Raw genomic sequence first — 72,089 nt, 5'->3', positions numbered from 1 at the left:
ACATGGGGACCAGTTGCCAAGCCACTGATTACATGTGCATCATTGCACACTGGGTCTCTTTTGTGGGGGTTAGAGATAAGCTATCTGAAGTAGGTGCTGTTGACACAGCTGAGATTTTTAATGCAATTCGGAAACATGCAACTGTAGCCTTGTTGGCCATGGAGAAATCTCATACTGCTGTAAACATTTTGGAACAGTTTCACAGCAAGGTCTTTGAATGGCTGTGCCCAAGAGGGAGTAAGATTGATTTTGTTTCCACAGATAATGGCAGTAATGTACTTAAGGCCATGGTGCTTGGTTCCTATTTCAGAGTCCCGTGTTTGGCGCTCTGCATTAACATTATAGTTCAAGACTTTTTGAAAAAAAAAGCCATAGTCAGCAACTTACTGACCACCTGCCAAAGAATATGCACTCATTTCACCCATTCTTTTAAAGCTCGGAAGCAGCTGAGGATCATTCAACGTGACTATAGAATGCCAGTGAAAGCACTCATCGAGGAGGTGGCAACACGTTGGAACACAACTTATTACATTCTTGACCGTCTGTTTGAGCAGTACAGACCAATCAATGAATATGCCACGCAAAGAGGGGATACTACTGAGAAAGGCATGACACTTCAGATGGACCAATGGTGCCAAGTTAAAGCCTGACTGAGATGCTTCTTCCTTTCGAGGTCTTGACACGTGATGTCAGCAAGGAGGACTGTACTATGGGCCAAGCTATCCCATTGTTGCACATTCTAGGGCAACAGCTGAAGGAGGTATCTGAAGCATACAAAGGTGTAGAGGAAAAAAAGAAGCATATGAGTTGGTGGAGAGCTTATCCCGTTGCTTAGCTGACAATGAAAGGGTGCAAAATAAGATTTTGTCACAAGAATTCTGGATCCACGGTCCAAATCGGCACTGAAAAGTAAGACATTAATTCCTTTTTCAAAAGGGGATGTTGCCCGGTACAAAACTTGGATAGCTGAGGGAGCCAGTAAGTTATAAAAATGACCGACTTTTAAATAAAAACCCGCTACATAAAACCTCAACAAGTACTGCTGCAGGGCATCCGACGTCAAGTTCAACATCGGAGCCTGAGGGCCTGCAGGCAGTGCGTTTGGCTCAGAACACTCACCAACACTATCGACAACATCAAGAACCGGATCATTAGCCCCTGTAAAATCATTAAAGGGTTGGTATTTACAGCAAGGACTTGCTAGGTCCAGTGCTGATGCAAAGACAAAAGAGGTCGAACAAAGTGTTGCATCTCTAAACATTGAGAGGATGGTCCAGGCCTATCTGGATGATCCAACAGGGGTGTACATTGATCAAAGCCCAATGTGGATTTGGAAAAGGGGCCAATGGCCACTGCTCAGCAGGCTGGCGATAAACTATCTTGCTTGCCCTGTTGCAAGTGTCTCTTCTGAACATGTTTTCAGTGCTGCTGGTTCCATTGTGACAGTGAGAAGGGCCAGTCTCTCACCCAAAAACGTGGAGATGTTAACCATGATCAAAATCAGCACTTCATTTCACCGAATTAAACAATACATGAATCAACGCAGGAAGATGGGGACAGCGGCTCAGGTGACAGAAGTAGCGTGTCAGATGATGATTACCTACTTCTAGTTGAACCCCCAGAGTTTGAAGACAAGCTATACTTCCCTGACAACTAGACATCTACTTCTTACTGTCTTCCTCCCTTATTTACTTTTATTTGTGTGTCTGTCTTTCTGGTTGGAAACTTCAAATCACGAAAAATCCATCACCACCGTCTTCTAGTCTTTTATTGCCATATATGAGTTTCAGCTTTCTGCATTTCAGTCCAGTCCTCCGAGTCCTGCTCCTCCATCCTCCTGAATCGCCCTAAATCTATTGCCCTCAAGCCAGATGATTAGCATCATAGAACAAAAAAGAAAATCTTGCCTCGTTGAGTCCCTCCAAAAGAAGTGGAACATGATGATCACTACATAGCTATCCTTTCCGAGATAAGAGAAAGTGCCCTTTAACTGAAGATGAGAAGGAACAGGTAATGAATGATGACATGCATTGGATGCCGACTGAGTGATTTCTGATTTGTGTTATTGTTGTTTGTAGTGCATGAAGGTAATTCATTGTGTACTATTATCTATTCTACACACTAAAAGTAACTCAAGGCAATGTTTGTTTCCCTTCTTGTTTTTTTATAACAAATTTGTACTTCTACTGCAGGCCGATCCTTTGCATTTTGAATATGGAAAGGGGACTCAATCTATACAATGCACACTGAGTTGGGCAATACCATGATGATGACCACAGTGACATAATATCTTCACAGTCACTCAGTAGAATCCAAGATGATTGATGGAATAACTCAGGGCGATTCATGAGTGGTATAAAAGGTAAACAAGTCAACAGCAACCACTGCAGACCTACATGTCTGTGTAGTGGTGGAGTCCAGTGTGGTGGTAGGATTGAGAGCGTTGCATTGATTTAGTCACTTAATTTATAAAATTCTATGTTGCTGTATATTATGTGGTGTGTCTGCCTCTGTCCCAAAAAAAAAGTACGCTTAATGGAGGATGGGTCATGGCGGGTACCGTGGCCTGTGGGCCTGCTCTGTCCTGTTGTTGTTGGATGTTAATGCTGGAAACAGACTAGAGTAGACATGATGTATCCATGCTACCTCTAAAAGTGTTCTTGTTGCACTTCACCGTAATTTATGCATTTTTTTTCTACTTGATCTTTCAATATCCCTTTTTTTTCCATCTACAAATACAGGCCGGCCCTTACCCTGTGCTATAATGGGAAAAACAACTAACACTTACCTTACCAATGAATCTACATCTGCCAGGCAGGCAGTGGCATCACCCAAAATTGATGGCCTGAGCTTCCATGGAAGGGAGGACCAAGAGGAATGCCGAGATGCAACTCCCCATTTTGACCAGGATAACATACAGTAACAGTATCAACTTTCATCATCCTTTAAATAATTTGATTAATTTTTTGTCTTCAATCATTGCTACTGTGTGTTGTTGTTATTAGTATGTTTGCTCTCTGTTTATAATTCAATTCATCCCTACAGCTATTTTTGAATTTTCTTTGCTATCTTTAATAGTAAGCCCGGGCTGGTACAAGAAAACAGAAACTGTATGTAGTTCGGGTCTCGGAGTGCAGAAAGGCAAGGCAAATTGCATTATGTACTGCTGCCCTGTACTGTCTAATTGTCTAGTAGTAGTTAGTAATTACTTTAATAACCATCAAGTTATCATCATCATGTATGCATTCCCTTTTTCTCCTTCAACAGAATTATGGATATGGTCGTCTGCCAAGATTGTTTTTTTTGTTGTTGTTGTCCATGCGTACTGTTTTTCTTTGTCAAACCTTTCCCCAAACGCCCCTTCCCAAACATTCATCAAACCTTAACCCTCTTCCCCCGGGCTGTGTGACTTACTGAGGTGTGACTAAATTAAATGGACACCAATAATTTATCACACGCTTGCTGGGGCGGATGTGGCAAAAGCAACACTAATTCAATTTCAAGGCAGGGCAAGATCTACTTCTGCTTGCCCACCCATGAGCAGTATATTTCCGAGGTAATTTGTTTACCAAAGGAACGTAATTCATCAGCATTAATTGCCGGCATAGATTGGATTTGTTGTCATCCTCCTACACAGCGCCAACGGTTACGCTTATGTCGAGTTTACTGTAGGCCTAGTCGAGTGACTCGACACAACTAAAGTTTGTAGCTCTATGTACTAGGCTATCCCCGTCACCATTATGTTTTATTGTACTTTTGCATATTGTTGTTTGGCAGTACGTTCTGTACTGTACTTTGTTCAACTACTCCAACAGTCTCTCTCAGGTGACTGACTGTCTCATTTTCTTTTTTTGCAAATGCTACAGCCAGTGTCTACTACTACTACCACCACAACCATGGCATGTTAGGAAAGAAAAACATCATCACCATGCAGCCATCGCTGTGCCTAAATTAAACATCAAGCACAGATAAGAGAAGAAGTTTGGGGGAGGCATAATTATAATGGACATTTTTTCATTAACTCAATTTCACACAACCCTTTGAGACCAGTTGCAGAATGCATAGACTAGGAGGGGAGACTGACAGTACTAGTAGGACAAGTCACTCAGTGAGGAGTACCACATCTATCTGTTTGTGTCTTACAAAAGCAGCCAATTATTTAAATTAAACACTGGCCGTGGCCCTGCACCAGCAACGAAACAGTGTGACGTAAAACAGTAACCCCACCCACAAAACATTAACAACATCGTATGTAAAGTATAAATATATAATTTAATCCCCTAGCAAAAATAAACTATGTAAAAAAATCCCACAACAAAACCTGACCCACCCCTCTCCCTAACCCCAACCAATGTCCGGATCGAAAAAGTGCAACCTATTTGAAATGTCCAATTGTCCACCCCAGAGCCCGATTCCCACCCACCAAAAGAAGAATTAAAAAATGGGCAATAACACGGTCTTATTGGTGGGCTCGCCTCTCCAGGAGGACACAAACTTGCTCCTGTAGCTGGGCCACGCAGCGCTTCAACGAGCGGCAATTGAATCCACAGGGGGGGGGGTGTAGCAGTGATATTAAAAGAGGGGGCGGTGGCAGGCGGCTGCCAGACAGTGGTGCCGTAACACTGTAGGGGGTGGCTGGTGCCTGAGGCATTGGAGGAGGCTGCAGCTGCTGCCGCCTCCTCCTCTTCTGCCAGAACCACCAGCCGCCGGTAATCCCTTTGTATGGCCTCCAGCTTTCGGCGCTTTCCTGTCTGATTTCCCTTTGGAAGGAGTAGCTAGATCAAGAAGAAAAAACAAGACTATTGTAAAATATACTCCTAGCAAAGCAGTAAGACAAATTAATTCTACACATAGTGGCACGGTAGCACTAGCAAGCACAGTACATAACATTTGTGGTATGTAGCTATTCTCCCACTTCCTCAGCCTCCAACATCTGTGGGAGTTTCAGGCATTCAATGACCCATGCACCTGATTCCAATCAGCTACCTATACATGCATGCATCCCATGTATCCTTCTCTGCCACTCATAAATATTAAATCTGCCCCCCCCCCCTTCTTCCTTCCACCTTTCTTTCCCTTTTCTTTCAACCCATCCATCAAGGTCATCTGATTTGACTTTTAGTCTTCTCCATAAAACTTTCACAGCTGAGTTGAAGTCAGATAGAAGATGCCATTGGTTACTCAACACTCCCGCCGCTAATGCTTTTACTAATGCTAAGTAAAGGGTGTCTTCAACTGTTTACAACAACTTCTTACTTAATAGGTCTCAACAGTAAGGTATACAGTACACCCTTGCAGTGAGTGTAATGTCAATAAGTAAGGAATAGGAATATAACTTACCACCGCCAGCCACTGCTGCTGGCTCACCCCAAGCAGCTTTTCCTGCAACTGCCGCATCTTCTCCTCCATCAGCAGCCGCGTTGCCCTCGCCGCTGGCCCCGGCACTGGTGGTCGGTAGTAAGCCTAGAAAAAACATTACACAATTTTTAGATGCCATATACACCTCCCCCTATTTTTCACTAGCAAGATTGAAAAAAAAGTTAATACATACATATACAACATACAACACTAGTACAAATCAAGTAGTATAGTAGACACTACTATATGGTCCCTAGGGTCATTCTAGTCTTTGCTTAGTTAGCCTGAGCCACAGTGGCGGCCACTCAATTAGGGCATTGGAGCGCCGCCCCACTGCTTTCTCGCAGTGTGAAAAGCTGAAAATAAAATGGTATTTTAAATGCAATTTTATTTTCTGCTTCTTGCGCTGCAAGAAAGCATTCATCTTGGGTATGCCTGGTTGGGGGCGGGCGGGCGGGAGAGATTACCTGGTTGGGGGTCGATGGGTGAGCCGGTTTGGGAGGAGTGGCTTGTACCACTTTAAGTGCCCAGACTGCTTGGTCAGCCCTAGGGCCGGTCAGGGAGGAGTGGCTTGTACCACTTTAAGTGCCCAGACTGCTTGGTCAGCCCTAGGGCCGGTCAGGGAGGAGTGGCTTGTACCACTTTAAGTGCCCAGACTGCTTGGTCGGCCCTAGGGCCGACCAAGCAGTCTCTGCATACTCTGCGTACTCTGCATTTCCTCTATGTAGGTTGCATGCAGCCTACATAGGGAAAACGGCGTCCCTACTGGTGCCCGGCTGGGCGCTGCCCGGGACTCAGCGCCAAATCACAACTCTGCTATGGCAGCGTTGTGATTGGCTTACAGGAGGGGAGGGAGCTGTAGCATGCCTGTTCCTGCTGAAGTGTTCTGAAGAAATGCCAAAACCCTGGTCCAGGAGCAGAGGCGGCACGGACCCGGTCAGGTGAGGTAAGTTTTCTTTTTTCTTTTAATTTTACCCTTACCCCTGTGCAACCCCTGTGACCTCCCCCTAGTGACCTCTCTCCCCCCTGAGAGTATTGTGACTTGTTAGCCGTGACTGGTGTGGGGATATAGGTCAACAGTGGATCCAGATGCATAGGTCAATAGGGAAGTGTGTGAGGCGTTCCAATCCCCCTCTCCCACTCCCCCCTCCCAATAAGTGCTGAAGGTTGGGGTGTGGGAGGCGATGTTGGGTCAGACAGTGTCTGAATCAGAAACACTGTATGCCGAGTGGGCTTTAAATTCAGGCTTGCCAGGTGTCCGGCCTGGAGGGCTGCCACGAAAGTATAATACTTTTAGTAAAACTCACTGAAAAATAAAGAGACTTGCTTGCAGCATTGATAAAACGTTGCCACTTCGGAATAGACTCCTGGGGCCTTATTTATGAAGGCCTTGCGCCGCCGATGCGCCACTTTTAAAATGGGAAAAAGTGACGCACCGGCGGCGCAAGGCCTTCATAAATAAGGCCCCTGGTGTTAATTATGGATCACTCTCTAATTTCTGAAGTCTGATTTGATCGTCCATCAACCACAACATTATGCTACGGAAATATTTTTAATAAATCAAACCCCTCCCGCCTCCCCCCCTCCTGACGACCCCGTTTCCAGTCATGCCGGCCGCAACTTTTTCATTTCAGAGCGTAGGTATTTTGTTCATTTTTATGTTAAAAATGAACAAATACCTACACTTTTAAAATTCGATTGATTATACATCTAGGTCCTTTAAGAGAGAATGTGGTCATGGTCTGCAAATGAGGTCCACTGGAGGTTGCATCTTTGACCTTGGGCTAGCGCATGGATTTTGTTTTGGAGTTTTGCCTGTGTTTTCCTTGTAAATAGCTGTGACTAATGATACGCTGTATGCATTGCAGGGTTAGGAATGTCACTCCCTTCTTCACACTCAAACTTTCAAAGCTGTAAACGTAATACATTTTTTTATCAACATTAATTTTTTCACTATAAACAGTGGTGTACAACGCTGTTCCCGGATGGCTATCTATAGGTCAAATGTTGAGACTACCTAGATAAGATGCATTTACATAAAATGAGTCTCAATTTACCTGATTTAAATATTTAGATGTTGTATTGAAATTATTCCATAGATCCGTCCTTCTTGAACCTACACTGAACACCCATGCACAATAGCACGCTAGAACTATTGGCCTTGTCTATAGCTATTTCAATTTTCAGTGCCTGTGAGGTTAGCTTCTTGTGTAACTGCTTCACCAGAAATCTGGGTATACATTATATAACCCTTTGAGTACAGATCGCAGAAAGAAGGACGTTATTTTTAATTATTTTTAATTATTTTGCTTAATGCTGGGCCATTTACAAAGGTCCCGTTTGTGGTCTTTCGACAGCTTTAATTGTGGGTGACAGGCTGTATTGTAAGCAGTGCTTAAACGTACTGAAAATGGGCTTTGAGTGGCTTTCTTATCCATTTAAATTCCCTGCTACTGGTTCATTGGCTTTCCTCAACATTTTTAGGGCTCGCTGAACCAACGCGCATGCGTTGTTCAGCGAGAGTATAGTAAGGAACTTTCAAAAATACTCCCAGTCTGCAGGCGGATCGGGCACAGTGCATGTGCTCCGGGCAAGCACACAATTTGTCAGCCTCATTAAGCGCCCGAGATCACTTTCGCCGGCAATCACTTTAGCAGCTCCCCTTTGATGTTGTCCTTCAAAGAACATCAAACACCAAAAAACATGTGTCACTTTCGCCCGCAAAAACTTTAGCTGCGCCCCTGTAATGTTCCCGTTCAAAGAACATCAAACATCAAAGAACGTTGTTGTGTTAATGCTTTGCTGTGCGGTTTGATTTACAATGTGCTTTCTCTTTCCACAAACTCGATGTTTGTGTTCCTTTATTTTGAGATGCTTTTAGTAATAATGTCATACAAATATCCCCCCCACACACACACAACCCCCCACACATAACCCTCCCACAGATACAACCACACAACCCCACACACACAACCCCACACACACAACCTCACACACAAACAACCACAACCCCCCACACACAACCCCACACCACACAACCCCCCACATACACACAACCACAACCCCCTACACACACACACAACCACAACCCCCCACATACACCCAACCACAACCCCCCCACACACACACAACCACAACCCCACACATGCACACAACCTCACCACACACACACAACCACACGCCACGCCACACACAACTCCGCCACACACACAACCCCCCCACACACAACCCCACACCACACAACCCCCCACACACACAACCACAACCCCACACACATGCACAACCACAACCCCCCACACACACACAACCCCACATACACACCCCACACACACACAACCCCCACATACAACCACACACAACCCCACGCACACAACCCCACACACATACACATAAACCCACACACAAACAAACCCACACACACACAACCCCCCACACACAACCTCACACACACACAACCCCATACACACACAACCACATACAATCCCCCACACACAAGCCCAGAATCAACCCCACACACAACCCCACACACACAACCCCACACACACCCCCCACACACAACCACAACCCACACACACAACCCCACACCACACAACCCCCCACACACTACCACAACCCCCCACACAGAGAACCCTCCACACACCACACAACCACCCCACACACATCCACAACCCCACACCCCTCACACACACACAACCCCCACACATACACACACACAACCACACATGCAAAACCCACACACACAACCCCCCCACACACACGTAACCCCACACACAGACAACCACACACACAACCACACACAACCACACACACATACCCACACACACACACAACCCCACACACACAACCCCACACACACAAACACACACACACACAACCACACACCAGGATAGCAAAACAAAGCATAGCATAACAAAACATAGTATAGCATAACAAAAGACAACAAAACATAGCATAACAAAACATAGCATAGCATAACGAAACATAGCATAACAAAACAAAGCATAGCATAGCATAGCATAACAAAACACAATAAAAAATAGCGTAGCATCACAAAACATAGCATAGCATAACAAAACAAAGCAAAGCATAACAAAACATAGCATAGCATAATAAAACACAACAAAACATAGCATAACATAAAAACACATAGCATAGCAGAACAAAACACAACAAAACATAGCATAGCATAACATAACATAGCATAGCATAACATAACATAGCATAGCATAACAAAATATAGCATAACATAGCATAGCATAACAAAACAAAGCATAGCATAACAAAACATAGCATAACATAGCATAACAAAACAAAACCTAGCATAACAAAGCATAGTTTAACAAAACACAACAAAACATAGCATAACAAAACATAGCATAGAATAACAAAGCATAGCATAGCAAAACACAACAAAACAGAGCATAGTATAAAAAACACAACAAAACATAGCCTAGCAAAACAAAGCATAGCATACCAAAACAAAGCATATCATAACAAAACATAGCATAGCATAACAAAACATAGCATAGCATAACAAAACACAACAAAACATAGCATAACAAAACAAAACATAGCATAGCATAACAAAACAAAGCACAGCATGGCAAATCATAACACAACAAAATATAGCATAACAAAACATAGCAAAGCATAACAAAGCATAGCATAGTTCAATTCAATTCAATTCAATAATCTTTATTTCGTTGCTGTTGCAACATAAAAGATATACAATAAAAAGTACATTGTACAATGCCAAAAATCAATAGTCAATACTATACGTCATCATTTTGGGACACATTGTTATGGTTTAGAATTGTCACAGAATATTAAATAAATATATATAAAAGGTTAAAATACATTATTACAAATTTAAAAAGTCATTACATTTTAAATTTATAACAGCCAAGGCATAGAAGTTTAAATTTTACAAAAACAAATGAAAAAAAACAAATAAAAAAAACATGGTTGGTGGTTTGAACAGATCCACAGGGTATGCAATTTAAAAAGGAAGAGACATTTTCAATCTAATGTAGTTTACAGCCAAAAGAAATCAACTAATTCCAAACACAATCACTTGGCTAGTATCCGTATTTAAGATTCTGCCAGCTTCCTTATGGGAAATAAAACCAATATTATGACATAGTGGCACTATCCATTTTTTCCTTGCTTTACCATAACTAGGGCAAAAAAACAATATATGTAAAACATCTTCCCTTATATTGTTTATATATAAGGTGCAGTGATCACTGTTTATCTTCCCCCAGCTTTTCTCAGTGGCCATAGTTCTCAATATTCCATATCTATATTTCAAGTACAGGGTTTTGGCCAATGGTGGCTGGACCTCGTCAAGAAACATTTCGAAATGGGCCACATTTTTAACCATTAGAAATTTTTCAGTTAAAGGGCCGTGCGCTCTTATGTATGCAGAATCATGGCTCATGTAAGACCAAAAGGACAATTTAACAATTTTCTTAGAGGCCATGCTTAGAAACTCTGGCTCACTCCAAAAATGGGTTAGTCCTAGTTTGGTTAACCAGGCTCTTACGTGCTTGAACCAATACATTTTGCTGCCACTATCTAGGTCCAATACTTCTTTCAACCCATTTTTGTATTCAATCAATTCAGGGGTTGTCCATAATCTAACCCATAATAATAATGGTCTCAACATTGCATGGTGGTCAGTATGCTTAATGTTTAAGTCTAGAAATAGTGGTATCAATGGAGTGTTATTGGTTCTTTTAGTAATCCCCTAATGAACTTGTTCTCCTGTATTTCAAAGGTCTTCCTACATACTGGTCCCCATAATTCTGCCCCATACAAAACAGCTGACTGGACCTTATACCTAAAAATCTCTATTGCTGGGGTAACTGCCTTGTTCACACATTTATTGTGTCTTTTTAGTATTGGAAGACAGTTTTGTTTGAACACTATTTTTGATTTTTCTAGCTGTGGTCTCCATCCCAGTGACGAATCTAGTAATACCCCTAAGTATGTGAAACTCTGTTCATAATCAAGTTTGTGACCATTTAACATTAAGTTTCTTTTAAAGCTTTTGTGCGGGTTTAGTGCCATATATTTGGTTTTTTTATATTAATTTCTAACCCTTTTAAAGTACAATATTGCTGGAACCTATCTAGTAGGATCTGAAGGCCCCGAGGAGTTTGTGAAATGAGGATCGTATCGTCCGCGAAGAGGAGGGGCGGTACTGGTTCCCCCCCCAATCAGGGCGAATCATTATCACAATTCTCCATATAAGCTGCAATATCATTAACAAAAAGGGAGAAAAGTGTGGGAGCCAGTACGCATCCCTGGCGTACTCCCCTTTTTATGGGGATTGGATCTGTAAGTTCCCCATTTGGGCCCCACCTAACCTTAGCATAGTTCTTCTGGTGCAGGCCCATCACCAAATTTAATAATTCTCCAGGAAGTCCCTGCTTTTTCAGAGATTTCCAAAGTAGGTGACGAGGAATAAGGTCAAATGCTGCTCGTAGGTCTACAAAGGTCACATACAAGAGGCCCTTGCGAATGATGACATATTTCCAATACAAGCAGCATAACCTTAATACCTGATCTATGGTCCCAGTTTTTTCCCTAAACCCCGCCTGATATTTTGATAAAACTGATTTTTCATCCAACCAAGTGTTAATACGGTTTAATATATGCCTGGCATATATCTTTTGAGTTATGTCTAAAAGACTGATGGGGCGATAATTGGCTGGATCTCCTCTATCCCCCTTTTTAAAAATTGTGATAATTTCTGCACCATCCCATGTGTCCGGGATTTGGTTACCAGCCGCAATAACATTAAAAAAATGATTTAAGTAGGGTGCCCAAACATCAATATTGTGCTTAAAAAGATCGCCCGGAATTTTATCAAGTCCAGGCGCCTTCCCTTGTTTAACTGAAGCAATTGCTAACTCAGTTTCCTGCAGGTCAAAGACTACCAGTGGGTGTGCTTTCTCTGGCTGGATAGAAATGTGTTCTTCCTGAGGAAATTCCTCAGAGGTTTGGGCTGCGTACAACATAGTAAAATGTTTTACCCATGTGGCCTCATCTAGGAAAACCTCTCTAGAGCCTTTCTCACGTTTATTCCCCTTGGCTACTAATTCATCAGGGACTGGATGAGCCACAACCATCTCAAACTGAACCCGGATAAAACCGAGTTGGTTCTCACTGGTGGTTCTTCCAGTCCCTGGAATTCTCTCTTCTGGCCTTCTTCTTTTGGAACTTCCCCCACTCCTTCCTCCACAGTCAAAACCCTGGGTGTCAAAATGAACAACCAACTCACTCTACACTCACAAATCAGTTCTGTTGTCTCTTCCTGTTTTCTCACTCTTCGCACCATTCGCACTGTCTCCCGTTTCTTTTCCCCCCAGGCACTTAAGTTGATCATGTCCGCATTGGTGATTTCGCGGCTGGACTATGCCAATGCCATATACAACGGCATCCCTGCATACAGCCTGCGGAAGCTCCAGATGATCCAGAACCAAGCGGCCCGGTCGGTGTACTGTCTTTCCCGCTTTCACCACTCCACACCCCTTCTAAAGGAGCTTCACTGGCTCCCTGTTAAGGAACGTTCCCTTTTCAAAACCGGCTGTATGGTTTTTCAGGCTCGCCAGGGCACCGCCCCCGCCTTTATTTCCTCTCTGATCCACGATTATGTCCCGATCAGAGACCTTTGCTCCTCCTCTAAATCCCTCCTGCAAATTCCACGTTTTAAGCGTAAAAAATGGGGTGGAGCCAATTTTTCAACTTTGGCTCCCACTTTCTGGAACTCCCTCCCTGATCACCTACGCTCGGCTACACAATATTCATCCTTCCGCAAAGATTTAAAAACGTTCTTGTTTCGACAGGCTTTTCCCTTGTAACCTGCCTATTTTTCTTTATGCCTGGTTCACTCCGCCCTCAGTTGCTGGACCTACCACTATAGCGCCAAGAAACCGTATGGTGAACGCTGCGCTCTACAAATGTTTTAAATTCAAATTCAATTCCCAGAATCGCCTCTGGTCCTTAATTTTAGCTGCAGATAGCATGCTGGACCATAGTTCCTCATCCCAAGAAGATTTTGCTTTTACCATTATCTTATTATATGATTTCCTTTTATCTTTAATTTCTATAGGACCTTTTCTTTTGAGTGCATCGATCAAAATGGTTTTGGCATCACGGCATTCCTTATTGTACCATGATTTACCTACTGGTTTTGCATCTACTGTGCCAGTCCCTTTTTTTGGTCTTTTTGTAAGAAGGTCTAACAATTTATTAAAAAGGGATTTATGTAATTTAATGAATTCTCCAGATTCACATCTAAATGGACAATATAATTCAAATGTGTTTACAAAATTACAGTAAATGTTAGCCAATAAGTCCTCTCTTTCCAATATGTATGCCCATTTGACAGCCCTTCGATTGTTACTGAGAATGATATTATCTATTGTTGGTAGCTGTGCTTGACTGTGGCCACCCTCAATGTCTCCTGGCCCCTTTAATAAGCTTTGCAGAAAGCTAGTTTCAAGTGGGTAGTGGTCACTGTCAAATCTTTCCTTGACCTTTAAATCATTTGTATAAGGCCATAGGTCAAAAGAAACAATTACATAATCTAGTTTACTTTCGCAATCTCGCCTCTTGAAGGTAGGTGCTTTCAGGCTGTCAGATGGCATGCGCCCATTACATGCCCTCAAACCATGACTTGTGAGTAACCTTGTAATCTGAAGGGCTAGTGTGGTTCCAGCAACTGTAAAAACAAATTAGAATACGTAACATCATATACAGGATTTCAAATTTTATCATAGAGTTTTACAAACATACAAAAACATCCATCTTATTTAAAAAAAATGTTTGCTCTTAAAACATTATACTGTCATTTATACAATGATTTTGGTTAAAAGTAAATTGGACATGGGAACGAAAAAGTGTCGACGCAGCGTTTCGGTGCCTCTTTATTTTGCACCTTCTTCAAGGACTCGTTCACGATTCAGTTATTCTATTCCAGGTACAATACTCCTGGTAATATTTCTTGTTTTTCAAATTGAACACGTTTCTTCGTGTGCTCACTGTATTTCCTTGTCTCTTTTCTCTTGTGCAAGTGCCTTTGGTTTAGCGTCACTTGTTTTAGAAGAGATTGGGGACACGCTTCAGTCCGGTCCGCTTTACTCTTGGTCTTTTGAGAGTAATGGAGGACGCCTCTGGGAGCTACCTTCTGGTGATTCCACGGCGTCCTCCACCTTCCTGGATTTGTTTCCAAACAAATCCAGGAAGGTGGAGGACGCCGTGCAGTTCAGCTATACTTTAAAGAGTGGACCACTAATGTGCTAAAAAAGACCCACAAAAATGAAGCTATAAGGAGAAGGAAATAAACTTAAGCTATTTTCATTTTAACCATACAGAGTAAATGGTTTATGGAATCACCAGAAGGTAGCTCCCAGAGGCGTCCTCCATTACTCTCAAAAGACCAAGAGTAAAGCGGACCGGACTGAACCATTTACTCTGTATGGTTAAAATGAAAATAGCTTAAGTTTATTTCCTAATTTGCATATAGCCAGGTTCTGAGCTGGGATGGGGCAGTGAGATAAATAACGGTGATGGATCAAGCCCTGATCTTTGGACTGGGTAAGAGTGGTCTGCTTAATTCAGACACTCTGTTCATCACCACCCCCTTTTCTGAATGAATTTTATATGGCAGAGGCCCCAAACTTTTTCCTCTTACTACCTTCCCTGGCCTAGGTGTTGGTGAAATCATGACCTTTGATGCATTAGGTGTGCTAGAGGAATCAAGAGGAATGGTATCTACTTCAGTTTGAGTTAGGCCGATGGAAGGTGCTAAGCATTCCCTGAGCAATAGGGGCACACTGGCCACAGGTGAAATGGCATCCGTAGTATCGGCGCAGAACTCATTGTCCAAAGTGACAACAGGAATAGGCTCAGAAAGAGTCCTGTTCTTAATGCGTTCAATAGAACGACGGCGGTCGGCCCGCCGTTCTGCCAAGGATAAGTCTTTTGAACCTACAGAAAGAGCTTTAGTAAAATAGTTGTCCAGGGTTCCATTCATCGGGCCCCCTGCTTTATCAAAAACAGCGGTGCCCGGACTAAGCACGATGGTAGACATTGAAATACAGTGGTAATGTTACACCAAACTAAGGGAAATTTGGACAACTTACTCGGGTGGGGTCCCGCGACCAGGGGGTCTGGCCCTGTCCAGTCTCCTCTGGCCTCTGAGGGCCTAAGAGGGCCCGCCCTTTGCCCGGGCTTCGCCCGGCGACCGCCCGCGCGCGTCCCGCGACGCGGAGGGCACAGTTCTTTTGAGGCCCCTCCTGTCGCTGCAAGCGCGTCAGGGTAGGCGCTGCAGTAAGGGACGCCGGGATCTGTAGTCCCGAGGGGGCTGGTGTAGGCGGCGTGCACGAACGTTGGCGCTCCTGCGCTTCTCTGCTCCCGCTAAGGCAAGATCTCTCTCTGGTCAATGGCAGTATTACTTTGAGAGCATTCCCCCCACTCCACCGAGGGCACAGTTCTTTTGAGGCCCCTCCTGTCGCTGCAAGCGCGTCAGGGTAGGCGCCGCAGCAAGGGACGCCGGGATCTGTAGTCCCGAGGCGGCTGGTGTAGGCGGCGTGCACGAACGTTGGCGCTCCTGCGCTTCTCTGCTCCCGCTAAGGCAAGATCTCTCTCTGGTCAATGGCAGTATTACTTTGACAAAACATAGCAAAGCATAACAAAGCATAGCATAGCATAGCATATCGCAACAAAACAGAGTGTAGCATAGCATATCAAAATACAACAAAACATAGCACAACAAAACATAGCATAGCATAACATAGCATAGCAAAACAAAGCATAGCATAACAAAACCTAGCATAGCATATCAAAACACAACAAAACATAGCATAACAAAACAAAACCTAGCATAACAAAACAAAGCATAGCATGGCATATCATAAAAAAACACAACAAAACATAGCATAGCATAACAAAACACAACGAAACATAGCATAACAAAAACATAGAATAGCAAAACAAAACATAGCGTAGCATAACAAAGCACAGCATAACAAAACAAAACATAGCATATCATAACAAAAACAACAAAACATAGCATAACAAAACATAGCATAGCATAACAAAACAAAGCATAGCATGACATATAACAAAACACAACAAAACATAGCATAACAAAACATAGCATAGCATAACAAAGAATAGCATATCGCAACAAAACAGACAGTAGCATAGCACAACAAAACGAAGCATAGCTAAACATATCATAGCAAAACAAAGCATAGCATAAAACAACATAGCATAGCATAACAAAACACAACAAAACATAGCATAACAAAACAAAACCTAGGATAACAAAACAAAGCATAGCATGGCATATCATAACAAAACAACACAAAACATAGCATAGCATAACAAAACAAAGCATAGCATAACAAAACATAGCATACCATAACAAAACACAACGAAACATAGCATAACAAAACAAAGCATAGCAAAACAAAGCATAGCATACCAAAGTTCAGCATAACAAAACAAAACATAGCATAACATAATACATAGAATAGCATAACAAACCACAAAAAAACATAGCATAACAAAACAAAGCATAGCATAACAAAACATAGCATAGCATACCAAAATAAAGCAAAGCTCAGCATAACACTACAAAACATAGCATAGCATACCAAAACACAACACAACATAGCATAGCATAACAAAAAATAGCATAGCAAAGCATAGTATAACAAAACAAAACATATCATGGCAAAACATAGCATAGCATAGTATAACAAAGCACACACAAAACATAGTATAAGAAAACAAAACATAGCATAGCAAAGCACAGCATAACACAACAAAACAAAACATTTAGCATAGCAAAACATAACATAGCTTACCAAACACAACAAAACATAGCATAGCATAGCATAACAAAACATAGCATAAGAAAGCATAGCATAGCATAACAAAACAGAGCATAACAAAACACAGCATAGCAAAACAAAGCATAGCACAATGAAACGCAACAAAACATAGCATAGCATAACAAAACACAGCATAGCATAGCATAACAAAACATAGCATAACAAAGCATAGCATAACAAAGCATAGCATCGCAAAACATAACATAGCATAATAAAACACAACAAAACATAGCATAGGATAGCATAACAAAACATAGCATAGCAGAACAAAGCATAGCATAGCAAAACACAAAAAACATAGCATAGCATAACAAAGCATTGCACAGCATAACAAAACACAACACAGCATAGCATAGCATAACAAAACAAGGCATAGGATAGAAAAACTAAACATAGCATAGCATAACAAAACAAAGCATAGGACAGCAAAACAAAACATAGCATAGCATAACAAAACATAGCATAACATAACAAAACATAGCATAGCATAACACAACAACACATAGCATAACAAAACATAGAAAAACACAACACATAGCATAGCAAAACAAAACAGCTCATGTAGCATAGCAAAACATTGCACAGCATACCAAACACACCAAAAATATAGCATAGCATAACAAAACATAGCATAGCAAAACAAAGCATAACACACACAACCACACACACACAACCACACACACAACCACACACAACCACACACACAACCAAAACCATCTATCTATCTATCTATCTATCTATCTATCTATCTATCTATCTATCTATCTATCTATCTATCTATCTATCTATCTATCTATCTATCTATCTATCTATCTATCTATCTATCTATCTATCTTTCTATCTATCTATCGCCCTCAATCTTTCTATCTATCTATCGCTCTATCTATCTATCTATCTATCTATCGCCCTCACTCTATTTATCGCCCTCACTCTATCTATCGCCCTCACTCTATCGCCCTCACTCTATCTATCTATCTATCTATCTATCTATCTATCTATCTATCTATCTATCTATCTATCTATCTATCTATCTATCTATCTATCTATCTATCTATCTATCTATCTATCTATCTATCTATCTATCTATCTATCTATCTATCTATCTATCTATCTATCTATCTATCTATCTATCTATCTATCTATCTATCTCCCTCACTCTATCTATCGCCCTCACTCTATCGCCCTCACTCTATCTATCGCCCTCTATCTATCTATCTATCTATCTATCTATCTATCTATCGCCCTCACTCTATCTATCTATTCCCATCACTCTATCTATCTATCACCCTCACTCTATCTATCTATCTATCTATCTATCTATCTATCTATCTATCTATCTATCTATCTATCTATCTATCTATCTATCTATCTATCACCCTCACTCTATCGCCCTCACTCTATCTATCTATCTATCGCCCTCACTCTATCTATCTATCTATCGACCACACTCTATCTACCTATCTCCCTCACTCTATCTATCTATCTATCGCCCTCACTCTATCTATCTATCTATCCATCCATCCATCCATCCATCCATCCATCCCCCTCACTCTATCGCCCTCACTCTATCTATCTATCACCCTCACTCTATCTATCCATCGCCCTCACTCTATCGCCCTCACTCTATCTATCGCCCTCACTCTATCGCCCTCACTCTATCGCCCTCACTCTATCTATCTGTCGCCCTCACTCTATCTATCTATCTGTCGCCCTCACTCTATCGCCCTCACTCTATCTATCTATCGCCCTCACTCTATCGCCCTCACTCTATCTATCGCCCTCACTCTATCGCCCTCACTCTATCGCCCTCACTCAATCTATCTATCTGTCGCCCTCACTCTATCTATCTATCTATCGCCCTCACTCTATCTATCTGTCGCCCTCACTCTATCTATCTATCTGTCGCCCTCACTCTATCTATCTATCGCACTCACTCTATCTATCGCATCACAACAGCATCACTCAGCACCACCACAGCATCACTCAGGGGCATCACAACATCACTATGCGCTACCACAGCATCACTGAACGCCACAGCATCACTTGTCACCACCACAACATCACTCAGCGCCACCACAGCATCAATCTGTGCAACCATTCAACAACAACTGGTTCAAATATGTTCTCTCAATGTTTCAAGCTTTATTACAAATGTCACAAAAAGATGTTAATATTTCACTTCTGTTCTTGGATTTTCGTCACAATAAAATACACTGATCATAATCTTCACAAAAGTTATTTACAAAAGTTTAAGCTATTGCCATTATAAATTACAATAACTTTTATTTAAGTATTAATTATTAAAAAAAAAATAAAGCCATTGTTATTTGTAATATCAATACATCTAAGTCACGTAAATACAACACATATTGCATTACAAATTCTATAGGTATCACATTTGCGAAAGTTATAACTTTTGGCATTGTAAATGACAAAGCTGTTATTTTTGCTATTTTCAAAACCAACACATCAATAAAAAAATTGTCATTTACAATACCAGTAGCTCAAACTTTCCTAATGCGAGACCTATTGCATTGCAAATGCTTGTTGTATTTCTCCCACTATTGCAGCATTTCTGGTTACCAGGCCCTTTGATCCGCTGAGTTGTTTCCTGATGTTGTGAAACAATTTTTCCTTAAGCTTCTGTCTCGCGAATCTCACTTTTTGCACTCGATGAGTGTGTAGCCCTACCTGTGTTTCCTACTCTTCCCTTGTGTCATCCCTATGACTTGCTTTCTACTACCATCTGGCTCTTTCTCCTGTGGCTCACTTCCTCTCCCGTTCTTTGTTCGCCCGCCTTCTGCTTTGTGGGTGCACATTGAGGCCCTCCTGCCATTTTCTTGTTACCCCGGTGCCGGCTCCTTGTCGGACACAACAAACATGGCCACCAATAGCTGTCAACTGCCACTACCGGTATTAGCTTCATGAAACCAAGTGTCTTCTATAAATCCAATCCTATCCAGCGGCTATGTTGGAATTCTATTTTTGTATTGTTTAATATAGTTACACTGTTACAAGATGACGGTTATGTTGTACATAGCTGCAACTTGGCAGCTATCTTGGAACCATAAAATTATGGCAATAGAAAAAACTAAATTCCAAGGAGGACCCCACGTCACATTATGGCCATCATGTTGGTTGTACGAAGGCTACGTATGGGATGGTCATCTACAGCTATGAATTCTGACTATTCCTGGATCTTGGTAAAGCTGTCCGTATATTGTAAAACACTGGTATTTACTGTGATGTGGAATATAAAAATATATGTCCTCCACGCCAATGTAAGCAGAGAAGTCCCCCAGTCAGTTTACAACTCCAAGTGTTAGGGAAGCAAGATGGCCGCAGCTGGGTTGTGGTGAGCAGTCGCACTCGTCCTCTCTCCCACCTGGAGCTGAATATGCACTAAAGAATCGGATATTCTGAATATCCCCTGATGGCCTCGGCGAGCTGGGTACATACAGGACTAAAAGGCTACGATATTATTAGGAAGCAACTTGCGCAGCTTAAGTGGAAATTATCCTGGGACCCGCTCTGGATTAAGGGAAAATTTGCTGGCCTCAAAAAGAAGCAACAGCAAGCGGCTAAAATGCCCCCGCGACCTGTGAGGCAGGAGAAGGGGCAAGAAAAGGCAAAAGAGCAGGCGAACCCGGCACCAGTGAAAGCTGCCGTGGTAGCGACAACAGGTGAGGAGGCAGTTAATACGGGTGGGCTGCCACGATCCCTTGGAGCAATTCGGAAAACGATGGCTCCCCCACTGAGAAAGAAAACAGACCTGCGGGGGAAGAGAAGTACAAACTCCGGAGTCGAACAAGATAGCCCAGTGGATCCTCGGAGCACGATCCCAGATAAAGCAGGAAGAGCTGGCGAGAAAATAAAAGGTAAAGAAACTGCTCTATGACAGCCTACCTTAACAGAGGCATTCACCCCGAAGACATCAGGACAGAACGATGGAAACGCTGAACCCAGCGGAAAACCAGATGCCGGCAAGAACGTCCTCGAGGACGCTGAGGACGCGGTGAACGCTGAGCCCAAGGTTGCTAGGCAATGTTCCAGCCCTGACTCAGGCAGCAATCCCGCCTCACTCGCGGAGGCGCCGGCAGAAGCAGAACGGTCTTGTGGCAGGAGAAGCTCTGCTCCAGGCACGGTAAGCGCAAGAGGAGAGGTGGGAGTAGGATTGCTCGAGCTAGGGAAAGCGGACATGATGGGGGCCATAATGATGCTGGAAGCTGAAATGAAAACCACACCAAAACCCGGTAATACCTGGGGCAGTAGGGTTAGTCTGGCTAACAAGGACACTGCGGTAAATGGCAAGACTCACGAAGTACTGGGAAGGGACGAAGGAGCTTCAACTGAAGGGGAGTGTTTCTTCTCCCCTAATGAGAATACAGAATCAGACCAAATCAGTGAGGGGAGCTCTGATGAGATCTCTGACTCAGGATCTAGCACCTCAGGTAAAGACACTATTCGGAAAAAAAAGAAAAAACTGATGAAAATAAATAGGCAGCTTGCTGAGCTACCGAGGGGTACTGAAAAACGCCTAGTCTGGGACTACTCCGCAACTTCTCAGACATACCAGGAGGAGGATAACACCATGGAAGCATCTCCCGGGATTTCAGCGCAACACGCTCCTTTTGATCTTTTATTTAACACACTTAAGCAAATGCAAGCAGAGGCTAGGTCGGAAAGCCGGAGAGCAAGGCAGGCCTCAAAGAAAATCCAGAATACAATGAGGAAAATGACAAAATTATATGATGAAATAGCAGACAGAGTAATGGAAGTTGAGGAACGAACGGGCAAGTTGGAGGACGATGTTGGAAATTGGCAGACGTTCAAGACAGCACAGGAAAAAATAACTGAGGACCTCCAGTGGAAACTGGAAGACTTTGAAAATCGCCAGAGACGTAATAACGTTAGACTGCTGGGTGTGGCGGAAGGGCTAGTATGGCAGGATACAAGGCGATTTGTGATTAACTTGTTAAAGGGGGCATTTCCTGAGTCTGAGTGGCAGTGGGAGAAGGAGGTACAACGGGCACACAGGTTCCCATTTACGCTGAAGGAGCAAGGGGCAGTGGCGGGTGGCCAGGGATCTTTGCCCAGGGCTATCCTAGTAAATATAGGGAACTTCTTGCTAAGACAAGAAATCATTGATAAAGCTAGACCCGACAGTAGGCGGTCATTTGAGGGTACCACCTTTTTTTCTAGGCCTGATTTCTGCCACGCTACGGTGCAGAGAAGGTGGAGGCTCAGGCAGATGATCGCAGGGGGGTGAAAGTAGCACAAATGTTTGGTATTTTTGGTTTGAATCAGCACATTGTCACCTGGTGTAGGGCACAGGTTATACGGTACATACAATTAGTAGTAGGACGTCTTGGCGGTTACAGTGTATGCTCATTTAATTGGTTTATTCATGCAAGGTTTTTGATGTATTCTAATGGCCTGTAGGATTACCTCGATTAATGTATGTATTGGCTCAACGAAGTCAATAAGAGACTGAGAGTGGCGGCGCTGCTTAAAACTTTGCAATTAGACCTGATATGCCTACAGGAAACCCACATAGAGGGAACAAAGACATATCTTTTGGAACAATTGGGGTTTACAGTTTTAGCAAATAGCAACAGGGGACAAAAACTAGAGGAGTAGCAGTATTGGGGAGAAGTAAGGATGTGGTGGTAAGAAGGAAGAAGGAGGATCAGTGGGGCAGGTGGGCGATTCTGGAAATAGGTTTTAAAGGTGAGAATATAACGCTGGTTATGATATATGGTTCCACGGAGGATGACCCTGATGTCTTCCACTTTCTGGATGCAGAATTAGCACAGTGGCCTGAGCCTATTGTATGCTGTGGTGACCTTAATATACATGATCCAGATAGCTCATTTGTACAACCAGAGGGAAAATATATGGGGAGGAAAAAGAAAGTGTATAGAGCACTCTCAGACATGGTGTTTCATAACTATCTGGGGGATCCGTGGGTCAAGCTACATCCATACTTGGATGGCAACACTTTTTTCTCTGCTCCTCATAAAATCATGGTCGGCTGGATTATTTTTTAATCTCCAACTCCTTCATTCCTGGCGCTCGGATAGAGAAACAGCCCCGCATTGTTTCGGATCACAGTCCTTTGGTGTTGACATTAAAGCTGGGCCAAGTCCAAAGAAGAAGTATGCAATGGACCTTTGAGAGAGCACTATTAAAGGACCCGGCATATAGGGAATACATGGAAGCGTGGATTAAATCTTTTTGGGATATCAACAGAGGGACAGCACCCCCGGGGGTGGTATGGGACGCTTTTACGGCCGGGGTGCTTGGCGAGACATTGAGCTTTGTTCTAGTAAGACAAAAGAAGGAGAAAGTGAAGATAGAGGAAGTACGGCAAAAGCTGCTAAAAGAGGAAGAAGAATTAGCTTTAGCCATACTCCAGAACTACTCGCTTGAACCGCATCTGCTTAGAATAGTAGTGCTAAAAGCAGAAGCCATAGAAGGTATCGCAAAGAAAGCAGCAGATAAGTACTTGGTTAAAAAGGAAAGCACCTATGAGTTAAGTGAAAGAGTAGGGCATATTTTAGCCATACGAACTAGGCAGAGACTAGCTACAGCTGATATTAAAGAGATCATGGATGCGCAGGGTAATCTGATTATGGATGCTGACTTGGTAAGAGAAGTTTTTAGGAACTTTTATACAGACCTGTATGCCTCTGATAATCTAGGGGGATTGGTGGATATAGAAAGTTATCTTAGGGACATTCTTTCCCCAACCATGCCCCAAGAAGAAAGGGAGGTCTTAGACGCCCCACTACATCTGGAGGAATTCATTGCGGCCTTGAGTGCCTACCCTCGGGAAAGGCAGCGGGACCGGACCAAATCCCGGTGGAGTTTTATAGAGTATTTAAAGGAGTACTCTTGGGGGATATGTTTAATATCATGTTGCAGGCACAAAGGGGGGAATCGAGTCCGGAATCATGGGGTGGGGCAGATATTGTTGTAATTATAAAAAAGGGGAAGCCTCCGACGGCGCCTGGTTCCTACAGGCCAATCACTCTGATGAATTCTGATGTAAAAATCTACTCTAAAATGTTAGCAAAGAGACTGGCGGGGATTATTGAGAACTTGGTAAGCCCTTCACAACACGTGTTTCTACCCGGCAAAGGTACAACACAGCATGTTAGGATGGTGGTCACAATGTTTGATGCGGTATGTGTCCTGGGAGACCCTATGGCAGCGCTGTTTTTAGACACAGAGAAGGCGTTCGACAGGGTCTCCTGGGACTACCTATGGTAAGTTATGAGGTGGTGTGGTATCGGAGAAGGTTTCATAAAGGCTATACAGGTTTTATATAATGAATCAACCGCCAAGATTAGAGTCAATAGGGGGCATTCAGCAGTAGTAAAGATCGGTAGGGGGACTAGGCAAGGCTGCCCTTCATCCCCGCTGCTGTTTGCGCTGTATCTAGACCCACTTCTGCGCAGGTTCGAAAGCAACCCTGAGATTATACCAATGAGGGTAAATGGCTGCACGGTAAAAACCCTGGCTTATGCCGACGATGTGGCCATATTGACTCCTAATCCATCACTGGTTATTAGGGAGGTGGAAGCTGAGGCCCAGCTGTTTGGGAAGGTTTCTGGGTATAGTTTGAATAGATCTAAGACTCAGATAGTAGAAAATGCGTATTCTAGTTGTAATGACATAAGGGTGGTTAGCTCAGCAGTATATCTTGGGGTGGCAATCTCCGCATACCTAGACATGGTGGTGGAGAATAATATGGCTCCATTAATCTCCAGGGTTAAGACGGATTTGGAAAAAAATGAATAATTTACGTCTCTCTCTTGTGGGCTGCACTAATGTTATAAAAATGCTGGTTCTGCCTAAATTCCTTTATTTTTTTAGGTCTATTACTTTATTTTTTGAAGCTAGATGGTTTAATATATTAGAGATAATCTTGAATAGATTTATATGGGCTCACGGCAAGACCCGGAGGGCCTATAGATTCATTTCTCTCCCAAGAGAGAGAGGTGGATGGGGGGCCCCTGACTTTAGACTTTATGTTCGAGGCATGTGGGCTGCTGAATTTATATCTATGCATAGATCGCCGCCTAGTGTTGGGTCCGGATGATTGCACATTGTTGTCCTGGAAGAGTCTTCGAAGTATCACGAGATAGGTGGCTCCTCCCCTGGACTACAGTGCGCATGGGCATCCCCTCCATGCTCAGATTGGTTTTTTCCGCCATTGGGTTCGGATGTACTTCTTAACTCACGTTCGGAATTTATTAGTTTCTCTTTTTCGAGGCCAAAAGGCCTTTGGGGCATCGGTATTGTCTTTCGTTCGGTGCCTTTTACTTTTCCCGTTCTTTGAACTAGACTTCGGAAGACTTTTTGCGTTTCGACACCAAAGGCCCCTCGACGATCGACGATGGAACGGAGTCCGTTCAAGCGCTGCCCCGTCTGCAACTCGAAATATCCACACATCGACGTGCACCCGGTGTGCAACAAATGTCTCTCACCGGACCACGACGAGGCCAGCTGCATGGCCTGTTCGAAATTCAGGTCGAAGAAAACTCTCTGTCTTCGACGCGCTGCACGACAGTCGGCTCGAGAATCGGCACCAGACCCGGAAAACATCTTCGGTGGTGACGACGAAGAACATGTACAAGAAGAGGATCCGGAGCACTCGGATCCCGCGTTGGAGCCAGACTCCACCTACAACGAGGATGAGGAAGAACTCTACGTCCATGATGAAGACATCGTCGAGGTAGGAGACGACGTACAACCTATCAGAGCCGTCAACGACGACTCAAGCGAGGAGCTAGGCCCAACCGCAGTAGCGGGGCCCCATAAAGACTCTTCCACGGCTCAGGTCAAGGCATCTCCGGAAGGCCTTAGCCAAGATCTTCAACACCGTTCTCTAGTCCCGCTTCAAGGCCCGACTAAGAACATTTCCAAAGAGCCATCGGTCGATCGGCCACACTCAGTGGAGAAATCGAAATCGAAACCGACACTGGCTAAAACAACCATCGGCTCAATGACTTCGGAACCTTCCAAGTCGAAACGTGCGCTTGACCCCTCGGGGTCGAAAGGGGGCGTCGGACCGAAGATCGGATCGACTACGCCTGTGTCTACAGTAAAACACGTCACGCTCCCGTCGACGTCGACTTCCGGCTCCAAAGATGGCGACTCTTCCAAAGGACTCGAGGCCCTGAAGACCATCGATCCGAAGATAAAGAAGCCACTGGTAGTCAAGGCCTTCGACCCGAAGTCAAAAGTCGGATCGAAAGACTCTACCGCGTCGAAGCACAAGAGCGTTACTGCTGCGCAACAACGGCTCGAATCGACGCAAGGCCTCAAACGCACTGAACTGTCGAAGTCGGTCGGATCGAAGACAACGCCTCCATCGACGAAAGTCAGTCCATCACCGATGCTTACGGCGCCGATAAAGTTCGGACTGCCCCCGACAGCACGGCCTAAAACTGTTCAACATGCACAGGCTACCGACTCTTCCAAGTCGACGTCGGTTGCCGCAACCACTCAGCCTCGGACGGAAGACGTTTTATTCCAGCCACCGTCCCACGACAACCAGTCGAAACTCTACATCAACTCCGAATCAGGTCGACTCACCGTTTACAAACGTAAGATCGGGCCTGAAACGCCTATGGAACATTATAGGATACCACTAAAGAAAAAGAGAGACTCTACCACCTCTCCTATTCTTTTTGAACCCGTGCAATCATATGGTCACGACTATACCTACTCTCCCACACATGTCACTGAGGATGTGGAGGAAGGGGACAATGAGGACCAGTTTAACTATCCCATTGATACTGATCATGATGAGTCCCAGCCGTGGGCTGACACTGTGGACCCTGCTGAACCACACACCACCCCTGATACTCTTTCATATGCTAACAAGCCTTCGCCTACTGAAGATACTGCTGCGTTCAACGCACTGATTGAGAGGGCGGCACATAACCATGACGTAGATATGCACGCTGACCCTGTGGAAGAAGACTTTCTTTTTGATACATTCTCCACATCAGAAAGGTCTAACAAAACTCTGCCTATGCTCAAAGGTGTGCTCAAACATGCAAGTGACATTTTTAAAGAGCCCACTAAAGCAAGGGTGGTGAACCCAAGAATTGAGAGGAAGTACCGGCCTGCACCCGTGGATCCTACCTACATCAAGGGCCAACTCCCACTGGACTCCTTAGTGGTGGCTAATGCTCGCAAAAGAGAGAACTCTCAGACAACGGGTGATGCTCCTCCTCCGGACAAAGAATCCAAGATCTTGGAAGCCTCTGGAAAACGTGTGGCAGCTCAAGCTGCTAATAATTGGAGAATCTCCAATACCCAAGCCCTGTTAGCAAGATATGACAGGGCACACTATGACACGTTAGAGCAGTTAATGCAACACCTGCCAGATACTTATAAGGAGGGAGCGGAAATGCTTATACAAGAGGGGAAGTTGATCTCCAACGCGTCCATCAAGTGCGCGTTGGATGCAGCCGACACAGCAGCTAGGGCCATAAACACTAGCGTTATGCTCAGGAGGCATGCCTGGCTCCGCATCTCTGGATTTAAGTCGGAGATCCAAACTACCCTACTCAATCAGCCAGTAAACTCTGACTTCCTGTTTGGTCCGGAGGTAGACACCACTCTTGAAAAGATTAAGAAGGACACTGAAACTGCGAAATCCATGGGAGCTCTGCAGTCTCAGTAGTTCAGGGACGGTTCCTTTCGTCGCTCCGGTAACAGGGGAGCTTCAAGAGGACAAGCGTCGCAACAAGCCCAATACACCAAAGGAGGCACACAAACCACCTATAACAAGAACAATAGGGGTGGATACCATGGGAACAGCACCAAGGGCAGAGGACGTGGAAATAATAATACCAGATCCTCCGCCACTAACAAGCAGTGACGTCTTGTCACTGCCCCCCAACCATATGACACCGGTCGGGGGGAGACTCCAGCAGTTCCTGCCAGTCTGGGAAAGCATTACCACGGACAGGTGGGTGAGACAACTTATACAACACGGTTATTGTCTAGAACTGACCTCCACTCCACCCAACATACCCCCAAGGCACCGTCCTATGTCCGCCGAGCACATGCACTTATTGCAGCAAGAAGTCATATCCATGCTGCAAAAAGGCGCCATAGAACTCGTGCCTTTAGAACAACAGGGTACAGGGGTGTGCTCACTGTACTTCCCAAAGAAAGACGGGTCTCTCCGACCCATTCTAGACCTCAGACCTCTAAACCAATACATCCTGTCAGAACACTTTCACATGCTCACGTTACAGCAAGTTCTGCTGTTGCTCAGTCAAGGAGATTTCCTAGCAACATTAGATCTAAGGGATGCCTATTTCCACATTCCCATTCACCCCAGTCACAGGAAATATCTCAGGTTCACCATCAACAACCAGCATTACCAGTTCAAAGTCCTGCCTTTCGGGGTCACTACAGCCCCCAGAGTGTTTACGAAGTGCTTAGCGACAGTAGCCGCGCATCTTCGAAGGCAACACATCCATGTCTATCCGTATCTGGACGACTGGCTTGTACAGGCAAAGTCAGCCCCGCAGTGTGACAGACACATGTCCCGCACAATTCACCTCCTACACAATCTGGGATTTTTGCTCAGTTACCAGAAGTCCCATCTTCAAACCGCACATGTACAGCAGTACCTAGGCGCAGAAATAACCACGCTCGCTGCCACAGCGCAACCAAACTCAGCGAGAGTCAACAGCATGCAAGTGTTGATTTAAAAATTCAAGCCACAACACTCACTCCCAGCGCAGGTGTTCATGCAACTAATAGGCATGATGGCCTCCTGCATCTTTATAGTCCCTCACGCGAGGCTACACATGCGTCCGCTTCAGGAATGCTTGGCACGCCAGTGGAACCAGGCTCAAGGGCAGCTAAAAGACCTAGTGTTGGTGACCGGTCGCGCATACAACTCTCTGCATTGGTGGAACACACAAAACCTTTGCAGGGGACGACCGTTCCAAGAGCCTGTACCACAGATAGTACTGACGACGGACGCATCTCTCCAGGGCTGGGGAGCGCATGTCCTCCATTATACAGTGCAGGGACTATGGACACCGCAACAGCAGAAGATGCACATCAACCTACTGGAACTGATGGCAATCTTCATGGCGATGAAGGCATTCAAGTTGCATCTCTGCAACAAAGTCATGCTGATCCGGACGGACAACATGACTGCGATGTATTACATCCAGAAGCTGGGAGGGACACACTCTCCACAATTGTCACACCTAGCACAGTGCATGTGGAAGTGGGCCATTCAAAGGAACATGTTCCTCATGGCGGAATACCTCCCAGGCAAGGACAACCAGATGGCGGACCTGCTCAGCAGACACAGCCATCAGATGCACGAGTGGGAGATACATCCCTCAGTGCTCCATCCATATTTCCAGCAGTGGGGTCATCCAGAGATAGACCTCTTCACCACACACGAAAACGCAAAATGCCGCACCTTCGCCGCCAGGTTCCCACACCCGCAGTCTCAGGGCAATGCGATATGGATGAACTGGTCGAACAAATTTGCGTACGTCTTTCCTCCAGCACCACTCATACCGCTGGTACCACGCAAACTGAGGAAACACTCCATGACACTCATCCTGGTTGCTCCAACGTGGGCAAGGCAGGCATGGTATACCACGTTCCTGGAACTTTCCGTGGTTCCCCACCAGCGCCTAAGACTCACACCCTTTCTCCTCACTCAGAGCCATGGAGACATTCAGTACCCAGATCCGCAGCAGTTGAGCCTTGCAATATGGCTCCTGAGGTCATAGAGTTTGGCTACCTGAACCTGCCTCCTGACTGTATGGACATCATAAAGGAGGCTAGGTGACCTACCACCAGGGCCTGCTACGCGGCAAAATGGAAGCGTTTTGTTATCTATTGCTCCAATAATGACATAAATCCACTTGATGCTTCCACGCAAAACATCATATGTTATTTGCTGCACCTATACAGGTGTAATCTAGTGTATAGTTCCATCAGGATACATTTAGCTGCAATGGCGGCTTATCTTCAAAATAGACAGCACCTATCCCTTTTCAGAGTACCAGCCATTAAAGCTTTTATGGAGGGACTGAAAAGGATCATTCCTCCAAGACACCCGCCTTCGCCGGTCTGGAACCTCAACATAGTCCTCACCAGGCTCATGGGCCCACCATTTGAACCTCTTCACTCTTGTGCGATACAATTTCTCACATGGAAAGTGGCTTTTCTGGTCGCAATCACGTTGCTACGACGAGTTAGCGAGCTGCAAGCCCTCACTATTCAGGAGCCTTTCATTCAAATTCATGCTAATAGGGTTGTGCTACGCACCAACCCCAAGTTTATGCCCAAGGTAGTGTCACAGTTCCACATTAACCAAACTATAGAACTACCTGTATTCTTCCCAAATCCTGATTCAGTGGCAGACGGTGCACTACACACACTTGATGTTAATAGGGCTCTCCTGTATTACATAGACAGAACTAAAGACTTCAGGAAAACTAAACAACTGTTCGTTGCCTTCTCTCCACAGCACAAAGGCAACCCAATTTCTAAATCAGGTATAGCCAGATGGATTGTTAAGTGCATCCAGATCTGTTATCAAAAGGCTAAACGCACGTTAACAGTTCCCCCAAGAGCGCATTCCACGCGCAAATTAGGGGCATCCATGGCTTTCCTAGGTAACATTCCTCTAGAGGACATTTGTAGAGCAGCTACATGGACCACCATACACACATTCACCAAACTCTACTGCGTGGATGTACACTCAAAACAGCAAGCTGCTGTAGGTCTGGCTGTTCTCAGAACTCTCTTTCAGACTGCTGCAGCTGGCACGGGCAACCGCCAATAAGGAGGGTACTACTATTTATTCTATGCATAGATATAAATTCAGCAGCCCACATGCCTCGAACAGAATATGCTACTTACCAGTATGCATCTGTTCTTGGCATGTAGGGCTGCTGACATTTATATCGCCCGCCCTCCTCCCCGGGGCCTGTCGCAGCTGTAGCACTCACACTTTTTCTAACGCATGGTCATCACTTACTATATCACACTATCTCTGCCACAATGGCGAAAAACAATCTGAGCATGGAGGGGATGCCCATGCGCACTGTAGTCCAGGGGAGGAGCCACCTATCTCGTGATACTTCGAAGACTCTTCCAGGGCAACAATGTGCAATCATCCGGACCCAACACTAGGCGGCGATCTATGCATAGATATAAATGTCAGCAGCCCTACATGCCAAGAACAGATGCATACTGGTGAGTAGCATATTCCTATTTGGCTGCGGCCATACAGTATATGCAGGGACTGATTGGCGGAGGGGGTATCGAGCAAGGAGTTACAATTATGTCTACGGAAGTGTATACAGCTGTTTTGGGAGCAGAGGCAGAAAACTGTTTTCTAAATGGTACTGAGTTTGGATATTACAAGAGGACAAGATTTAAGACGGTTAATGCAGCAATCAAAATATGGAACGCCTTCTTGAAAAAATCCGGACTAGGGAGATACAATAGGTACATTAGGTTGTATAAGAACAGATCTTTCCCAGTGGCAGTTTTCGCCGATTCAGCAATGGCTGGCTGGGCGGAAAAGGGGATTGCACAGATTGGCGACCTGAGGGACTCACAGGGGATAGTACAGTTTACAGATCTTATATCTAAATATGGTATTGACAGAAGGGATTTTTTTAAATACCTGCAAGTTAGGAGCTTCCTAAGTAATAAGCAGGGTGGGCCAGCAGGATATGATAGCAATGAGATCCTGGAGAAAATAAAGTTAGGCGGGGACTGCACGGTTAGATCCTTTTATGCATGTTTGGTAAAGGGGAAAACTGACGATATCGATAAACATATTAATAAGTGGGCTGAGAAACTGGAAACCAGGAATCACTGGACCTGGGTCGCACAATTTTGTGTTCAGCTCCCCTACAATCCCAGCATTACAAAACTCTGTATTCACTGTATTTTACCCCAGCTAGGATTGAAAAATGGGGCGGCACAACGGGTACTTCCTGCCCTCGATGTAACTTAATAGAGGCAGATACTGTCCATATCTTCGCTACCTGTCCCCAATTACACACTTTGATTAAAGATATTGAGGTCTTTCTGGATAGGTCATTAGGTATACAACAAACTCTAACTCCTACTTGGATACTAATGGGGATAGGCCCAGAGGGGAATAATCCACAGAAGGAATTTATGTTTATGGCCACGGCAGTCTATAGGCTGACCATAGCCAGGGCATGGTTGGATAAAAATCCCCCGGCTATGCGTATTTGGCTGGCGAACTTACTGGCCGCCTGTAATTTGGAGAAGCCCATCTATGCATGGAAAGGTAGGAGGGGTAGGCTGTGAGGCCTAAAAATCTGGGAGCCTATAGTTAGATGGAAGGAGGCTTTGAGACTGCATTAAGGCTGCTGGTATTGATTGTATCTGATTATAGGTTGGACCGGTGTTAAATCAAATTGTGTTAAATTGTATTTTATGTTTTTCGATCGCTGTTTGTTGTTATTTTTATTTTATTTTTCTCTTTCTTGTTTGCTCTCAAGGCCCATTACGCCATAATATATTGTAATTAATTTGTAATTGAAGGTGAAATACAAGGAATATGTACCGTATATATATAATGTTAATGTTGAAGCACTTAAAGGGCAGAAAATGTTAAACGTACAATGTGTGTAAAATGGAAAAAAAAAGATATTTAAAAAAAAAAAATACAACTCCAAGTGTTGGCTGCCAGTCTTAAATGCATGCTAAATACCAAAGACGAGGTTTGCTTGGGGGTCAGGCAGAATGGCCCGAGTGCAGGCACTGCAGGGGTTAAGCCATCCTCATCGCTCACTCCACCCGTCTTGTCTGACGATTTCTGCTTTCCTGGTTCCTCTGTTACATTTGCTGCTATTCTCCCCACAGTCCCCCCCTTCCAGACCCCCGAGCTATATTTTATTAGTTGGCAGCTTAAGAGTCAAAGTATCAGCCTACCTACACAAATTTAAATAAAGAATGCCAACCCACATCTCTGGAGAAAGCATTCGGACCTCTCCACTCATACCCTAGGACCTAGATCTGTAAAAACATAAATGCACAGGACCAGAGAGGGCATGTGGCTTAACGGATAGAGCAGCCAGCTTGAAAGCTGGGTATCCATCCAGGCTGAGTCTGGCCGGAGTCTCCTGTGATTCTGGACAACTCACTTAATCACAAAATGAATGTATCCATCTGTAATTCAATTGGTGATCATGTAAAGCGCCCTGATAACTGCTGGTTGAGTCCGCGCTATATAAAACTGCAACAACAAACAAACAAATAAAAGTTCCTGTAGAAACCTGCCACCAGCTCTCCCACATGCTGGGGTTGCCCACTACAAATGCTGCCTATTCTTGATTCCACCTCATGTCTCTCTCTGCCACCACCCAGTACTTCCTGTCTGTTTAACTCACTTGTGGGTTCTTTTGCATCCCTGCTTTATCCCCTTGTCTCTGTTTTCTTACCCTGCTTTACTTCAGTCTTTCTCCCTTTTCTGACTTTATCACCCTTACTCTGGGCTAATCCTGTTGATGAAAAATAAGTTGCAGTCCCCACAAATAAAGCCAGCGCCCACCACCTGCAACCACTGGCACAAATTAAGCACAGCAGACACTGATACCATAATATGGACTCCACATGATACCCCTGGTCTCCAACCAATAAAGCAAGAACATTTGCTTGAAAATGCACCATTTGTCCATTCTTTTTTCTCGAAGGGAGAACCCCCCGAAAGCCCCCGTGCAGTACGGTGATTGATTTATGCCTCACCAGTTTCAAATGTCACCAACCGCCACTGCGGAGCCATGCAACCATTTTACCTTTGTGTCTTTTATTTTTGCACACGTTACCTTGCAGCTTGTTGTGTAAGACGCCTTTGAGCCCACATGAGCTCATACTGCTACTGTATGAGCGCTGTGAACAAGGTCGAAAAACAAGCCACTTTGTTATGGAGTTCTGATATTAGTCCTATTGCTTATCCCAAGAAAATGCTACACTTTTTGGCACGACTCAGAAATGCTTGCAAAATACTAACGTGCGCCATTTTTCTCATAACAGAATGAAGATTCCCTTCTACGAACCAGAGCTTTGCAGAGCTTATGATGTAACCTGCACTAGGTTCTTCTAAGGTGAGGGGTTCCCAGAATTCGCTCTGAGATCTTTTTTATAACTTTATATAAACTATGGGGAATATTATCAAGCAAGGGCGATACATTATCGCTGCTGTTATTGGCAGGAAACTGCGGCTAAAGAGGCGATAATGGGCTTGATAATATGCCCTTGTGAATTCCCATAGCAGCCCAGGTTAACACCAGAACCTAGGCTGCTATGGGAATTCCCAAGGGCATATTATCAAGCCCATTATCGCCGCTTTAGCGGCAGCTTCCTGCCGATAAAAGCAGCGATAATGTATCGCTCTTGCTTAATAATTTGGCCCTATATTCCTAACAAGGGGAGGGTGGTGCTCCCACCACTGTTCAGTTATCATGATTTCGCCTTTTGTCTTCTATGAACTTGTAGTTGTTGAAAGTGTAACTAAGCTATTGGTGAATCTGAGTTTTATTTAAAATCTCTTAAATAAAGCGTGCCCAACTGGGCAAGCTTAGCTATAGACAGACTAATAGTAGTAGTACAGAGAGTCATAGCAGAGGCAGTTAGCGGCAGGGATAACAAGAATTTAGAAACAGATAGTCTAGATCGAAGAAGAATTGGTAAAAAATAGCATTAGGAAACGGAAACAATAGTTCAGAAAAAATAAGGTGCAGTAAAAGTTAGGGAATAATAATGATTAATATTAACAACAGGAAGACTTACTGGGGCCAGCAGCAGATCCCTTGATAGAGGAGCGGTCCTGGTCCTGTTCCTCCTGTCCCTGGTGTTCTTCTCCAGCTGCTCCCGCTGACTCCGACCCCGTCTTCTTGCCCCAGGATGCTGATGATGAGAGATATAAGAAAGGAAGAAACAAACATTGATGATTGGTGTGAAACAAAGAAAATATTTTTTTAAACGGTCAAAAAAACATTTATGGAAACCACAATTGCAATAAAATTGATCTATCTAATCCGGTCGACTAGTAGTATTGAGGGATTCGTGAACCGACTAGTTATTATTTATCAACACTAATCCAGTGTTACATTCTGAATCCAGAATACTAACTAAGCCTAAGTACCACCTGACCTAGCCCACCTATTAGAGGCGGGGCAATTGTTCACTAAGTCTGTATTTCCATTTATTTTAGTCCTCAAAAATGCATAAATGGAGGACACATGCCTATATTTTTGCGTACACAAAATTGTCGGTTGGTTGCTGCTGATGTTCTGCTATTGCTAAGCCTATTACCACTCACTAAACAAACTACAAAAGGTTCTACTAAGCACTGGGGTAAGCAGCATTCAGCAGCACGTGACGTAACAGAGGGCGTGTCACACAGACCACTAAAGAATTGCCAACTCATACTAATAAGTAACTAAACCTAAGTATCAATCCACCACTACCTCTTAGTGACAGGAGGACAAAGGAAGGATTAGAGTCTCTACAGCCTTACCTAACATAAGATCTCTAAAAGAAACTCTTACATAATCACGCTAAGAGAGCGCAAAGTTGCAAACAAGTAAGATTAGTAGTGCCGAGCACCTGTGTCATAACAATCACAGAAGATTTTTAAATGTAATTTACCTGCAATGTAAGCAGCAGAATTCTTGCTGGTCGGGAAAAAAATAAATTTTCAATATATAACACAGAGAAGAAGAACCTCCAATCCAAGCAGGTCCAGCAGGTGCTGCTCCTGGTCCAGGATATCAGATCACCAGTGCGTCAACTGGTTATGGGTGCGCCGGACACCAGAGCAGCAAAACACTGCCCGGCGCACCTTTTCCCAATGCTGCCAATGCTTCCGTATCCGGACCCAGGCCTGCCACCTGCTGCCAGGGTAAGGGGAGGTGGCACTGCAAAAAAAAAAAGAGTGGCCACCTCCGCCTCACCGACAAAGGCCCGTGGCTGCACCCCGTATTGGCGCCCGCTGCTCTGGCTACCAGCCCTGCGGCCTTTTGCTATGGCTCTAGGTAGGCGAGGGGGTGGAAAAGAAAAGGTAGGAATGAAAAAAGTAAGTCAAAGAAATGAAAAAAGCAGGTAATAGCCAAAGAATGAAAAAGTAGTGAAAAATACACAAAGTTAAAATATAGAATCATGAAAATAGAGAGCTAGATAATAAATAAAAAAGATCAAAAAAATGTTTCCAGTAAACAAAGGATTGAAAAGATAGAGGGAGGATTGAAAAGCAGGCCCAGAACCATAGCAATAGAGTGAAAAAGAAGATGGCCGTGACTATTGCGACCGCATGGGCAAGTTCGCGCGATATTCCCCCCGAGCACACAAAAAGCGTCGCAAACACATAATATGCGTTCCCGAATAGGAGATACTTATCGCAAACGGGCGGAAGCATGCAATACGTGACCTGGAACAGGAAATGACCATCGCGAGCGGGCGGGACAAGTGAAAAACAAGATGGGCGCAACCATTAGCGACCGCATGGGCAAGTTAGCAATATATTTTTCCGCGGGCACGCAAAAACACATCGCGAATGGGCGGGACAAGCATCTCCGTGTCTTCGCGGAGATTTCACCTGCTCGTGGAGATTTGTTACAATTTTGCAGAGATTTGCGTAATGCGACTACGCAAATTCCGCCCACCCCAATACAAAGTCTAAACAGTGCAACCTCAAAGGAATCATAACAGCACAAAGGCAACACCCCCAACAGCTCTTGTAACAGTTCAAACGTGATGGTATCCCATGGGGCACCCCTTCCCCGGATGTTCCCTCCCCCATTCCTTCAGCATTTTGCCCAAAATCTTATCTTTGGCAGGGTCTAAACCCAAGTGCAGTTTACCATAAAACGAAATCCCGGCTAACTTGCCAGCAATAGTCATATGCGAAAATTCCTTATCAATACAATCAAGAACAAAACTCAAGACTCCCTGTTTAAGGTCATGCAGCTTAATGCGCAGCACTTCTTCAGATAGGCCCATGAATTCCGTAAACCCGCTCCATGCCAGCCTGTTGCTCCTCCTGGTTGACTCAGCTAAGGACTTTTCGACCCAAAAAATCACTCTCATTCCCCCCAGGCCCAGATGTCCTCCGGCACCTCTGTCTTGCATTCTTCTGCTCCTGACGTCAGGCTCTGGAAATGGTGCCACTGCAAATGAGACAAGGAATCCGCAACATTATTACTGGCTCCCGGTACGTGCTTTGCCCTAACAACATTAAGTTGCAAGCACACCAACATGAACCTCCGCAACAACCGTAACACCCTCAGATCCCTTGCTCTCTGTCTGTTCACAAATTCCACCACACTCATGTTGTCCACATGAAAAAGCACTGTCCTGTTCCATTGTTCCTCTCCCCACACCCCCAGTGCTAACAGCAATAGAAAAACTCCAAGAAAGCAATGCTTCATCCCTGCCTTCGCCTGTGTGGCGACCACTTCTCCTCGCACCATCTCCCATCCCAAAACAGCCCAAAGCCCAGGGCCCCAGCTGCATCCGAGAAAATCTAAACTTGCCAGACTATTTTCTCCCCCAAAAATTCCATAGGCACTCCATTGAAGTCCTGGAGGAACGTCTGCCACACCCCCAAGTCCGCCCAGACCCCCTAGGAGATTTGCGTCCTGTGGTGCGGCATCACTGACCCGGACATGCCCATGCCGACCCGCCTCCAAAAAGTCCTCCCTGCTCTCACCACTCTGCATGCAAAATTCAGGAAGGCAAACAACTTCTGCAACACTCTCAATTCACTCCTTCGCTCACCAATCACCTGTAAGAAAAAAGCCTGGATTTCCTCCACCTTCTCCTTCGGTAAGCGAGCCACCCATCGCACTGAATCCAGTTCATTGCCCAAGAAAGCCAGCACTCAACTGGGTCCTGATGTTTTCTTCGGTGCCAACGGCATCTCAAAATCCTGCATAAGGTCCTCAAAGTAGTGTAGTGCCCGACCACACTCTTCTGAATCCCTCATTCCCACAAACAAGAAATGTAACGCAACACTCCCCAGTGACCACAGCTCTTGGCGAACACCCACTGCAGGAAGGTACTGAACAACTCAAACAAGGCACAGGAGATGGCACAACCCATTTTCAAGACTTTATCCACGTAAACGTCACCCCCGAATTTCATACCAAACAGCGGGAAATCCATCAGGTGAAGGGGAAGCAGGTGAAAAGCAGACTTCACATTGCATTTTGCCATTTCCGCATCTCACCCACAGCCCCACACCAGGCGGATAGCATTGTCCCCCAAGGCAGTCAACACCCTGGACTCCTCCTCCAAAATGAAATCATTTACCGACCCGCCTTCTGGCCAGGATGGGTATTGAATCCTCTTGAATTCTTTTGGCTCCTCTTTTGGCACTACTCCCAGGGGTGAAATGATTAAGTCCGTCAATGGCCATTCGAAAATGGTTCATCAATCCTACCCTCCGCTACCTCCTTTTTTTCAGCTTTGCTGCTACCACCTGCGGGAGTTCCTTGGCTGATTTCAAGTTGTCTGCCCATCTGCACCCCCTGGGACCCTGGTACCCCACCCGAAACCCCTCGGTAAAACCCCACGGTAACCTCAAAGCAGCTTCCTTGTCCAGGTAAACAGAGAGCCATGGGTCCATGGCTACTACTTTAACTCGGGTAGGGACCCATCTGTCCAGACTGCTGCTGACCTTTAGGTACCTTCCACTGTTCTGCAGGGGTAGCCAACGTGAAACACTGTGTGATCGGGATCTTGGAGCGCTCGTGCTTGAATTTGCTAGGGGTGCCTGGAGCAAAATCCCTTATTAAAATTCCAACATTCCCCCTTGGTGGGTCCCGCCTGTTTTGAGGATATCCCTAGGCTGAAAATCACGATATGTCCCGGATAGGCCGCTTGCTGTATGCGTGTAAGCCGAGGAATGAGTGGACGACATCCACTGCATCGAGAGTTCTGAATCCACCTAGCCCCATGGCTTATCTGGGTTATCTGGGTAAATGCTGACCCTGGCCCTAAACTCTTCGTCATAGCTCAAACAGGCATATCCCCCAAAATGCATTTGCGCCTTGGGAATATTGTCCATGTACTTCAGCAAAGCTATTGTTCTATCTAGATGCTTCTCTCAGTGGATGCTAGCATAAATCAAAATGATTCAGAAAAGGGGGTGGTGATGAACAGAGTGCCTGAATTAAGCAGACCACTCTTACCCAGTCCAAAGATCAGGGCTTGATCCATCACCGTTTTTTAGCTCACTGCACCATCCCAGCTCAGAACTTGGCTATATGCAAATTAGTCTGTTCCTGTCCCAGTGCATGATGGGAACAGGGCAAACCAAACTACCAAGCCAATTCTTATACTGGGAAGGAAACAAGCTACCGGGGACCGGTTTCTGGCATTTCAGCCTCGTCGGCCCGGCTTGCTTGAATCCTGATGGTGCAATGAGCAAGGGACTCACATCTGAGTATACCCTTCCACGCTTATGGTGGACAAAATGATTCAGAAAAGGGGGTGGTGATGAACAGAGTGCCTGAATTAAGCAGACCACTCTTACCCAGTCCAAAGATCAGGGCTTGATCCATCACCGTTTTTTAGCTCACTGCACCATCCCAGCTCAGAACTTGGCTATATGCAAATTAGTCTGTTCCTGTCCCAGTGCATGATGGGAACAAGACAAACCAAACTACCAAGCAAATTCTTATACTGGGAAGGAAACAAGCTACCGGGGACCGGTTTCTGGCATTTCAGCCTCGTCGGCCCGGCTTGCTTGAATCCTGATGGTGCAATGAGCAAGGGACTCACATCTGAGTATACCCTTCCACGCTTATGGTGGACAAAATGATTCAGAAAAGGGGGTGGTGATGAACAGAGTGCCTGAATTAAGCAGACCACTCTTACCCAGTCCAAAGATCAGGGCTTGATCCATCACCGTTTTTTAGCTCACTGCACCATCCCAGCTCAGAACTTGGCTATATGCAAATTAGTCTGTTCCTGTCCCAGTGCATGATGGGAACAGGGCAAACCAAACTACCAAGCCAATTCTTATACTGGGAAGGAAACAAGCTACCGGGGACCTGTTTCTGGCATTTCAGCATCGTCGGCCCGGCTTGCTTGAATCCTGATGGTGCAATGAGCAAGGGACTCACATCTGAGTATACCCTTCCACGCTTACGGTGGACAAAATGATTCAGAAAAGGGGGTGGTGATGAACAGAGTGCCTGAATTAAGCAGACCACTCTTACCCAGTCCAAAGATCAGGGCTTGATCCATCACCGTTTTTTAGCTCACTGCACCATCCCAGCTCAGAACTTGGCTATATGCAAATTAGTCTGTTCCTGTCCCAGTGCATGATGGGAACAGGGCAAACCAAACTACCAAGCCAATTCTTATATTGGGAAGGAAACAAGCTACCGGGGACCGGTTTCTGGCATTTCAGCCTCGTCGGCCCGGCTTGCTTGAATCCTGATGGTGCAATGAGCAAGGGACTCACATCTGAGTATACCCTTCCACGCTTATGGTGGACAAAATGATTCAGAAAAGGGGGTGGTGATGAACAGAGTGCCTGAATTAAGCAGACCACTCTTACCCAGTCCAAAGATCAGGGCTTGATCCATCACCGTTTTTTAGCTCACTGCACCATCCCAGCTCAGAACTTGGCTATATGCAAATTAGTCTGTTCCTGTCCCAGTGCATGATGGGAACAGGGCAAACCAAACTACCAAGCCAATTCTTGGTTTGGTAGTTTGGTCTGCCCTGTTCCCATGATGCACTGGGCCAGGGACAGACTAATTCGCATATAGCCAGGTTCTGAGCTGGGATGGGGCAGTGAGCTAAATAACGGTGATGGATCAAGCCCTGATCTTTGGACTGGGTAAGAGTGGTCTGCTTAATTCAGACACTCTGTTCATCATCACCACCCCCTTTTCTGAATAGCATAAATCAAAATAGCGGATGTTCAGTTCTCTATGTTAATGGGCACACTCATCCCCTTGGTCAATTCCCACTCTTCTTCCTTAGAGCCCTCTTTGGCCTACATCTCCCTGTGAAGTAGTTTGAAAACATCAACGTATTCATATTTTCCAGATTCGTTTTTTTCTTTTTTTCCAACAAGTGAGATCCTAACGGCATCGCTAACCCCATCTATGGTAGCTTCTTGTTATATTTATCCTCTGCTTTCTTGTCTTTCCCCTCTGCCCTCACTGTACCGTCTGTCTGTACCCCGGTACCCACTATCTGCTTACCGCTGTCTCCTTTTGTGTGTTCTGCAGGCGCTGCTATTGCACCTGAACGTCCGGAACTCGGTTTACTCTCCACCCTGTCCCCCACCCCCACTGACATGCATGTTTTCTTTTTTGCACCTGCATCCCCCACATCCCATGCAGCCCACTATTTACAATTGTCTGGCAATACTCCAATGCCGATGGCCGTGTCCTCGCATCTTGTTCCACTGCTCTGGGGTCCCACGTGCCTTCTGGTCCCTGTGTCCATGGTAGTCACCTGAAAGACACCAATGTCTCTGGTCGTCCGCACAGTCACCCCACTGTATCCTCTTCGTCATCACGCAGCTCTCCTTCTTCCCATTCATCACTCTCATTCTCCTTGTCCAGTACCAGTTCTGCATCCCCATCCACCTCATCACACTCAGGCTCCTGCACCACACTCTTTTTCTTTTGCACAGGTGATTAATTCTTCCCGGGCCGTCTTTGGCCACCGATCCCTGTGCGCAAGCCCTTGTCGGAGGGCAGGCCGCTACGGACCCCGCTACTGCTTCAAGCAAACATCCAGGGGCTGTCCTGCTCCCCATTGGCATCGCCACCTTTCTACTGGCCTCACCTGCTGGTCTCGTTCCCCCCTTCCCACCAGGTTGCTCCAACCTGGGGGATCCCGAACACCACTGATCCCACCAGGCGTCCTGGCTGTCACTATACTCCCTTCCCTGTCCCGATTTTTTGGGGCTCACACCCACTGCCCCAAACTCCGCTGCCTGGGCCCCATGTGCTTTGGGGGCCTCCATTTCCAGTGAGAGGGCTGCAGCCCTCTTCCTGGCCTCACACATGTGTGCACACCTCTCTTCCGTCTCTAGGATGAGGAGGTGTTCCTCCCTTATCTTTGCCTCCTGGTCAATACCCTGCCATTTACTTGTCTGGGTGCCCAGGCCCCCCCACACCTCTGTCTCCCTCTCCCCCGCTGGGGCCCATGGGTTCCACCTCCCAGCACCTCATGGGAGCCCCCCTCCCAGCTGCCTGCCAGGCTTGGCTCAGGCATGGCCCATTTTAACATTTTATTTACCGCCTCATTCCCTCCAAAGCGCCAGGTTTGTAACTCTCTGTCTCCACTGGGCCGGTCCCCTTTGCAGCTCGTGGCTGCCCCAGCTTATGCTAAACCTGTTCTATGTGGGCAGGCCTAACCCCCCACCCTCCTTGACTGGCTTTGAAGATGGGAGCCACGTGGGGAGGCTTTTCCTCGTGCCTCCGCGCTTCACCCCACCAGTCTCTCTCTTTGTGCCCCCCCCGCGTCCTACAATTACTTTTCCTGCAGGCAGCAGATCGGGGAGGCAAGCCGCCGCCGCCACCGCAACCCTGACCCCACCCGACATGGAGCTCCTTGGGCGGTGCATCCCGACCCAGGCCTGGGCGAGGATGCCCAATCACAGCAATTCGTCACTGCCTGCCTCTCCCAGGGTTATCTGTGCTCTCTGGAAAGCGTCGCTGTCAGGCCTGGACATGCCTGCCACTGCTTCTGCCATCCCGACAAGGTAGGCCTCCCCTTGTTAATTCCCCACTAACATGTACTAACTTTTATTTAAAGACCCCTCCCAGTGGTGTTCGGTGTCAGGAAGAGGCTGGATCCGCTTCTACTGACACCTATATAGCCTCTCTAACACCCTCCTTCCCCTAACTGGCCCTATCCCTACCATGTCCTTACGTCCCTGCATGAAGCACCCCAGGGGAAGACTGGTCTGGGACCCTCACTTCCCCCGGGAACCAGCACTGTGGCGGAGTGGCATACTGGGATAGCTCTGGTTTTGGTCATGGGTTGAAGCACTGGACTCACCTGCAATTAGAGGTCAGAGTGGTGCTGTTTGTGGCTGCAGGAGCGGTGGGAGTGATCATACGAGGGGATTGCCGTAGGAGACTTGTCTGTGCCGAGCTGTGCGTTAGGCATACCGTGCTGCCAGCAATAGTGTCTAAAAACATTAAAATAGCCTGTGATTGGGAAAATCGGCTGCACCTGGACCCCGCACTGCTGAGCAGTCCCTTTTAAGGCAGGATCGTACCAGCAGTGGAGCTGCAAGCAAGAACGTTGAGCCCAACTCCAACAAAGGTACCAAGGATTTGTTTGACATGGACGGGAAGAAGCTTACGAGCCAGGACACTCTATCATGTGGGCCACAAGCAGCAGGGCCACGGCCAAAATCCACATTCACAGAGTTATTTCCCACAGGCCCCACACCAGGTAAAGCAGATTCGCTGGCCGCAGTCAAGATTACATGTGGCACTTCAAATATGACAGAGGGGGGTTTTGAAGTTACTCTGAGGGATAACGCCCGGGCTGACCGGCATTGACATGGCCCCCACCAAAGGAATTCCCTGAGACCTGGTCCAGCAACTGATGCCTGGCCCCCAGAATCTTCGGCTGGTTGCAGAATGCAGCAGCCTAGAAAACAAATTAACCCTGCAGAACAATGGCATGGAAAGGGCAATTTGTCAGCATTGGGGTGATCAAAAGACCTCAAGTGAACTGGGTTTAGCTGGGGCATCTACTGGCCTTAGGCCCCAAACTGGTCGGTCCAACAGGGCTCAACTATAGGAGCCAGTAATCGTTGGCAGGGGCTGTCTGAGATACAAAATGCTGAAGAGATCTTGGGCGACATCCAAACGGCAAAGGAAATCAAAATAAAGAGTTTGCACCACTGTAACTGAAACAGGAAATGGGTTTCAAGCAGCAGCAGCCATTAAATTGGATTTTTCAGCCACATAGCAAGTATATTTTGAACATTCTGGACCAGATATTATCCGAACTGCTGTGGAAAAAAAAACATCCAACTTCCACTGAGGATACAGAAGAACTCTCAATAAAGGCTCATTTACAGCCTAATTGCATTATACAGAGTCTTGCACTAATAGTTGAAGGGCTTGTGACTAAAATATGGCAAGGTCCAATTAAGAAAGTTACTAAAACTTGTGCCGAGATCAGTGAAAGGATCTCCTCAGTCAATGAGAGGGTGGCTGTGGTGGCAACTGATCTTGGGGCACTGAAGGGTCAGGTTGAATCTCAGGAGTCACACATCTCAGATATGTCGACAATAGAGGACTTCAAGAACTGCCAGAAGCGGAATTGATCTGAGGTTTCTTGGGTTGGAGGAAGGGATAGAAGCAAACAGGGCTTAAATGCTAGATCTCCTTAAAGGTGCCTTCCCTTATTTGTTTTCATGGAATTGGGAGTCAGAGGTTCAAAGGGTACATTGATTTCCTTTGATGCTCAAAAAACATGGCCATCTTTCTGGAAAGACTGTTAATCATCCAAGAGCTCCCTCGTGTACTTTGAGAACTTTCTATTTAAACAAACTTTCTTTGAGAAGGCCCTCCCTGATGCAGGTCGCAGTTTCAATGGTCAGTCTTTTATTGTACGACCAGACTTTTCATGGTTGAACACAGGTGGAGGCTGAGGCAGCTCATTAAAGCATTTCAGGATCTTGGGGCTGAAGCATTCCTGCTGAATCCTGCCCACCTGAAGATAAGCTTCAAGAATAATTTACGTCTTAAATTCAGGCAAAAGATTCTCTGAATGAATTATCAGCTGGGCATTAATGGAGCTTCTGCAATGCTTGCTTTGCGAGGAAACTGTGTGGTGAAATTTGTTTTTGTTTTTTCAGGGGCGAGGGTTGTGATCCTTCTCCATTAAGGTTGGCCCTATAGTCAAAGGATTCACTCCACTTGTCTTTTGTTTTTTCCTTTACCTTTGGAGAGAGGGGTTCAGACTCTCTCTCCTGCCTTTGTGTCTTCTGTAAGCTCTCTCCATCTCTTATCTCAGAATCTGCTATTTAGGTATGCAGGCCAAGTCCGGAGAGAGACCACAGAGGGTCTGTATGGAAGTCATCGTTCAGGCATTGTGTAGTCTGATTGCTTAATTGGGTTGGTGTGGGGGGTAGGGGTAGATGTGTGATTGGGGGCGGAAGGGTCAAGGGGAGCCAGGACCGGACAGGACCTGACTGGGGGGAGGGCTGCCCCATGGGTTTTGAGAGGGAGGGGAGCACAATACACGGAGAGAATCAGTTGAGTATGAAAGGATGGAAATGCATCAGTGCTATAAGAGAAAGGTTGGCAAGGTAGGAAATGACAAGCTAGAAGGTGTAGCCGAAGAATAAACTGTGTGGGGTTTCCAAAGGGCGATTTAGTCATTTTGAGTCTTATGTCTAAGTTGCGTATTGCCTCAATAAATATCTGCTGATTGAATAATGCTGATTGAACAATGCTGATAAAAGAAGGAGGGTGTCAGAAGATTTGACATTTTTGCTTGCAGATATTTGCTGTCTTCAGGAGTCACTTGGTCTCTCAATAATGTGCACTGATCAAGACACTAAAACCCAAGGAGCTGCTGTATTGGCATGCAATAAGGCTTGTGCCTTTTAGCGACGCTCTGCTGATGAACATGTTAGATGGGCAATTACGGAATGTTGCTATAATACAGGCTGCGATACTCTATATTCTGTGTACAGATCAATTCTAGATTACCTTACAATTTTAGATGTCTTGGCTATTGAACTCTCTCTGTGTCCCTCTTCGTGTATAGTGTGCAGGGATTTTAATATCAATGGGGCTGGAGGTTTTATCCATGGTAATTCTGGCATGTATGCCAATCCTTAGACGCCCTTATGCTAGAGATCTCTAAATTAATTGAGACTATTTTAAAATATGATGTCACTTTGCCTCACCAACTGATGCTTCTGGGGGTGTACAATGAAGGTGTGACTAGATCTGACCTACATTTAGTGTTTGTTGCCATGGCTGTGGCCCACATTTGTATAACTTCAACTTGGCTGGATCCCCAACCCTCCACATTTCATTGATGGCAAGTGTGCTTGTCAATTTTGTATATTGAAAACACGCTATGTGAGCGTAAAGGCAAGAAAGATAAGCAAAAGGGTAAGATAATCTGGGCAGCCCTTTTGGACTGGGTCAATACTTTGCAATTGGATTTATTATTTTTATGTTGGATCACCTAGATGAATTTTGTCTTGATTGATCTTCCTGGAGATTCACAGAGGTTGATGGACTCGGGATGAGTTCTCACTTGTCTCCAGGTTGACCGACCAGATGGCAATGATATTTTTATATATAGAAATGTAAAATCTGCACTTTATCTTTGCTATTTGGGATATACTTTCTTTGTCACAGTTTGGATTAAATGACTTTTGTTTGCCTACTTTCACATTAGCCTTTATGACATCCCTGAGAGATCACCTTGTTTTTTCTATAGTGCACTATGCTTATGGAAACCCTTTTGTACTTCACATGCATTAAAAAATATCTAATTTTGTGCTAATTGGCATTTATTCTTTATAACAGCAAATATAGGTCACGGTGATTATGCCAGACTATCCATGCATAATCACGTAAACTTGCACTTTATTCGGTTTTCAAGATCGCTGATCTGTACTTTTGATGATTTTTATGCGCTTTAATGTATCTATTGCATTGAATTTTGGTAGGCATGCTGAGGGCTTGGCAAATTTTGTATTGATATTTTATGAAATGATATTTGTCTTTCTTATATGTCCTTAAATGTTATGTGCTTTTTCTGTGTTTTATAATTGCAAGTGAAAAACTAAAACAATATTTTTTTTAAACCAAGAAAACATTTAATCAATTGGTAAGAATACCAAATTCATTGATTTGTGTGTTGCAGACTGTTGATTTCATTCTATTGTTATTCTATTCATAGGAGTTGTTGGAGAAATTGTTAGAAAATTGCAGTATTTAACCTGAGTGAAAAAAAGCAATATCAAAACTGAATACGGTTTTAAAGTGAGCAGTTAATCTCTGTGGATTCTGTGTTAAAACTGTGGCAAATATTAAATTTTAAAGAACACTGGTTGAAAAACTCATGCAAATCCTGATGAGATGCATGTGCAAATTAACAGAGCTACATTTATCTCCCCAAGGAAAATTTTGAAAAAAGAATTGTAAAATGTTTTTGAAACCATATTATGCCGATAACTGTGGTAAAATGGCATATAACTATACAACCGTTTTCTAAAAGGCAGCATATCTCCCCCATGTAAGCTTATATGTACGGCAGTCAACAACTAATTCAACAGTATTAACACTTCTAGACACGACAGCTTTGGCTTTAATGGGATTTGACCAATTATTCTCAGAAAGATTGTCATACTTTAGACAGTACCATTACTTTTTGTTTGGGGCAGACATGTTTCTAATGGAAAATACTAAAACCTCTGAGTATTTATCAGACAGTTCCAATACTAATGAACTAAGCTGCCGTACACTTAATTTACAGTATCGTTGAGGTACAGTTGATGTTATGGATGGTACCAACACTTTACGGTACAGTTATTGGATAGAAAAACTAAGCAGAGCTGTAAAACTTTTCACCACATTTTTCAATTTATTGAGTTTCATCAATACTCCTCTGCAGGGCTGTTGTGCCTTTAGTGGGACAGTAGCAATGCTTTTTACCCAGACTGCTGCATTTTTCATTGGTAGTGATAGCACTTTTCATCAGGGCCCGTATTACAGGCATGCGCCGAGGGCGCAACAGGCGTTTGAGCCCACTTTACACGCCCCTGGGGCATTTGGTTTTACAAAGGCAAAGAAGCTGTCAGGAGGTGCACTGTCAGTGCGCCCCTAATGGCAGCCCTCTGGAGGAGTCATTAGGGTCCCATGGACCCCCGGACATCCCGTTGCAGGCGGGTGCCATCACTCACTCCCATCTTAAAAGTGCAGGTCGGTTGCCTCCTGCACAGTGAAACTTGTCTCTGTATTTCACTTGAATGTGGTGCCCCAAGGGATGCACAATTTTGTGGCTAACTTGAGGGCAGCGCGTTTGACATAGTAGGTCGCTCTTTCCCTCTTTGCACACCTGTTTGAAGGTGTGCCATTATGTAATAGGGCCCCGGCCTTCTAAATGGAAAGCACAACATACCTATTGCTCTTTACAGCAGCGCCATATCAGCATGGGCCCTATTCTCTGTTTAGGGAACTCAAAAACATTTTAGAAGGACTTTATTGAACAGTACCAACATTCCTCAGATATGGGTTTCATTGTCAAAGTCTTTGGTTTTCAGCATTACCACCATACATTTTCTGGATAGCACCAACACTTCTCAGTAATACCCCGGTGCCTTTATATATAAATACAAAAAGTACTCTGCTTTGCTATTATTCATTATTTTTTTTTACTTTTAATTGCAACTTTTACTTTTATTGCAACAGTGGAATTGTAACAGTGTCAGCACTCCCAAGATGTGAAGTCATATTTATAGATATAGTGCTAACGTTTTTCAAGACGTTTTCTACAACTTTATATAAAGTATCTAAACTTCACAGTAGAGCTATTTTATTCATAATGAAGTAGAGTCAGCACTTATTATCTGGCTGCTATGTTTTTTTACTGGACTGTGCCATCACTTCTCAGCAAGTCTGTCTGCCATACGTTTATTGGAAATTATGCATGCCTCTTGTCATGGAGCCAGGTGAGCCTTAATCATTCTTAGTTTCTGCTGCATTTGTTTAAATGTAGTAAGGGAGATTAGATAACTCAGTGAATTGTTCACTGGCATTTGTGATTCATCTGCAGGTTGAACCCGCAGCCAGATTGTCTCAGCCTTTAATTCTTTTGTTTATAAAAAAAGGAGTATCAATTTCGATTGGGTAACTATAACTATAAATAACATTTTCTTTGCAAATCACTTAGGCGAAGGTGTTGGAAAAACGTTGACAATATTATTCATTTTGTTTTTGTATCATTTTCAGAGAAAGAAATGCCAGTAATTTATTCATTCCTACTCTAGTTGAAATTTAAAGCAGCAAGTGTAAGAAAATAGGCAGACTGGACTGCAGGGTGTCGTTTTAATATGTTTATGTTAGATGAATCTCCAGTCCAAACACAGCACATTTCGTGTTCTGGGCTGGAAAGAACACAAGAAAAGGATGACACGCCATTGAATCAGGAACAAGGAACTTACATGGACAATAAACATGTCCAATCATCGGCAAGGAGAAGCCCTTGTCGATTATGATTGGAGCAACCTCTAAATGCATGTTAAAGGTTAATTTAAGGCCAGCATGGATATAGACCAAATAAAAAGTGGCAATAAAAAAAATATGTTTGTCACAATTCTTGGACAATGTCTCCACTGTCTCCACCAGTTTATGGACATCCCCAATATTGAATAAGATATAAGGATTGAGATAACTATGCATTCAAAAAAGCATGGAGGAATACAGAAATTGCACCAATATGGTTGAATTTCCACATTTGCAGTTCTGGTTGCTGGACATAGGGCCTGATTACGATGGAGGTGGGACCGCCATCATAAGGCCATCGGTGGCGGTCCCTCCGTCATCTGCCCTTGCAGGTCCGCCCACCACATTACCATGGCAGGCGCATGGTTGATGGCGGAGAGACCGTCAGTCACGGATCCGACCGTCGGAGGGGCTGTAATCCCTACAATAGGGGCTGTGCCCGCTGAGGCACCACCATAGGGATTTCAATGTCCCTTTCCGTCTGGCATTTCCTGGTGGTCTGTCCACCATGAAAAAGCAGGCAGAAAGTGACTTTGAGGGCCCCTAGCGGGACCCCTACCACCCGGTCTTCCGCTATAGGATCTGAGAACACCTATGGTGCCCCCCTAAACATCCCTGCACCATGTGGCAGGCACTTCATTGTGCCTGCCACAAAGTGCAGGGATGTTTAAAAAGTGAATATTTTGGACTGTGACATGTGCTGCAGCCCCCAGCACACGGGCCAGTACAAAATATACTGATTGCGACCGCTTTGCAAGTGGTGGCATCCTAATATGGGTAGCATAACCACTGACAGCTAGTCAGCCGGTCCTGTTACCGCCACGGTGCCGGCATCGTAATCAGGCCCATAGTTAGGAAGTGGTCTTGGGTGGGTCTACTTATATAACTTGGTAAACTCACTCAATCATGAATGTTTGTGGGACTTTACAAACAGTATGCAACTTGGTTCCCACCATGGAAAAGCATACAAATTGATTCCTGTTTGACGTGATTCACAAAGGAAAGGAGATATGAATGATATATGTACTTCCATAATATTATCACCATATTTGCTGTTTATTTATTATTTTTTGACTTCTTCAAAAAACTTTGCAGAGGTGTCCTTATCCTGAACATCTATATAACTCATACATTTCCAAGGTTACTCACATGAGTAAATTTCCCCACGTAGAATTACACCGAAAATGTATGTCAGTATATCTAATACATCTTATACAGAAATAATAGCAGACTTACATATTATGTTCTATCTATTATTTACATACATATCTTCACATTCGGTGTAGATAATCTATGGTTAACTTCAGTGCACCAATATCCTTGAAGACAATATTTAGAACTTAGGGGTCGATTAGGATGGCGGACGGAAATGGGTACTGTCCGCCATGGTGGGGGAAATTTTACTCCCGGCTGCGCCGCGGAGATTCCGCGGTTGGGATTAGGATAATCATGTCACGAAACTCTGACCGCGGCGGACGGATCATAACCAACACCGTCCGCGGTGGACGGAACACATCCAACTCCGTCCGCGGCGGACGGAGTCCAATGAACAACCACTGCCGCGGACGGAAATGACCGCGGAAAATAACACATGTACCGCCATACCTGTGAATACTCCGTGGCCGCAATTAGGATAAATCCGCCCGTACCACGGATCGCACAGCCATCCACGTCCGCGGCGGAAAGAATGCAACGATAACCACAGCATCACTGCGGAAGGCCAACACGCACAACATCCCTAGCGGCAAACAAATGTTAGAAAGTGTACCGCAAGTCCAAAGCAAACATACGAACATTGACAACGCCCCCCCATACACCAACACCAAGCACAAGCCACCATGACACGTCCCAAGTATCCAATAATGCACACTAGTCAACACGCCCACCTACCACCTGACTGCCAACAACCATTGAGACACGACTATAAAATGACACCCACACACTACCACAATCCTTTGCATCACAGCATTGCTGCTAGCAAGAGGCCCTATTCGAGATACTGCTAACTCACATAGAAGACACACAACCACCACCCTACCACACCCACCACACAAACACCCACCACACAAATCCTACACATCACACACCACACACCTGCACCCCCCAACTCACTCAACTCACACACTGAGCACCACACACCATGGCACCCAAAAAAAAACCTAAATTCACGGAGACAGAGTTGAGGGTAATGGTAGATGAAATAATCCGTGTTGAGCCCCACATCTTCGGGGCCCAAGTCCAGCAGACGTCCGTGGCGCAAAAGAACCACATGTGGGACAGGATCGTCACTCGGGTGAATGCGTCGGGGACTGTGCCGAGGACGAAGCATGACATTCAGAGGCGGTGGCATGACCTGAAGACCAGGGTGAAGGGCATCCGAGCTAAAAACTTTGCTAGAGCCAATCATACTGGCGGTGGCACACCCCTGGAGCCCATACCCTACACCGATTGGGAGGAGAAGGTGCTGGTGATACTACACCCAGAGAGCCTAGACGGACTTGACGAAGGAGAAGAGGCTGGTGAGTACAAACCAAGCACCACGATCTGCACGACATGGTCAGGCTCACACAACTGAGAAGAAACATCTCCTACGCCCCAACCCATGCACGTTGGACACCAACTCACAAACATGTACATGGCTCCCAACAGGCCCCCATGTTCACGGGGAGGGTGGTGGTGGTGGAGGGTGGGGTGTGTGAGAGGCCCAAACTACAACTCCCAACAGGCCCCCATGTTCACGGGGAGGGTGGTGGTGGTGGAGGGTGGGGTGTGTGAGAGGGCCAAACTACAACTCCCAACAGGCCCCCATGTTCACGGGGAGGGTGGTGGTGGTGGAGGGTGGGGTGTGTGAGAGGGCCAAACTACAACTCCCAACAGGCCCCCATGTTCACGGGGAGGGTGGTGGTGGTGGAGGGTGGGGTGTGTGAGAGGCCCAAACTACAACTCCCAACAGGCCCCCATGTTCACGGGGAGGGTGGTGGTGGTGGAGGGTGGGGTGTGTGAGAGGGCCAAACTACAACTCCCAACAGGCCCCCATGTTCACGGGGAGGGTGGTGGTGGTGGAGGGTGGGGTGTGTGAGAGGCCCAAACTACAACTCCCAACAGGCCCCCATGTTCACGGGGAGGGTGGTGGTGGTGGAGGGTGGGGTGTGTGAGAGGGCCAAACTACAACTCCCAACAGGCCCCCATGTTCACGGGGAGGGTGGTGGTGGTGGAGGGTGGGGTGTGTGAGAGGCCCAAACTACAACTCCCAACAGGCCCCCATGTTCACGGGGAGGGTGGTGGTGGTGGAGGGTGGGGTGTGTGAGAGGCCCAAACTACAACTCCCAACAGGCCCCCATGTTCACGTGGAGGGTGGTGGTGGTGGAGGGTGGGGTGTGTGAGAGGGCCAAACTACAACTCCCAACAGGCCCCCATGTTCACGGGGAGGGTGGTGGTGGTGGAGGGTGGGGTGTGTGAGAGGGCCAAACTACAACTCCCAACAGGCCCCCATGTTCACGGGGAGGGTGGTGGTGGTGGAGGGTGGGGTGTGTGAGAGGCCCAAACTACAACTCCCAACAGGCCCCCATGTTCACGGGGAGGGTGGTGGTGGTGGAGGGTGGGGTGTGTGAGAGGGCCAAACTACAACTCCCAACAGGCCCCCATGTTCACGGGGAGGGTGGTGGTGGTGGAGGGTGGGGTGTGTGAGAGGCCCAAACTACAACTCCCAACAGGCCCCCATGTTCACGGGGAGGGTGGTGGTGGTGGAGGGTGGGGTGTGTGAGAGGGCCAAACTACAACTCCCAACAGGCCCCCATGTTCACGGGGAGGGTGGTGGTGGTGGAGGGTGGGGTGTGTGAGAGGCCCAAACTACAACTCCCAACAGGCCCCCATGTTCACGGGGAGGGTGGTGGTGGTGGAGGGTGGGGTGTGTGAGAGGCCCAAACTACAACTCCCAACAGGCCCCCATGTTCACGTGGAGGGTGGTGGTGGTGGAGGGTGGGGTGTGTGAGAGGCCCAAACTACAACTCCCAACAGGCCCCCATGTTCACGGGGAGGGTGGTGGTGGTGGAGGGTGGGGTGTGTGCGACAGGAAACAGAAATGTCTACAAATCTATATGACCATGTAATGTCCACATTACTGACCAGCTCTATCTTGTCCCTCAGGTGATCGTCAACTGACTGGGGAAACCAGTACCCGGCCGCCAGCCTCGCCTCCCACACATACAGGACTCTCTGGTGACGAGGACACAGGCAGCTCCGGTGCGGAGGATGGAGCGGGACCAAGCACGCAGCCAGGGCCATCTGGCTCACAGTGACTCCCGGGACCGACCAACGTCGCATGTGGGACTCCAGCGACACCCATCTCTGTGATCTGCACAGTCCCCACCACCACCAGTACCACCAGTACCACCAGTACCACCAGTAACACCAGTAACACCAGTACCACGACTCCTGCCTGTGCCACCCAGCATAACCCAGCGCACGACGCTGGTCCATCGGCCTCACACACAAGCAGGGTGAGTGGGCCACAAACACAGACAATGGGACATCAGCCAATCAGGCGAGCCACACACCGCCGTGCAGAGAAAGGACAGCTACCCCATACAGTGGCAGAGTCCCTACAAGCCCTTGCCAGGTGTCAGGCGTCATACGACCGGTCCCAGGCAAACGCTGATCGTGCACACCAGGACTCAGTGGACAACACCAACATCCTGCGCGAAATCTCTGGCTTCCTTGGCCAGATGGTGCACATCATGGGCCAGCAGGCAACGATGTGGAGGGAATGGGTTGGCCGGAACAACCCCCCCCTCCACCAATTGTCGTAGCGCCACCGCCACCGTCACCTCCGCCTCCACCGCCACCGTCACCTCCGCCTCCACCGCCGCCACCACCACCTGTGCCCCTGGCGACGGATGTGGCCCATCAACAACCTACCCCCCAGCTGACTCTGTTCCACCTCAGAGACGGAGGAGCCGGCCGAGGCAGGAAGTGGCTGAGAGCAGTGTTGGAGCGCCATCCACACGCTCCAAGAGGGGACGCCAATGACAATGTCACTGCCTGTGCCAGACATTCACCCTGCTAAGTATCCTGTCCCACAGACAATCATTCCCACTGGTCTGCTGGACTACCCTGACACCCCCCAATGTGGTGTCAGCACGGACATTTCATCTGCCATTACCTTCAACTCCAACTCCCTCCACCCCACTTACTTGTAAATATTCACCAGCACAAAAGCACAACCTGTAAATAAATTGCACTTACACACACAATGATGTTTTGCCTCCATGTTTATTCACATGATTGCCTTCAGAAACAGACGTAAACAGGTTCAGGGATCATAGTCGTACATGATCATGGCGCTGCGGGAGTGACCTAGGGAAAATCCGAGACAGCAAACACACGTCAGGGAACAGATTCACACACATCACAACACAATGCACAGCAACATTACACAAACGACAACCATCACAAAAGCATGGGATGAGAGCACACACATCATGGAGACTTGTATGTCCAAAGACATGAAGACACACATATGCAACCATCACAAACAACACCCAGCTGATGAACCCCACATCCACACAACACCAGCAAACATACATGAGGCATTGTCAACCGCCACTAGAGGTAGTTACTCACATTCAAGGGAAGTAGCGATCTATGAGCTGGCGCCTCTGGTCCACACCTTCCTCCTCACCACTATCCTCATCAGTCGACATGGGTGGGATGGGAGGCCGAGGAACTTCTTCGTCTTCAGGGTCCAACAGCAGTTCAATGTCATTGCGTACTGCCAGGTTGTGGAGCATGCAGCAGGCAATCACGATCCTGCATACTTTTCCTGGTGAGTAAGGCAGGGCCCCTCCGGTCTTATTGAGGCACCGAAACCTAGACTTTAGCAGTCCAAAGGTACGTTCGATGACTCTCCGTGTCCTTCCATGTGCATCATTGTACCGCATTTCACCCGCTGTTGTAGGATTACGTAGGGGACTGAGGAGCCAGGGCCGGTTTGGGTACGCCGAGTCGCCTAAGTAGGGGGATGACAGACACAAACATCACAACAAGATATGGTGGGTACCCCATGCAACACAGAGATCACAAGAGTCCCCACTGCACACTCACCAACAAGCCACGCTTGACCGGGTCGCAGATTTGCCATGAGTCGTGGGACAATGCTGCTCCGCATGATGTGGGCGTCATGTGCGGAGCCAGGAAATCTTGCACACACATGGGAGATGATGTTGTTTGCCAGGCACACCACCTGCACGTTCAGCGAATGGAAGTGTTTGCGATTCCTGAAAACTTGCTCCCGTGCCCGTGGTGGAATGATAGCGATGTGTGTGCCATCAATTGAACCCACAACGTGAGGTATGTGGCCCAGTGCATAGAAGTCAGCTTTGACTGCTGCCAACTCTTCCGGCCGTGGGAAATGTATGTAGTCATTCTTGTACAGCATCATAGCTGTTAAGACATCCCGAAGAACCGTGCTGAACATGGCCTGTGACATCCCCCCGGCATGTCCAACTGTGTACTGAAATGTGCCAGTAGCAAAGAAATGTAGTACCGCCATGACCTTTGCAGTGGGTGTAATCGACCCAGGATACGTCCTACGTGGCTGCAGATGAGGAGACAATTGAGCCACAAGCTCCAGCAACCGACGTCGATCCAGCCGGAATTTCCGAATCACCTCCTCGTCAACCATATCCTCCAGCACAGTGTATGGGCGATGCACATTTGGAGCCCTCCTGTGTGGGAGAGAGATGTAACTTAGGTCAACTTACAAACGACGCATACGTGTACAACTCCATCACATGTGAACCTTACTGACAAAACTTCAGTCTTCACCCTAATGTTTAGTAGCCACATCACAGACACACATGCAACTGCATGCACACAAACGATAATTATACACACGCCATGTCATCAAGCACAAATGCCAACACCAATAATGTTGTGCATACGGTAATTACATGCATGGTGACACAACGTCCAAAACACATACACGGAATGCATGTGTACCACCACCACTGTAGTCACCTCGCCAGAACAAGACACTGACAACAGATGCATAATTTGGCCATACAGCCGTGATGTACTGTGTAGTTGTGAAGATGTAAGAACGTCTGTAGGGTCACACCCGACGTCAACACGTACAAATGCACATCTGTTGCCCATTGTGTGCCGACCGATGGGCATAGTATGGACACACATGCTATATTGTATGACATATGACCATTCCCTATCACGCTCACAACCCTCATGACGCAACTGCACACAACACATCACGGTGCAGCGTCTGACAAGATAACATAATTGGCGCCGCCATGGCGGTGCACAACTTCCGCTACTTCCCAAAGGCCATACGCGGCCAGCGTCCCTCTTCCCATTGGCTGCATGTGCAGGGACCGTCACGGGCACACATCGGCAACCGCACGTGCAAGCTTCAGTTGCAACAATGTTCTATCACTGGCGCCTCCATGGCGGTGCACGTACTCAGCGGGGGAGGTGCAGGCCTATACACCCTGTAGATGTACTCAATGGACATGCCAGTTCATGACCCCCCTTACAGTCACATTGCATCATCCACCGTACACCGGCCGGAGTGGCCGGGCCTAGGACGGCCGTGCCCGGCCATGTACACAACCGCCGTGCCCGGCCATGTACACAACCGCCGTGCCCGGCCATGTACACAACCGCCGTGCCCGGCCATGTCCACAACCACCGTGCCAGGCCCGGCGGGTGTGGACATGGCCGGGCACGGCGGTTGTGTACATGGCCGGGCACGGTGGTTGTGTACATGGCCGGGCACGGCGGTTGTGTTCATGGCCGGCCACGGTGGTTGTGTACATGGCCGGCCACGGTGGTTGTGTACAAGGCCGGGCACGGAGGTTGTGTACATGGCCGGGCACGGCGGTTGTGTACATGGCCGGGCACGGCGGTTGTGTACATGGCCGGGCACGGCGGTTGTGTACATGGCCGGGCACGGCGGTTGTGTACATGGCCGGGCACGGCGGTTGTGTACATGGCCGGGCACGGCGGTTGTGTACATGGCCGGCCACGGTGGTTGTGTACATGGCCGGCCACGGTGGTTGTGTACATGGCCGGGCACGGCCGTCCTAGGCCCGGCCGCTCCGGCCGGTGTACGGTGGATGATGCAATGTGACTGTAAGGGGGGTCATGAACTGGCATGTCCATTGAGTACATCTACAGGGTGTATAGACCTGCACCTCCCCCGCTGAGTACGTGCACCGCCATGGAGGCGCCAGGGATAGAACATTGTTGCAACTGAAGCATCCGTGCCTGAAGCTTGCACGTGCGGTTGCCGATGTGTGCCCGTGACGGTCCCTGCACATGCAGCCAATGGGAAGAGGGCCGCTGGCCGCATATGGCCAATCGCAAGTAGCGGAAGCAGTGCACCGCAACAACAGGGCCAGTCATTGGCCCATTTCACGAACACGCTTCCAGGGCTGACCAATTGCTGGCGACGTATGCCACTGACACGTGCTGAGGGCCCTATATATGTGTGTTGGCCAAAATGACACTTCCTACCCTGGGGACCAGTGCTGCCTGTTCACCTTGACCTGCTGCTGCTGCTGAGCTGACCACCGACTGCTGCCTGTGACCATCACCTCGACCTGCTGCTGCTGCTGAGCTGACCACCGACTGCTGCCTGTGACCATCACCTCAACCTGCTGCTGCTGCTGAGCTGACCACCGACTGCTGCCTGTGACCATCACCTCGACCTGCTGCTGCTGCTGAGCTGACCACCGACTGCTGCTCTAGTGCCATACTCCGTGATCTTGCCATGTCGAGAGGCAAAGAGATCCGGTCTCGACCCTTCACCGCCGCGGAGCTTGATGTCCTCGTGGACGGTGTACTCCGCAACTATGGACGCCTCTACGGCGCACCAGGACGGGTGGTAAGTGCAGTGTGGGACATGTTGGTGTGCATGAGGGGGCCAAATAATCAGACCTATTTCTATCTTAGCTGTGTAGTGTGGGCTAGACATATGTTCCTGATTGTGCATGGCTGCTGACAGTTACGTCTTGCCCCTATGTGTGTGACAGGCCAACTGTCCACTGACTTAAACCCTTTTGTCTCCCATCATGGTAGGTCAAGCTGCACCTTCGCAAGGACCTGTGGAGGAGCATAGCACGGGAAGTACGGGCATTGGGGGTGTGCAACAGACGACATACACACTGCCACAAACGCTGGGACGAAATTTCCAGGCTGAGCAAGAATGTAGCGGAAGTAACACTGGGCATGATTCCAAGGACGCCCCGTCTGGCCCGACGCTCCATGACCCCTCTCATGCACCGTATCATTGTAGTGACGCATCCTGAACTGGCCGAACGTCTGAGTGCCGATCAACAGCAAACTAGCGGTGAGCATACTGTCTGTGTAGGAAACCTGTGAGTGCTATGCATGTATTGGTGCACAGACACAGTATTGAGTTCCGTGTTGTGTATGTATCTCTGTGATGCCATTTTGGTCCCATTGGGTGGTTCTCATTTGACATCCAGGTCCGCCATGTTGACACGCCACTTGCTTAGTAGTTGAGTGTTGAAGCACATCCCCTAGTGGTCCATGGCCCCATGGCAGGAAATGTGAGGATGACTGGTAGAGGTGGGCCGTGTGCAGGATGAGGGCTACAAAATCTTTGTCAGCTATGTAATTTGGCAATCCTGGTCCTTCTGTACGTCAGTCTGCCCATGACTCACACATCTTTTATGTGCATTTCAGCTATGACAGAGGACACTCAGCCACAGACGGTGGAGAGTAGTCGAGGAAATGAGTCCGGCTCAGACTTCGCACACACGCAGACTGACACAGAGGAGGCCAGCGCCGGAGAGGGGGACAGGACCGTCCCTGAGGACTCGCATGTGGAGACACCATCGTCCTCCTCGTTGGACACTCTTGGTGAGCCTGCACTGTTGTCACAGACTGGGAGTGGGCACTCATCACCTTCTGTCGGAAGACAGCACACAGGGCCCACACTTCCGCCAACTGCACCGTGTACTGTTCGTGGCCGGAGGAGTAGGGGGAGCAGAGTGGCGTTCGGTGCAGGCACCGCTGCCCCTGCCACGGTGAGCCAAAATGCACTGTGTGCTGAGGCCGTTGATCTGCTGCGACAGCTGTGTGTGGGGCAGACCAATATGACAAATGCTTTCCAGGACCATGATAGGAAGTTGGGGCAGGTGGTGGCATTCATGGAAGAGATGCATGGCGATCTTGCTGGTCTACACAGGACAGTGCAGTCATTGGCAAGCAGTGTGTCGTCTGCAATAGTACAGTCGCATGGACAGGGTGCTACTTCTGTTTCCCCATCTACACCACTGGATGTCTCAGGGGGTAGTGAATATTCTGACCAGGACTCTAATACAGGTTATTGCACTAGAAGCAGCGTCAGACAGCACGTCAGGGCACGGAGGGCACAGACACCATCCCCTAGGTCAGCAAAATCTGTTCACGAAGACAACGTCAGATACACTGGAGTACACACACAGGATCCACAAGTGTTGTTGGGGGACATGCCTTCAGGAGCTACACAGGCATTCAACACAAAAGGTACTCCCAAGGCAAGGGATACTCACATGTCCATGGACTGTACCTTGGACAAGGCCAGTCAGAAGACAAAGGCACCTCCTAGGAGCAGGGAGACTCCCAAGGTCAGGCCCACAACAGAGGAAAGGGACACTCCCAAGGACAGTGAAAAGACAAAGGCACCTCCTAGGAGCAGGGAGACTCCCAAGGGCAGGCCCACAGCAGAGGAAAGGGACACTCCCAAGGACAGTGAAAAGACAAAGGCACCTCCTAGGAGCAGGGAGACTCCCAAGGGCAGGCCCACAGCAGAGGAAAGGGACACTCCCAAGGACAGTGAAAAGACAAAGGCACCTCCTAGGAGCAGGGAGACTCCCAAGGGCAGGCCCACAACAGAGGAAAGGGACACTCCCAAGGACAGTGAAAAGACAAAGGCACCTCCTAGGAGCAGGGAGACTCCCAAGGGCAGGCCCACAGCAGAGGAAAGGGACACTCCCAAGGACAGTGAAAAGACAAAGGCACCTCCTAGGAGCAGGGAGACTCCCAAGGGCAGGCCCACAGCAGAGGAAAGGGACACTCCCAAGGACAGTGAAAAGACAAAGGCACCTCCTAGGAGCAGGGAGACTCCCAAGGGCAGGCCCACAACAGAGGAAAGGGACACTCCCAAGGACAGTGAAAAGACAAAGGCACCTCCTAGGAGCAGGGAGACTCCCAAGGGCAGGCCCACAGCAGAGCAAGGTCCATCTCCCAAGGGCAGGGACACACACAGAGAGCAGGTGTCTACTGGAGACAGGTGCACCACAGACGACAAGTCTGCTGGCAGGAACAGGGCGGCGACCAGGGCACAGGCTACATCCAGAGACAACACTCCACCTAAGGATAAGGCACATCCTACGGACAAGGCATCTAGCATGGACAATGGCGCAATCAAGGACAGGCATACTTCACCCCTGGCTGCACTGAGGCTGATGTTTTCTAGTGAACGCCAAACAGATGTCTCCGCGGCGGAGTCCCCCCATACCTCCACTCCCATCCAGGCCAGTCAGAAGCAGAGGAGAGTGTCCCCTGTTGTTGCATCCCCCATTACACATGATTCCGAGTCCAGGCGGCAGGTACAGAGCAAACGACAAGCAGGCTCCAGCACGTCCCCAGAAACCAGATCCCCGGCTGCAGATGCTCCACCTATGGTGGGTGGTGATTCTTTAGAGTCCCCACCACTTGGCAGTCCTGTCCTGTCCAGGGTGCACTCACACATCCCTAAGAAACGCAGACACACACCATTGACACCTGCCAACCCCGATTTGGCTCAAGGTCAGCTATCCCCAGCTCCCAGGGCCACCCTGCCTCCTGGCCCATACAGCCCTGTGGCTCATCATTTCAGTTGTCCCAGTGGCGCTGGTGCAGTTGACTCTCATGTATCAGATGTTGGCACTGTGTCTGTTGTTGGCTGTCATGCATCATGTAGTGGCACAGTCTCAGTTGTGCCCTCTCCTGTTGCAGGTCCTGGCAGTGTATCTGGGTCTATGGCTCACGTGTCAGTTAGAAGATCTGTGGCTGTGTTGCACACTCCTGTTTCTGGTGCTGGCAGTCTGTCTGGGTCAGTGGGTCACGTGTCAGTGACTACATCTGTGGCAGTGTTGCACACTCCTGTTTCTGGTGCTGACAGTGTGTCTGGGTCCGTGGCCCATGTGTGTGTCACTCGGGCTGTGGCTGTGTCTCACACTCCTGTTGCTGGTGCTGCCAGTGTGTCTGGGTCCGTGGCCCATGTGTGTGTCACTCGGGCTGTGGCTGTGTCTCACACTCCTGTTGCTGGTGCTGACAGTGTGTCTGGGTCCGTGGCCCATGTGTGTGTCACTCGGGCTGTGGCTGTGTCTCACACTCCTGTTGCTGGTGCTGACCGTGTGTCTGGGTCCGTGGCCCATGTGTGTGTCACTCGGGCTGTGGCTGTGTCTCACACTCCTGTTGCTGGTGCTGACAGTGTGTCCGAGGCAGGTAGTTCACGCAGTCCCCCTGATTCTGTGATGTGAGGTGCTGAACACTTCACTCAAATGTTATTTCACATGGTGTGTCCATTGAGAACTGCGTGGCACTCTTGTGGTTCCTGTGACGGGTTGGTAGGGACACGTACTTGTGCTGCCTCTGATGTACCTGCTCTGTACTGCACAATGCCCTGTTGATGCTCGGATACTGCATTCTGCCCTCTCGTTAACTGCCTATGATGTACCTGCTCTGTACTCCACAATGCCCTGTTGATGCTCTGATACTGCATTCTGCCCTCTCGTTTACTGCCTCTGATGTACCTGCTCTGTACTCCACAATGCCCTGTTGATGCTCTGATACTGCATTCTGCACTCTCATGTGCTGCCTTTGATCAACCTGTTCAGTGCAATGGACTGTTGATGCACTTAGCCCCTCTCACGTGCTGCCTCTGATGGACCTGTTCTGTGCAATGGACTGTTGATGCACTTAGCCCCTCTCACGTGCTGCCTCTGATGGACCTGTTCTGTGCAATGGACTGTTGATGCATTCTGCCCTCTCGTTAACTGCCTATGATGTACCTGCTCTGTACTCCACAATGCCCTGTTGATGCTCTGATACTGCATTCTGCACTCTCATGTGCTGCCTTTGATCAACCTGTTCAGTGCAATGGACTGTTCATGCACTTAGCCCCTCTCACGTGCTGCCTCTGATGGACCTGTTCTGTGCAATGGACTGTTGATGCACTTAGCCCCTCTCACGTGCTGCCTCTGATGGACCTGTTCTGTGCAATGGACTGTTGATGCACTTAGCCCCTCTCACGTGCTGCCTCTGATGGACCTGTTCTGTGCAATGGACTGTTGATGCATTCTGCCCTCTCGTTTACTGCCTAAGATGTACCTGCTCTGTACTCCACAATGCCCTGTTGATGCTGTGATACTGCATTCTGCCCTCTCACATGCTGCCTCTGATGTACCTGCTCTGTACTCCACAATGCCCTGTTGATGCTCTGATACTGCATTCTGCCCTCTCACATGCTGCCTCTGATGTACCTGCTCTGTACTCCACAATGCCCTGTTGATGCTCTGATACTGCATTCTGCCCTCTCGTTTACTGCCTATGATATACCTGCTCTGTACTCCACAATGCCCCGTTGATGCTCTGATACTGCATTCTGCCCTCTCGTTTACTGCCTATGATGTACCTGCTCTGTACTCCACAATGCCCTGTTGATGCTCTGATACTGCATTCTGCCCTCTCGTTTACTGCCTATGATGTACCTGCTCTGTACTCCACAATGCCCTGTTGATGCTCTGATACTGCATTCTGCCCTCTCGTTTACTGCCTATGATGTACCTGCTCTGTACTCCACAATGCCCTGTTGATGCTCTGATACTGCATTCTGCCCTCTCGTTTACTGCCTCTGATGTACCTGCTCTGTACTCCACAATGCCCTGTTGATGCTCTGATACTGCATTCTGCCCTCTCACATGCTGCCTCTGATGTACCTGCTCTGTACTCCACAATGCCCTGTTGATGCTCTGATACTGCATTCTGCCCTCTCGTTTACTGCCTATGATGTACCTGCTCTGTACTCCACAATGCCCTGTTGATGCTCTGATACTGCATTCTGCCCTCTCGTTTACTGCCTATGATGTACCTGCTCTGTACTCCACAATGCCCTGTTGATGCTCTGATACTGAATTCTGCCCTCTCGTTTACTGCCTATGATGTACCTGCTCTGTACTCCACAATGCCCTGTTGATGCTCTGATACTGCATTCTGCCCTCTCGTTTACTGCCTATGATGTACCTGCTCTGTACTCCACAATGCCCTGTTGATGCTCTGATACTGCATTCTGCACTCTCGTTTACTGCCAATGATGTAGCTGCTCTGGTGCCCACTTTGCCCATGCTCACGCATACACTGTGATTATACCCCTATTATGTACAATAAAGGTAGTCTATCAAGTCTCGTGGTCTGTCGTTGTCATTCCTGCTTGCGTACTACAAATGTGTATTCGTATTTGCTTCTCATCAGTGGTTTCGGTAACATGACACTCCCCCTCCCTACGTCACGTCCCTTGCTGGTATTCCCCTCCAGACAGCCAATGGTTTGTGCCTTACCTGCGTCGTCGTCCATAGTGGGCCATGACTAGGACGTGGTGGATCACGAAGAGCATCGGGAAAGCGTGTAGCGCTGGGTCCATGGTGGTGGTCAGCTTGCGGTGGGTATCTCTGCTGTGTCACCTATGTTCGCTGTGGGGATTCCGCCGTGTTCAGACAGGTTGTTTTTCCGCTGCGGTTTTATGTGTATTTTCCGCCATCTTGATTTGGGGGACGGTCTTAGACGTCAGTACGTACGGCGGGGCCTCCGGATGTGTTCCGTCCGCCACGTGGTCGTTTGTAGTTCGGCGGCGGTGCGTGCTTTTCCGTCGCGGACGGAAATTTGACACGTTTTCCTATCCTGATATGGCGGACGGAGTATCCGCGGCAGGCGGACACGGAAAAGGCTTTTTCCGCCTACTCCAGGGCCGCGGTGGCTCTTCCGTCCGCCATCCTAATGAGCCCCATAATCTTTAAACAATGTTGGATGATTTACTCAAATTGAGATCTTATTTGCTCACTTCTCTACTCTGATTGAGTCTGGACTAATTCTCACCTCACAAGCTAAGTAGAACAAAGTGTTTCAGCACATTACTATTCCAGATAGACAGGGATCCTCTTTGCACAATCCATAATGCCTATCAATGAACTCTATACAATATAACGGTATTGTGACAGGATGTTGTAACAGTTGTGTTGTATTTTTAATACTTTTTGTGCTCATACCAGCCTTGAAGTCAACTATTTGAAAAGTGAAGACAATGAATAATTGTGCCAGGGACCACAGTTGCTAGATATAGGTTCAGATTTAGACACAGGACTGCCTGCCTCACTTGGCTTATTTTGACATTTCTAGGCACCTTCCTACATATCAGTACTACATTCAATCACCACTTTTAGCAAAACACGTTAGTCAAACTGCAATTGGAACTGAGTAGGTATTCGGCAGAGAGGAACTGTTAGAAATGGGATTTCTGGTTGGCTAAGGCTAGCGCCAAAGCCAGGCAGAAACCACCACTCTAGTCAGGGCAAGGGAGTTACACGCCAAAGATAACCCCTGCTCACCCCCTTGGTAGCTTGGCACGAGCAGTCAGGCGTATCCCGGAGGCAATGTGTAAAGCATTTGCGCACGCACACAGCAACAACATCCCAGGCACACCACAAAAGGAACCCACACAAGGTTCTATAAAAAATAGCCTTTGTATTCTCATAACACATTAGAATAGTAAACACATAACATACATTATACCCACTGGCACTGGGCAATATTTACAAGGGAATTATTTACACCTGACAGGGCCTCATGGACCACTGTCAGAACCATCAGAAAGTGAATTTGGTAAAAGTAAAATAGATCATAAACATACAACCAGTAACCACTGGTAACCACTGTTCTCCACCTCAACCTGTAATATAAACTACATTATGCACAGTCACATCAGGTGCGAATTACATTCCGCGCCAACCTCACCAGCATAAACACATTATGCAATCTCCTCCCTAGTCTAACCACATTAGACCCTACCTCCTAAGTATAACTCACATTAGGGGCGTACCTCACACAGTGAAACATAATCTCACTAGGATAACCACATGAAATGCAAAGCAACCTCATAATCTTAAACCATATTTAGAGGTATCAAACAGGGTGCGTCAAACATACTAAATGCATTACATTTCCAAGCACCATAATCACATTAGGGCCTGGCACCCTATACATCTACTAGTTCCCCTGGCCTACTGCCCAGCTCCAGAAAGGGGCGCTCAAATTCTCTGTATCCAGAATGTCAGGGCGTGCTGCCAGCGCAGCAAAAGTCAAGGGTGCGCCATCTGCTAGATGGGCAGCTGAAAACAATAACATGGGGCCTAAACAATGCAGCTGGCACTAAGTGCTGCGCAGCTGTAGATGGCCCGGCACCTCTGTGCCACTTCTGTCCCTCTCAGGGACTCTCCCAAGAATGGCGCCTAAACGGTGCAGCTGCCCACTACTTGCTGAGCAGCTTAAGAGTTACCATGCGGCATGGGCTCTCAGAGGCCCTAAAACAAATTGCGCCAGATGTTGGAGCCACGGGGCTCTAACAATAACCAGTTGTCCCCTCGTTGGAGCCCACAGGCTCAGAAACTAACTATGCCCCCACACGTGGCGGCCTGAGCACCACTGGCCGTTGCAACCCCCACTGAGGCCTTTAAACAACATGCGCCCCCACGCTGGAGCCATCTGGCTCTGAATAATGATGCCAAAACATTGCAGCGGCCCGCTGCTTGACGGGGCCGCTCTTCACTGACAGGGGGCTCTCACTGGCCCCCCAAGTAACCTCCATGCCTTAACCTCGCTGGGGCTGACCTCTGCCAGGCGGGGCAGCCAATCACCATCAATGCACCTGAAACCGGCACCACCACACAGAGCCCCAATGCCACTCACCTGGTAGGGCGGCTCGTGTGCGGTGGTCTGTCCTCCTCACCCAGGCTCCTCTCTCTGGTCGGTGCCGTCTCCTCTCTGGGGACAGTGCGAAACTGTGTCTCTGGGGCTCCCCTCACTCTTGGAGCCCCGCCACACAACACCGGGTACCAGGATGGGGCACACCTTCACCCGGTCCCACATCTCGGGACCGGGACTTTGGCCATAGAGCCCGCGCGGCTCTGCGCGGCTTCTTCCCACAGTGCAGGGGGAGCATCTCTTGTCTCCCTCTCCACACGGGAGACCAGCAAGGTGCAGGACGGCTGTCCCAGGCAGGGGGAAGCGGAAACAAAGGTCATCAGGCCCAGCCCATGTCCTGGGCGAGGGGCGCCTGACTTCGGTGCGGCCGCACGGGCCGCGGTGGTGAATTTGTTTGCACTGAGGGGTAGGCTCCCTCGAGAGTGTAAATAACGCACATCCAGCAGGGTGGGCACCCGCTAGGAAGCTCAACTAAGTGGGGTGGGCACCCACAGTGATCAAAAATGAAACGAAGATGCAGGGTGGGCACCTGCTTAAATTAAATAAAAATAAGCAGGGTGGACACCCGCAAGCATCAACATCGGTAGGGAGGGGGATCCCCACGTCGGGATTCCCTCCCACAAGCTGCAGCCCAGCGCTGCCATGGCAAGTAGAAGGGCTCCTTCCTCCTGGGAGAGCGCTAAAAATAAAGCGCTCCCAGAGGGCAAAAACGGCTGCAAAAGTCTTGGAGCAAAGAAATGGAGTAACCAGCTCCTCAGCAAAGGAAAAGTCCTCCAGGCATCCCGGGGCAGGGCAAATCCCCAAGGTGGTAAGCCTTCCCCTGGGCTCCAGGAGCCAGGATGGGTCTGCCGGGTGGTGAATAGGGATATCTGCATATAGATGGGAGGGAGGATTTGCACCTGGGACCTGAATAGGGCTGTGCCTTCCCTCCACAATGCTAGCTCCACCCCCTGTGTTGCGTCTGATGGCCCTAGCCTGTCCAGTGAAAGGGAGAGAGGGGCTGAGGAAAACAAAGTGCTCAGGAGTTCCCCTGAACCAGTTGTAGCTGGTTCTCCCATTACCTGCACCTTTTAGCGGCACGCCCCTGGTAGATTCAAGTAGCAAAACAAGAACATTTACTTGGGGCCACAACTCCTTATTTATACACCTAAATCTTTTATCTAAAAGCTGCAGGTAATGGGAGAAGCAGCTACAACTGGTTCAGGGGAACTCCTGAGCACTTTGTTTTCCTCAGCCCCTCTCTCCCTTTCACTGGACAGGCTAGGGCCATCAGACGCAACACAGGGGGTGGAGCTAGCATTGTCCCAGGTGCAAATCCTCCCTCCCATCTATATGCAGATATCCCTATTCACCACCCGGCAGACCCATCCTGGCTCCTGGAGCAAAGCACACCAGCCAGCCCCTGCCAATCACAAGCCAGACATGCAATTCACATCAGGCAGGTAGACCCTGCACACGGAAATGCCAACTTCTAAAAGTGGCACTTCTCCACTAGCCACACTCAATCTGCTCACACCATCGCGCACCATTTAATCTCACAAGTTTGCACATACCAAACTCGCCCCTGCACTCCTCTCACATCAGGAACTTCCAGGGATACACATATCCCCCATGCCTTCCTATGGAAGGGGCAGGCCAGTCTCACCACACATACACAGAGAGCGCACGCACTTTACACTGGACGACAGTGAAAAAGTGCGCAGAGGCCTAAATTCACCAACACCAGGTTACAGAAACAGGCTAGGCTAGGAGAACGCAAAGAGTTTCGAGGTGAACCTGCCAAAAGGGCCAAGTCCAACAGGAACCAACAGAAATATACACATAACAGTTACAAAACAATGCAAACATTGTGAAGTTGAAATGAAGACTATTTTAATTACTCAATCCGAATCTCAAATTCTTTCAATTTGTCTTTGTATATATTCACTCTAAACAGGGATTGAATTATGCTCCATCTATTACCATTCGAATCAACTTAAGTCATATTCACATCTGCAACATTTGATAATTACATCTCGTTTTGGTAGGTTATCATGGACAAAGCATGGACTCCAGCTGACAAAGAAAATGCCAAAAGGTCCAAGCTCAGCCCTAGCTTGGTGAAAGAAGACACCCACTAGCAGAGTGTTAGCTCTGGTACTCGAGTCGTCATGCCACACTGGTGTGTAGCTTCTCTTTGGATTGCATAACAATACCAGAACAATTTGCAGCTCAACTAGGCCAGTACCTATATCCATAATGAATAATTTGCTGTCTTGAAATGTTGAAACACATGGGGGTTGGAGGCGGGTGTCCCTCCAAACAAAAATGGCATATATTGACTCCGCATGGTCAGCTCATGCCAGTACCATCAACACACAAATCTGTTTTCAAGTCAACTTGCGAGGTAAATATCCTTAGTGAGCCCAGGCAGCACTCCACATCTCTTGTAGAGGCAGCAGGAAGGGTGTGACAAGAGGAGAGTTCTCTAGCCGAGGCATGGTGGCAAGCTTCAATGGGAAGAGACAGGGACACCCAACGTTTTGGAATACTGTAACCCATTACAGCCTAATGCAGGCTGGATTCAAAATAGCTAGACTGCCAGGCCTTCAGTAAAGTTTGCAGTTTTGGTTGCCTCACACATTTGGGAACCAAAATATATTCCACCATGCACTCCTACCAAATTACACCCAATCTGTGCTCTCAGATGATATTCACTATGTACACACACACACACACACACACACACACATACACACACACCATTCACACATTCGCCACATGCATGAAAGTGAAAGGTCCAGTTAAGGGAGACTATCATAATCTTTGTGTGAAGGTTACCAACAAAGGAGGTATCTGAAGAGGCATTTCCTTTCACAAGAGATTACAGTGGACTCCATCACTAGTACCACAAACTCGAATTAAGGAGGACAGTAATCACACTCTTAGAGAGGGAGCACTTTGGATTTCCCTTTGACCTCAGAGCATCATTCTAGTGTTTCAGTCCATTTAACTAACAGGGGCGCCCCTTGATTGTCAGGCTTTTGAGGGACAAACCAATAAATGCTGAGACTGCACAAGGAAGAATCTCATAGAAGAGTGGAGCTCTCTCTCCAGAGCCAAACCAGGGACTATTTATATCCCAGTATGGATAATTTCCAAACAAGCTGGCCTATTAAAAGGCCTTGCTGTCTTTTAGATATATATGGTGTCAGTCTTATATGATAAATGTTCCTGGGTCCATAGTGAGATCTTTTTGATTGTGGAGATGCCAAGGACACGAGGGACAGCTGATGTGAATAATCTGGTAAAGTCTTTACAAGGGATCAAAAATGTGACTGGAGCATTCTTTGGAATTTGAGGGTATGTGGGGTATGTGCGGTAAGGCGCTCGTCTTATCCATGGAGTGACAGCATGCCTTCCTCACAGGTCCTTTTAGAGATCGACATGAGCTCAAGTTACTACCTCAACCGGTTCATGTCTTACTGAATTTAGTGAGGATTTAGAACTGGGCATGGGTCTAAATACAATCAGCCACAGAGCAATGTTAGACTACTAAGGGGCACCATCAATTGCTAGATCAGTTGCTTCATTTCAGCTTCCACTTCAGACGTGAGCAACTCACCTGTGGTTCATAAAATCTGGCAGGACATTGTCACAGGCGTCTTCCCAGACATTTTAGAGATGATGGTCATACACAAAGCTATACCCATTCCCGGCCATGAACAGTGAAAAGAAAAGACAAGTCTTACTGGGCTATGGAATGATGGTGAGTCACGTCCACAGTGATAGCTAGCAGACACACCAAGGCACCATAACACACATACACAAACATTACAGTCCGAAGGACACCTTCGCACAAAACAAAGATTTCCCTACGTACTTTGAATGTGGACCAAGAAAATGGTCAGCATTATCGGTGTGTTGGCAGGATCTTAGAAGGGATAGAGATTAGGTTGGCACTCTCCCGAGGCACAACAAAAAGACTGTGGGGGATATGTACAAGGAAGAGGAGGAGCGTGTCTTAAGCCTCCTTAGCTTAACTACACGCTCCACCACTTCTGAAACGCAAGGCTGCACCATATTTACAAGAATATGGTGCAGCACACATGAAAGTGACAACATTGAATTATTTTTAAACTGTCTGTTTATGTACAGGAAGGGACACCTTCCTGTACATAAACAATACATGGCATTTTACTTTTTTTATGTGTGCTGCACAAGGCAAGAAAATGAGGAGAAAAAGGCAAGAAAACGAGGAGAAAAAATGTGTTTCTCCTCATTTCGCCAACTTAAAACCAGGGTTTTTCTGATCTTAATTTGGACGCTGCCACGCCACCCTTGTACATTGGGGGCAGTGTCAAATACAATAGGTGTTGTGGTGGAATGCTAATCACAACACCCACTGCACACCCCTTTCACACTAACCATAGCGTGAAAGGGTGCCTTATGTACAAGGCAGCGTTGAGCCACGTTTAGTGACTTAGCGCTGCCTTGTGCATAAGGCGCAGCCCACCACAATGTCGATAAAAGTGACGTGGTGGCGATAGGTGCTTGTACTTATGCCCCTGCACCTCCATAAAGAATAATTCACCGTGGATAAAACTAGCAATCTTCCCATATGAGGTCTAGAGGCTTATGGGTAAAATAGGAGAGCCTGTTTTATTACGGAAAAGGAGGCTTCTCTTATGAAAGTGCACAGCTATCTGTCACATTTTGAACTGCATATAAAATTAACTTCAAACAAAAGGCTCTGTTCAGTCAGCAGATTTCAGAAAAGCTTGACTGTATCCGGGCATGACACGATTTGAAGGGCATGGCAGATGAACTCCAGAAATAGATGTCAGTATTTGGTTGTTGCATAACAGATTAATACATCTGGCTGCAGACTGAGAATAGCCGGTACATCTGGTTGGATAATAGAAATAAGTAGCTGCGAAGGCGTTTCGAAATTGTTGCTTGCATAAATTAATGAACACATCAATAAAAGTGGGACATTCGCGCACGTTCCAAATTAAAGGCTAGTTGCACCCGTTGAGATTTGTGACGGTCTAGCGGGTAGAACTCCGTGGCCCAAACTTCGCCATCCACAAGCCCATGCAGTCGCGAGGCCCTCGACGATATCCCGCTCTTCAAAACCCCGGATGTCCTTGCTGATGTGTTGCACAAACAGAGATCTCAGCTTCAGTCAGTCGCATAAGACATTAACACATCTGGCTTGAGATGTGGAATGAACAGGTTAGACCGGTTGGCAAATAGAAGTAGGCAGCTGAGAAGTGGGTGAGACTCGTGTTTACTATTAGTAGTTTAATGGACTGGCGGCACATCCTGCCAAGGTCGATCAAAGAAGTACTACTGTGATGGTTAGTAGTACGATAGGTTAGCAGTTCCTAGAGTCAATGAAGCCTTTGGTATGTTACACACAAGTGTTATTAATATTATTGTTATGAGATTCGCTGTTGTTATACATTTTTATGGTCTCTCTTGA

This window comes from Lissotriton helveticus, chromosome 7 (assembly GCF_964261635.1).
Source record: "Lissotriton helveticus chromosome 7, aLisHel1.1, whole genome shotgun sequence".
Lineage (NCBI taxonomy): Eukaryota > Metazoa > Chordata > Amphibia > Caudata > Salamandridae > Lissotriton > Lissotriton helveticus.
The sequence above is the reverse complement of the archived record's forward strand: the minus strand, read 5'-3'. Positions refer to the sequence as shown.